Source organism: Biomphalaria glabrata, chromosome 14 (genome assembly GCF_947242115.1).
Source record: "Biomphalaria glabrata chromosome 14, xgBioGlab47.1, whole genome shotgun sequence".
Taxonomy (NCBI): domain Eukaryota; kingdom Metazoa; phylum Mollusca; class Gastropoda; family Planorbidae; genus Biomphalaria; species Biomphalaria glabrata.
In genome coordinates, this window is record NC_074724.1 from 2,306,932 (window position 1) to 2,367,879 (window position 60,948).

Below are 60,948 nucleotides of genomic sequence, written 5' to 3' on the forward strand. Positions count from 1 at the left end.
TGCGTGTGTGTTTGTATGTGTGCGTGTGTCATGTGTGTGTGTGTTTGTCAATGTGTGTGTGTGTGTGTGTTTGTCAATGTGTGTGTGTGCATGTGTGTGTGAGTGCGTGCGTTCGTCTATTTTTAGTAATTTAAAGACAGGTTAGGAAACATTTGATCAGTGATGCCCAATATCCGGACTGCCTGAACGTTGGTACAATGTATCCGAAATCCCGCCTTCAAAAAACAAAAGAGGCTCAAAGATGTATCTATACGTACGTTAGGGCACACACATTTGTTTATGGATTGGTACAAGGACCTTTTAACGTGTGTGTTTATCAGTTTATGAAAAAAATCTACCAGTGAACGGATCTTTCATTTGTGTGGAATATGATAATAAGACAACGTATTTGTGTTGTGAAAAAATAAAAGCTTGGCTGTTTAAAAAAAAACAACATGTAAACGGCAGATCTACAAGAGCTTGGGGTTCGGGCGCGGAGACGAAAAGCCCAGGAGAGATCTTATCTTATATAATACAGACGTTACTTCAAAAAAGAAGATAATAACGTCTGATTGGAAAGATGTGTTAAGCAGACAAGAGACCACTATGGGCTGTATCGCCACTGGGATAAAACATATATGACATTATTCGTTGTTAAACTACGCCTAGAGATAAGATGATTTATGAGAATATGGAGTATAAAGAGACATGAAAATTAGTCGGTGGTAAATTTAGCTACAATGTCGCTTATATTTTAAGTAGAGAAATGAAGACATTTTTCGTCGCGTATATAAAGATTAAACTTCAGATATCCCATTAAGTAAGTACTAGATCCACAGGTTTCAGGTGAATTTCCTTTCTTTTTTTATTTCATTTAAGTGCACCCCCAGTTGACATTGTGTTTTATGTGTATGTGTTTGTTATTAGTATGTAGAGTTATTCCCCATGGTAAGAAAGTTCATATCATAGTGTTGTGTGTAACCTCGTACTGTGAGGGTGTGTAAATAAATGGACTGATGAATCTGGCGTTATAGTGTTGGCGTTGATTATAGTTATTAAGTGTAGCGTTTCTAGCTTAACACGCCCCCCCCCCACGCCGGGACATGAATGCGTAATTTAAAAGGCCTGCAGGTCAAACTTGTTTGGGCATCGCTGAATTAGACAATTTAAAAAAAAAATAGAAGAAAAATAGAAGAAAAAAATCTGTATAAAAATGTAGCATTCAAACTAGATCTATTGATATCTAGTTAGTAGAACATGTGATTAAACTAGGGACTTTTAATGTCTAAAATACTTATAGACTTGATTTAGATCCAATCTAGATTAAGAATAATTAAATATAGAGAAGATGGCATAGTAATCAATATTAGATCTAGATCTACATTATTTTTATTATTTATAAGGTGGGCTACTTAATTATATATATACATCATAATACATGTAATATGTTATAAACGTTTATATTTAGATCTATGGGTTTTGATTTTTGTAGAATTAGCTCCAAATCTAGATATATAGATTATAGAACTAGATTCAAGATAGGTTCTAGGTCCAGAAAATGTCGCGACATTTCAGTTACCTGAAATGCTATCGTCCATCGAATCCAATGTTTTTTCTTCTATTTTTGCTTCTAAGAAAAAAAGCCTTACCTGAGCGTAATAAATTATCCAAACTGTTCAGATAATCCGTGTTATTATAATCCAAGATACTTGAAGAATATAATATCCAAACACATTAAATTATCCGAAATGTACATGTTTAAAAAGAAAATCCATCTGTAAAAATGTTAAAAATGTTTTACGTTTCGGATGTTTCTTCAGAGTTGAAGATAATTATTTATTGTCCAAACCTCCCGCAGGACGACGGGGGATAAGAGCGGCCAGGGTTTGAACCCGGGACCATCGATAAATCTGAACGACAGTCCAGCGTGCAAACCTCACGACCAGGCAGCCATTCACGACCAGGCAGCCATCATGTACACATGTGACATGAGCAGCAATAATCACACGTCTGCTTCTACTGTAAGTAGGTCAAACGTTTTTATGTCTTTAAGAATTCACGTGAAGATCAAAGTTACACAAGAAGAAACTTCCGGACAAAAATAAAATGCTCTGCATCTCTTGCGTGTTTTGTCTTGTGTGTAGAGTTAGTGTATTCAATGTAGCCTACATGTCAATCATGCCCTATCTAGATCTAGTCTATACTGTCTGGGTACATAAGGTGGATTTAGTGTACAGGCTACCTTACAATGTATCCAGGGGCGGACTGGGTGTCAAAATCGGTCCGGGCATTGGTATACAATCCGACCCACAAATTATATTACATGTTCAATTATACTGTCGTCAAGAGATTGTATAAAATTACTAAATTAATAAAGTACAACACTTAGACTAGGTAATTTCTTAATTTAAACTATTCCTGCTACCATATACATTAAAATATGTATGCAAATAAAGATACTCCATTAAAAAACATATTGCTTGCAATTCACTTATATTCCTTGCCATTTTCTCAGACATATGGACTTTAATTTAGAAATACCATTCTTATCAAACATATTGTGAATATACACGTCCTACGCCCTTAAAAGAAGTAATTATAAAAAAAAAACTTAAAACAAAAATCTTGTTTGAAGAAATAAAAATTGAATTTGTCCTCACTATTATATGAATCTGATCGTTACTAATCTATAGTGTACATCCCACAGGAGATCACATCAGCGTAGAAATAATAACTTTTTCAAATAAGCCTTTAGTGTCAATGTTACTACATGTCCTGAGATGAACTCCTAATGGAAAATCAGAGCAGGTAGGGCTCAATCCTCCCGTAGTGCTCTGGCAAGAAACTGGGCTGTCCGGCTTAATGCCTCATGGCTACCATACAAGTCGAGTGACTGCCTAGACACGTCTCACCTTAGCTTTCGGAGCTGAGGACACTCGTACAAGGTATGTGACAACTGTTTCGACACTCTCTCCACAGTGACGGCATCGTGAGTCAAAGTTTGGGCGGAACCGGGCAAAGTAAGCCCCACTACATACCCCAGATCATATATTCCGTGAAAGAAAATATTTTGTTTGTAAAATGTTTTCAATGTTTCGGATGTTCCTTCAGAGTTGACTTGAAGACGTGGGAAGCGTGGTCGAGAGGTCAAGTGCGCTTGGCTTGGCTACCTAGAAGGGGGCTCGAGATTCGACACCCGACTCGGGCAGAGTTGTGTTTACCGAGCGCCTAAAGGCAGCAAGGAAAATCAACTCCTAGATACCCCCCAATTGGTTCACAAATGAGATTGGACCAAAAGCGCCCTGAGCATGCTATAAGCATGAAAGTAGCGCTATATAAAAGCTATAATAAAAAAAAGACAATCTACATCCTAGTCCAAACCTTTTTCTTTTTAGTAGTATGGCTAGTTAACAAAGTTATTATAGCGCCATGCTATAGCGAGTGGGTTCGATCCTCGTACTGTCTACTTCTTTTTCTATTATTTTTTTTATTTTACGAAAAAAAAAAAAAAAAAATGCGTGACAACTTTTATTATTTTGTAAATTAAAACAATAATTATTAACAGCTACTGTACAGTGTGTCATCTAGACATCAATATCAGCTTCATAAAGTAAAAAGTGATGTGAAACAAAGTTATTCTACAATTGAGATATTTTTATTTTCCTTGTTAGATAAGGGGAGTAGACTCTCCTAAACTTTTTGATCTTCAAACGATGGAGATTAGTTAAATACTGTAAACCGACAGGGTAAATAATCCACGAATTAACCTTTACTATGGATTGATAATAGTAGCCTCCCATTTCATCTACCACCCTTTGGAAAAAAATAATAAAGGAATTAAAAAAATCATAAATATATGTATTTCTCTCTCTTTTCTTTATCTCTCAGTCTATTTTCTTTCTCTATTTCTCTCTATCTAATTATCTCTCTTTTATTCCGTCGTACTCTCTCTCTCTCCGTTGACATTGTGTCTAAGTGTATGTGTTTGTTGTTATTCCACTTAGTATGAAAGCTCATATAGTGTTGTGTGTAACCTGTGTTATGTGAGAGCCTGAAGATTAATGAGAAATGCAATATTTCTCATGGATACACAGTCCCAGCTGTGACCTACATATTTTGCCACATCAAGGGCAAGCAGAACCTTGGTCCGGCTGTGGTCGATTCAGATTTTCTACATGCGAGGCTAGGCTAACACTAGACGCTGGATACATCAAACTCTTTAATAACATACTCTTACATAACACACGGGACACACACAATAATAGGAGCTTGCTTACCAAGGGGAATAACTCTACATACAAATACATACACATAAACACAATGTCAACATTTCTATATTTTTCTTTCTCTTATTCTCTCTTTGTCTCTCTCTCATCCAATCTATCTCTCTCTCTCTCTCTCTCTCGTTGTTTGGTATGCTTTGATTGTAGTCTCCTCCCTTTGTTTCTACAAAACTTTAAAAAAAAAAATGAAGATAGCATTACTACAAAAGCAAATAATCAATGGCGGTCTCAGCATTGCATCATCCCTGGGCGAGTACCATTAGGGGCACGAATATTTGTACGATGGGCTGAAGCTGACGAAAGATTCTCTTTGTGGCGGGGCTCCAATCTCTCTCTTTCTTCTTCCATCTAAGTCTTAATCTCTCTCTTTCTTCTTCCATCTAAGTCTTAATCTCTCTCTCTCTTTCTTCTTCCATCTAAGTCTTAATATCTCTCTTTCTTCTTCTATCTAAGTCTTATTCTCTCTCTCTCTACTTTTCCTCTCTGTTACACACTCTCTCTTTCCCACTCTTTCTCTTTCTCTTTCTTCATCTCTCTCTCTCTCTCTCTCTTTCTCTTTCTCTTGTCGCAGTCATAACCTGGTATGCTTTTCGCGCCATTTGCTACGCGAGCTATTTGTTAATAAACTCTTTGTCCAGTGAACTAATTATTGTTTTAAACCAATTGTCATTGAATCTTCTTCAAAGTTAACATAATTTAATTAGTTGACAAACGGGAGTGACTCTGGAGCTCCAAATGTTTGTTAAATGTTTTACATGTTTCGGATTTGCTTTTAGAGTTGAAGATAATTACTTCCTAGTCCAAACCTCCCGCATGATGACGGGGGATGGGAGCGGGCAGGGTTTGAACCCTGGGCCATCGATAAGTCTGAACGACAGTCCAGTGCGCAAACCGCACGACCAGGAAGCCATTCAGATAAGTTGCACACGTTCTCAGTTCACAGACCCAACTAACTACAAGCGGCCGGAGACCGCGTGTCGGACTTTTTGGACTGGGACGGGGAGGGGGGTTCTTTCTCAACCTGGAGAAAAAAAAGAAGCACCCCCCCCCCACATAAAAAAGCAAAGACAACAACAACAAAATAAAAACGTTCAAAAGGCATTCAAAACAACAAAAACAAAACAAAAACAAAAAAAACACACTAAAATGAACTGACAGAAGTGAGGTCCACTATCAGTTATTGGCCCATCTGCTTCCACTAACAATTCTGCCGAGGCGCCACCTTAAGACCAGGGGGGAGGATCTGCAATTAACTCGATGTCATTGAACCAGCTGCTGTGCACCATTTGTCGTGACGCCTTAATTGACCTCCACATCTCCCTTGGTCTGTTAGGCCGTTGGGGCATCACTCATGATCGGTCAACCGTCTTCCTCCATCCCTTTCTGCCCTATGCTTTGAATAGAATCGCTTCCAAAGACAGGCACGTCGACTCTTTAAATTTGTTTTCTAATCGCTATCTCTGTCTGCCTCTTCTCTTTTTACTGGTACTGTTCTCTGAAGCAAGCACTGAGGACTTAGTAATAATTATTTTTTAACAGTGGTCTGCAGGCCTTCATTAACCTATTATAATATCTTGAATTACTTCCCTTATTTCCGACCCTGTTCAGTCTTGCCAATGTTGACATTATTTTGACGAGAAACTCGTGCGCTAATGGACACACGCGATGGCTGTGTTGAAGCACGGAGATACTTTTGGGCTGTATGACACGTTGCGAGGTTGACTGCAGACGATTGGTACTAGATTGACACGTGATATGACGTAATTAGCTTCCTTTTTGAAGTGACACTTGTACTATATAAGGGAAGGGGAGAGAAAAGTGCTACTAGTCTTCAAAGGGCCATTATTATGTTTACGTTTGGAGAGTGCGAGAACATTAAAAAGCAAGACATTCCAATTCAAGTCAAAAGTCTATATGGGCGAGCATTACTGAGAGAGAAAGGGAGAACGTGCCGTTCCAATGGAAGACATAAGTCTAAATGGCAGAACATTACGACGGGCATGGTGCAAAAAATAAGCAACAAAAAATGTGGGGGTTAACAAAGAGACAGAGAGAGAGAGAGAAGAAGAAAAGAGAGAAGGTGAACAAAAAAGGAGAAAAGGGAAGAAGAGGAAAACAGAAAAGGAGAGTGAGAGAAAGGGATAAAGGGAAAAAGAAAGGGTCATTCCAATTTGTGGAAAGCGTGGTCAAGAGGCTAAGTACGCTTGAACTTGGCTTGGTTACCTATGAAGGGGGCTCGAGGTTCGACACCCGATTGAGCGCCCCTCCACATTGACCAAAGCGCTCTGAGCATGCTATATAAGCATGAAAGTAGCGCTATATAAAAACCATAATTAAAAAACACAATTAATTCAACCTTACAGACGCTACAATACATTTGCATGTAGAAGGGGAGAGTATAAATCAGCATGACGTTTTATTTGGTAGTGATTTTTTTTTAAATACATATTTTGGGGAAGAGTTAGGAACATTTAGATTTTAGCCTAGCCGGTGTCTCAAGCTAGTTTGTCTGGCATGAGGACTACATAGTCCCGCCCATCGAAGTTTGGGACCTTTTTACTGTCGCATTGATACTGTATATGTTGGACAGCTTTAAGATTTCTGTGTCTAGTATGTTGTCGGACCAACAGCTCGCTGAAGAAGGCTGCAAAAAAGTGTCATCTTTCTGGTGTCTATGCATTTGATTCAGACGTTATGAAGGAATAATATCCGATTGCTGTAAACAATAAAATAAATACTAAAAAAAAAAACTTTTCCTATCTGAGGCCAAAACCTTTCCCCGGACGTATGTTGTAAACCTAACAGAGGCGTACGTTACTTGTTTTTGTAAGGGAGCTACGATTTAGGATGATTTGACCATTTCACTGACACAAACATGTATGTCCGATTCCTACTAACTGTTTTGGCACAAAAATGGGGTGGGGAGGAGGTATTCGGACAATATATTTATGTTTCGCGATGTCCGTGCATCATGTCCAACAAATATTTCGCCAGGGGTGGGGGCTATTTAAATATCCGACTGTGGTGGAATAAGTCCACCGATAGGTCCGTTTGCACTTTCCGATAGGGATGATGGCCTGCGACTCCAAAGGGTAATGTCTTAGAGCCACAACGTGGTAAATATTTTGTTGGTATTATATAGGCACATAGACAGGCACAAGCAAAACGCAAAGCTTAATGATTTTGTGGGAGAACAAATATTTAATAAATAATAATTAAGAAGAAATGCAATCCATGAGTATGGGGGGGGGGGGTACAAGTTGATTTATAACGAATTATAAGACAATATCATCACTGGGATGTTGCTCATAAAACTCATTTATGGTTTGCTTATTCGGCTGTCTCTCACTTATCTGTATCCAAGATTCTCCTTCGGGGTGGGGTAAGTTGAGGCTCCGTTGTGCTGGCAGCCAGTTGCTGGTGCCCTATGGGTAGGCAGGCACTAGTGTGAGGAATATGGGGATGCCACGCGGTGGGCTTACTCCCGTAGTAGGTGCAGACCGGTCCTGGGACTTCAGCCTTGAAGAATGCAGTCAGTTCTGGTCAAGGGTGATGAGTGACTCACCCTCAACGGGAATGTGTGAAGAGCTGCGGAGGTCTACCTTCAGGCAACAAAACACGCCAGCCCTGATGTAGGTGGCTATGAGATGAGACGTGAGAGGAGCCTGAATTATTAAACCATACATGCTGGTTGGCAAGGGGCGCATCCTTGATAGGAGCGTCTCCCTCAGACTAAGATACATGTTAACGACAGTTTACTAGGTCTAATAATAATTGCTGTACAAATAATAAAATAATAATATTGCGAATACACATATAAATGTACAAGGCAGGGGGCATAAATGAGGAGGGAAACAGAGGGACCATATTACAGGGTTGTAGCCCCTGTGACCTCATTGACCAACAGGTAAACAATGCCACCGTCGCTAGTGACCAGATGACCGTGACAAGAAGAAAGGGAGGGGGTAGAAAAGGGCGCATAACTATGCAGGCCGACCGGCCGAAAATAATGGTGTAGACACGCGAGACTGATTCTCGGGCCTAAAGGATGCATGTTATCAGCACAGTACGTGCATAGCAAAATCAAGCATAATTATATGTATATAAATGTTCACATATACAGGTACATATGCACAGGTAAGGAGATAATCTAGACGTGAGTAGGTCCAGATGATTATGGATATGAATGAATAACAAATGCATAAATAGACAAAAGGATTAACTAAGTTGTAGGGTGGATGTCCCCCGTTGAAGGTACAGTCAACATTGACGAGTAAATGAGGAACACATATTTTTCACAAATGTAATGTTTAGATTCAACTAAGTGCTAAGATGGTAATGATACATGAACATAAATGTTACAGGCGAAGACACACTAAATAATAATGATAAAGTTTTTCCAACTCACCCGCTTTGCCTCACACAAGTTATTAAATGAATCGTTGACTTGAGAGTCTTCTGACGTCTCAGTGATTCTGATCTAGAATGTCATTAATCTGAAACTTTCGTCTCCGGCTTTTATAGGTTTCTAAAATCTATTACCATTTCTTTAGTTTTCTGAAAATTTAAAATTAGAAAGTTATCTATACACCATTGGTAAAAAATGTTAATTGTTGAATGGTACAGATTTTCGTCACCTGCAATAAGGCCAATGATTGCTGTGTTGTCACGAAACTTTTTGATGGGAATGTCATCTGATAGGCTCTGAATGTCATTTGTGTATATGGTATGCAATACTGTTGACAGGACGCAGCCCCGCGGCGCTCCAGTGCTAAGCTCTCTCGTGCCTGACACATACCAGTTCACTTTTACATATTGTGGGCTTTTGATAAGAAAGTTTAGAATCCAAGCTTATATGCTTTTATTTTTGCTAACGTTTAATTCAAATAATTCGTATTAAGGCAGGGAAAGTTGGGCTTCAGCCGCGTGGTTTCAGCATAGTTAAATCCGGCCCTGTAGTTCTAGAATGGAAATGTCATCCTCAAGAATTCGATGTTGACAGCTAAGCGCCCTTTCTCTCAACACATCAACTAAGCAAATCGTATTCTAGACATAGATACTACCAAGATAGATACTACCAAGATAGATACTTCCAAGATAGATACTACCACAAAAGATACTGCCAAGATAGATACTACCAAGATAGATTCTACCAAGATAATAGATACTACCAAGATATATACTATCAAGATAGATACTTCCAAGAGATACTATCAAGATAGATACTTCCAAGAGATACTGCCAAGATAGATACTACCAAGATAGATACTTCCAAGAGATACTATCAAGATAGATACTTCCAAGAGATACTGCCAAGATAGATACTTCCGAGATAGATACTTCCAAGATAGATACTGTCAAGATAGATACTTCCGAGATAGATACTACCAAGATAGATACTACCAAGATAGATACTTCCAAGATAGATACTGTCAAGATAGATACTTCCAAAATAGATACTACCAAGATAGATACTTCCAAGATAGATACTTCCAAGATAGATACTGTCAAGATAGATACTGTCAAGATAGATACTTCCAAGATAGATACTACCAAGATAGATACTTCCAAGATAGATACTGTCAAGATAGATACTTCCGAGATAGAAACTACCAAGATATATACTGCCAAGATAGATACTACCAAGATAGATACTACCAAGATAGATACTGACAAGAAAGATACAGCCAAGATAGATACCGCCAAGATAGATACTATCAAGATAGATTCTACCAAGATCGATACTACCGAGATAGATACTTCCAAGATAGATACTACCAAGATAGATACTACCAAGATAGATACTTTCAAGATAGATACTGTCAAGATAGATACTGCCAAGATAGATACTACCAAGATAGATACTACCAAGAAAGATACTGCCAAGATAGATACTACCAAGATAGATACTTTCAAGATAGATACTACCAAGAAAGATACTACCAAGATAGATACTTTCAAGATAGATACTGCCAAGATAGATACTGCCAAGATAGATACTACCAAGATAGATACTACAAAAAAAGATACTGCCAAGATAGATACTACCAAGATAGATACTGCCAAGATAGATACTACCAAGATAGACACTATCAAGATAGATACTACCAAGATAGATACTACCAAGAAAGATACTACTAAGGCCGGATTAACGACAGCTCATAACTGTGAAGCTGCCCCAGGGCTTCCACAGTTAAAATTATCATTTTCTTACAATACCTCTATTCATGCAGGGAGGGTGGAACCTGGACACTGATCTCAAAAAAACGGCTCTAACTATTTTTCTAGAAATTTAACTGTTGATGTATACCGCTGAGAAAAGAATTAGGCCTACTAGCTCGTTGGCCACCCGAGGAAAAACTCTAACCGTAATCTTTTTTCAAGTAAAACATTAAATACATTTTAATTGATAGAAAACTAAATCTAGCCCTAGATCCAACATCGGTGTTGGAAGGACTATCTCGTTCTTAAAAGGACTATCGCTTTCGGGCATGCCCAATTGTAAGGCATTCAAGGCGCATCGTCTTCTTAGTCTAGATCTAAAGTCCTATCATTGGAATATTCTAAAGTGTAGCAGAGCTATACATTCACTTAGGACTTAGGAGGAGGGTTCCCTGGTGCTGTTATTCATTTATGTCTAATATATGTATGTATCATTTGTTTCAGCACCTAGCTTCAACTCTTTATGTTTTTGTTTTATCTCAAATAGGACTATTAAGTATAAGATGAAAAATAAGAGATCCTTTGTTCAGAATTATGACATGCTTTGAATTTGTTTTAAGACATTGTTGTCACTGAACTAGTGACGCGGGTCGGGCTATCCATGTATGACACAGGTTACACCGGCCTGTGTACTTCAAGCGGACTGACTGTTGGAGACGGCTTGGTGAACCGAACAGAAAGAAAAGAAAGACTGTGTCAGGGTCAAGTCAGTTCGGGTCACTTAGGGGCAGCAGAGTTAATGACGAGACAGATATTCCAGTACAGGTTCAGTACAGACATTTCGTACTGCCAACTGTAAAGATTCATTGTTTATGTATTTTTCATTTATATACAATGTCTCGTTTTATTTAACCTTGGTTACGCTTATAATAGAATATGCATCCTCTGTTTGAGACCCTTCAACTTAAGAAAACATTAAGAAACTGGAACACACACAAAATAGAGCAGTAAGATTCATATTAATAACAATTAAGGCTTGTCTTCGAGTCCAAAGAATAGTGAGGAATGCAGTATTTCCTGTGGTGCGCAGCCCCAGCCGTGACCTACATATTTTGCCCCGAACATGACAAGCATAACCATTGTCCGCAGGTGGTCGATTTAGATTTTCTTTTCGCCGTCTGAGTTTGTCCTCGGCAGCGGATTTTCTTTTGTTTTCAAATGTGTATACCACGGCCTTCTCGAGTGACCTCTAGCTGTCTCGTTCTGTGGCCGCATGCAACCAGGTGCTCTCTTCTATGTCAGCCAAGGAAAGTTGACGCTTAAGCTGGTCTTTGAAGCGTATCCGTGGGGCGCCTCTGTTACGTCGACCACCTTTTAGCTCACCAAAAAATTACTGCCTTTGGCAAACGTTCGTCTCCCATACGGTATACATGCCCTACCCAGCGTAACTGTCGGACCATAAGAAGTCCCTCTATACTGTCCATACCGGCGTTGGCAAGAAAATCGCTGTTTTGTAGTGCGATCTTGCCATAGTATGTCCATGATGGAGCGCAAGCATCTTTGGTGAAAGCGCTCAAGAAGTCTCCGTTTTTGTGTGGGTTTATTTTTGTATAGTGTCCATGTCTCAGTGAGATTCATAACAAACGAATATTCACATATGACTAGAGCAAAACATTTAGTAAAATCACTAAATTATTGCAATACTGCTTTAGATATGGAAAAAGAAGTAACTTAGCAGTCTGAATATCTTCTGAAAAAAGGATTGGTTTGTGTTTTAAACATACCCATTCTTCTACCAAAACATAGATGGGTTTACCTTTCCTTGCAGTTTTAGATTCAGCTCATTTAATTTCTCTGTTATATCCACCATAAAGTAAAATTTTTTGCAACCATTAGTTGTTCTCTAATTCAGTGTGATTGTCTTTTTTTCCATTTAGCAATGTATTTATTTCATTCAAGCACAAAGCAAAAGTTTCAACCTTTAGAAAGCCATCACAGTTTATTGTGAAGAAAGAGATCGGAAAACTGGGTCTCCGTTTCGTTCTATAATTCTTGAAACTGACAATGGTAGAGTGCTTTTGACAAGATACTACTAACAATCTTGATTAAGAAATTCATGGCTTTACTATTTTGACTGGAAATATTTGGGCACAAAGCCCTTCTTGGCGTATTAGTCAGTAAAACGTAAGGATTTGTTTTGCTCCGAAGAATCATTGTTGCCCTATTATTTTTTTAGTCATACTTCAGGCTCCATCATTTGGTATTTAAACAATTTTATTTAAATCAATCTTATTGTCTTCAAGGTGTTTTAGCATGGCATACATCTTCCCTTCTTGTCTGTCACGAGAGCGCTAGCAATCCTATGAGTTCTTTTTTTGGACCTTGCAAAGTCATATATCTGACAAAAGGGCAACTTGTGCGTGTCTTTTATGTCGCAAGACTCTCATCTATAACAAGTGATAAAACATTTTAGCTATTCTCTCTTTCCTGTTTTAGTGGATAGTGGCAATTTTTTTTTAGATTTCTGGTTTGTTTATAAAATCATGAAACAGTTCTTTAGATGCCGTAGGAAACTATATGTCACAGTTAAATCACTATAAAGAAGATGTTATTTTGTCTTGCGTGGAAAGCGAATTAAAACCTACATAGAAACATCTGACGAAGGCCGAGAGCTTCCCACGGACTGACGACACGTGTAATGAGGGAGGGGTGTGGTAAAAAAGCGAGTACAAGTGGCTGAGAGACAGATCGGTGCATAATCCTGGTTAAACAATTCACAACTAGTGACATTTTTTTCGATAAAATAAATAATATTTGCCTACCGAACAAAAGAGCCGCAGCTTCACACCCAAAGAGCCGCATGTGGCTCGCGAGCCGACCCCGGCACTAGTGGAGGGTAAGGCTTTCGGTAGTCGCACTGCCGTAAATCCGGAGCAACATTTACATATTATTATTTATGACTCATGAGCATACAAAAAAGGGGGAACTTTTAATCACGACAATGTTGCCAGCCGACGTAAGATTCAAAGTGTAGGTGGTGAAATAAAATGTTTGAAAAAAAAGTTACTGACCCGCCATAATTCGGTTATATTTTATGTTTCTTTTTTTTTATGGAGGCTGTAGCCCGGCCTGATCTCCCTTAAACCCGGCCCTGAAAACAGCCCTTACGTCAGTGATGCCTAACCTAATTCAACCTGCGGGCCATTTTTATTTCCGACACTCGTTTGGCGGACCATATGAAAAAAACGTAGGCCTAAAAAACGATATCGACCTGAAGCCCGTAGATCCTGTGCTTCATTCATTAATGGGATAGTTGACATTTATCTTTTTTTCCCCGCGTCAGAAGATGGCTTCATTTCTCTACTTTAAATATGAGCGACATTGTAGCTAGCTTTAGAACCGAGTCATTTTCCTGTCTCTTTTTGGTAAATTTTCCCATCAATCCTCCAATCTCTAGGCGTAGTTTAATAACAATCTTTTAATCGCGGCTCAAACCAAGAATGCCGTATTATTTGTTTCATAATGTCGTCTATATGTTGTTGTTGCTTTTTAAATAGGCACACTTTCTGTAAAAAAAATATGTTAGCTTATTATCATGTTCCACAAAAAGTAAAGAACCGTTCGCTGGGCTGGATCTGGCCCTCGACGTGAGTCCATCCGCCCGGAAAAGTGAACTTTTTTTTTTAAATACTACCAATGAGTAGTTCCACAAAGTCAGTTTTTTTTTTAATGCTTCCTAACGAGTTCTTTCAATGTTTTTCTTTTGTTCTTTTTTTCCCCCCATTGTAACATAAACCAAGTTTAAACCTGACCTTGAACTCTCTGAGATCCAGCTAGGCGCCCACTATCTCGGGGCATTTAAACCAGTCGTGCAGACCGACCTCCGTCTCTGTTTCGTAGGTGTTGACCCGCACCCTTTTTTTTTTCCACACGCAACTGAAGAGATGGGGCGAGGATGGATAAGTAGGCCTATTGCAACAGTGGGCTTCTGTTCATTAACAGCACGTCAATCTCTGGTCAGATGTGTTGTGGTAGCGAGCAGTGACCAAAGGTTACATCATACGTGATCACAAGCTGCTTGCTTCATAGTAACTTCATACAAACTCATCTCTTTGCCTTTTGATTCCGAAGATTATGTGACTAAGTATGAATGACGTGGCCAAGCAGACCCAGCTGCGACCTGCATAATTTGCCACAACTTATGCATAGAAATCAGATTCTTTAGGGTCTAAGTTTTTTTTTCGTCGACTGTGCCTGTCTTATCTGATGAATTACAGACGTTACTTCAAAAGGAAATATAATTACGGCCTGTGATAATCCAGTTAAGCTAGTTAACTAGTGATTTAGTATTTGCCAAGTCAATGATTTTCCTGGCTGATTCAGGCAACCCATACCATGCTATAATAGCACTAGGGAAGAAGGAGCACTTGAACACATTTGTCCTAGCATATGGAACGAGTAATATGCTTTACCCTTCTGTCTTTGTGAGTATTTTATTATGTTTTATTTTCAGACAAGATATAGTATAACAATATAGATGCAAATACGAACACCATTCACACACGAAACACATACACACTAACAACCAGCGCTTTGTAAGTTAGACTTCTTTGTACTTCTCGATGACGACAGATGACCTTTCGTGTTTGTAAACTATGGTACAGCTAGTGTTATGTAATATTGCTACTATACTTTTTAGCCTTCTGAGTGATTTTGATCATTGTGCTACTCTATTCAAAGTGTTCTTTTTTGGCAGTTGTTTTTCTCTGTCCGCTCTATCAAAATGGCGCCTCATTTGATCTTTATAGCGCCTGGGGGGAGGGGGGTCTCTGTTACGCCATCCTCCATGCTTGGATTAAAGATCGCATTAGGCATGCTGTCATTCCAATACTCAGAACTCAAATGTAATATCATAATTTTTGGATTATTTCCAACTAAATGACAAATGCGTGTTGTTATAGCTGAGTGCTAAGAAGAAATAAACAAAGTCCATTAAAAAAAATGTTTAGATTTCAACAGCAGGACAGGTGAAAGAAATAAGTGTTTATATATTGGCCCATATTAGTCTGTGTTTTGTCTCTAGTTTGAACGAAAACATGTATCTCGAGATTATTTATTAAGAATCACTAAGTGCGCAAACTATCCTGAAAGTACTTGAATTTTATCTAGTAATCTTTATCTTCGCACATTTTAAGAATTTTTAATTGAAGTAGAGATATAGCGAGAGAGAGAGAATGTCTATGATGCAGATATTCTGCCCTATGACAAAGTTCGTTGGTTATAGAGAGAAACATTTCAAGCTTCAATGTTTACTGAATTAAAAAAAAAATCTTCATTATTCACTATTCACTGTGCAGAGATAACGAACGATCTGTAGATGACAGCTCATTTTTTTAAGGCTAAGGCTAATTAAAAAAAGATTAACAACGTCATAAACATAGTCAATATTTGATGGAATGATTATTTACGATGCGGGATTATTTACGAGGAAGGCTGCCTGGTCGTACGGTAATCGCGTTGGATTGTCATTCCACTTCTCGATGGTCCCTGGTTCAAACCCTGTCCACTCCCGTCGTCCATTGGGAGGTTCGGACTAGGAAGTAAATTATCTTTAACTCTGAAGGAACATCCGAAACATGTAAAACATTTGACAAACAATTACTGAGTGACAAAGACATTTTATTGCGCAATACTTTGTGTTCGACATGTTTATAAGTGTTATCGAATATGTCGGCACATCTGGGAAGCGTGGCCGAGAGGCCAAGTACGCTTGAACTTATCTTGGCTTGGCTACCTATGAAGAAGGCTCGAGGTTCGACACCCGGCTCGAGCAGAGTTATGTTTACTGAGCGCCTCGTAGTGCGCAGAAAATAAAACAATACAAATTAAACCCTAGCCGGTCAAGTCCTGATTATGTCATTGCTAAATATGTTTTGGGGTTCTATAGTGCCTATAATAATGATAATAATAATAATAATAGCAATAATTTTATTTATAAAGCGCTGTTAACAAAAAAAAAAATCAAGACGCTGGGATAACATTACAAACATAAACACGAAAGCTAAAATGACAAACTAATTTTAAAAAGTTTTAAACAGATAGATCTTAATGTTCTTCTTGAATGTAGTGTAGCAGGTTGTCTATCTGAGATCAATGGGGAGTGAGTTTTGGACCGTGCACAGAAAAAAAAAGCCGCAGACCGTAGCTTTTGAGGGAGTTATAACATGTGTTGCCTATATGTAAATCCGGCCCTGGTATAATTACTAAGTTTAATTTGATGCAGGACCCCAACCCTAAACACAGGTACCGGTAGTCGCGATATTGTACTTCAAAATTCTATATCTTATTATTTCAATAAAAATGTCTTCAAGGCTATTAACTCTGATCAAACTTCAATTTCATATGTTTATATTTGTCTCTTTTGGATGAAGAGTTCGCTGACCACTGGTTAAAACGTCAAAGTGTGTACAACTAGGCGTAGGTCTATCCAGTCCCGGATGTAACACAAGCATTTTACATGTCTCAGAGAAACTGACCAATCAAAAGACTTTTAGATCCAAACTAGTCTAGATCGAGTTTTAGCACAGAAGTCACTGGCGGTGAAAGTGAACAGAGCTCAGTGTGTTGCAAGCACGCTTCAAATATCTGTCTCGTTGTGTTCTTGCGCGTCATCTAGATCTAGTCATAGTGTCATCTTTGTCTGCAGCCAGTGCAGGTCTGTTAGTAAAATGTTTGTAAAATGTTTTACATGTTTCGGATGTTCCTTCAGAGTTGAAGATAATTACTTCCTAGTCCAAACCTCCCGCAGGACGACGGGGGATGGGAGCGGGCAGGGTTTGAACCCTCGACCATCGATAAATCTGAACGACAGTCCAGCGCGCAAACCGCACGACCAGGCAGCCATCTTTGCTATTGCACCATCTAGATCTAGATCTCATACCATCTTACTATCTAGTCAATATTTAATAATTTATTTGCTTTGGCAACTATAGATCTAACTCTTTACTTAATTTAATATTAGATCTAGATCTAGATGCTGGATCTAACTCTAGTAACTCTAGACTATAGAAATAATAGATTTATCTGACTACATAGGACGTCTCTGCAAAAGAATCTGGTTTAGATCTATCTAGATCTATAATTCTATTATATTAATCATCAAGATTCAAGATCTAGACTAGATGAGAAAGGCTTAGATCTAGAAATAGCAGTTTGCTCAAACTAACAACTCATCAAAAATGTTATCCTTTGAAGGCTTTGTTACTAAATCAGCTTTTGTGCTTAAGCCAGCTCAAAGATTATGCAAAACTTGAAATTATTTATTATTCCTTGTTACATTTGGCTTGTTGACTTGTAGATTTTGATAGATCTAGTCTATCGAGATCTTGAGATCTTATATGGCTTGCAACATCTAGATCTTAATGATAAATGTGTAAACAAAAAAAAAAAGATGCTGTAAATTATTATAAAGCTTATTTGTGACTATTTGTGAAAAGAAAAATGCTGCATTAATAGCATAACTAGATAGTTACTTAGTTTTGATTTTAGGTCCTAAGTTGTTCATTTGTGTCAAAATATTCATTGACAACTTGCTCTACATAGTCATGTGAAATACTGCAGGCCTACACATCCATAACATTTTTATTAAAGATGGTGTCACTCATCGATACCTAGTATTAAAGATGGTGTCACTCACCCATAACCTAGTATTAAAGCTGGTGTAACTCATCCATAACCTAGTATTAAAGATGGTGTCACTCATCCATAACCTGCACATTAAAGATGGTGTCACTCACCCATAACCTAGTATTAAAGATGGTGTCACTCACCCATAACCTAGTATTAAAAATGGTGTCACTCACCCATAACCTAGTATTAAAGATGGTGTCACTCATCCATAACCTAGTATTAAAGATGGTGTCACTCACCCATAACTTATGCATTAAAGATGGTGTCACTCATCCATAACCTAGTATTAAAGATGGTGTCACTCACCCATAACTTATGCATTAAAGATGGTGTCACTCATCCATAACCTAGTATTAAAGATGGTGTCACTCATCCATAACCTAGTATTAAAGCTGGTGTCACTCATCCATAACCTAGTATTAAAGATGGTGTCACTCATCCATAACCTAGTATTAAAGATGGTGTCACTCACCCATAACTTATGCATTAAAGATGGTGTCACTCATCCATACCCTAGTATTAAAGATGGTGTCACTCACCCATAACTTATGCATTAAAGATGGTGTCACTCATCTATACCCTAGTATTAAAGATGGTGTCACTCATCCATAACCTAGTATTAAAGATGGTGTCACTCATCCATACCCTAGTATTAAAGATGGTGTCACTCATCCATAACCTTTGTATTAAAGATGGTGTCACTCATCCATAACCTAGTATTAAAGATAGTGTCACTCATCCATAACCTACACATTAAAGATAGTGTCACTCACCCATAACCTAGTATTAAAGATAGTGTCACTCACCCATAACCTAGTATTAAAGATGGTGTCACTCATACATAACCTAGTATTAAAGATGGTGTCACTCACCAATAACCTAGTATTAAAGATGGTGTCACTCACCCATAACCTAGTATTAAAGGTGGTGTCACTAACCCATAACCTAGTATTAAAGATGGTGTCACTCACCCATAACCTAGTATTAAAGATGGTGTCACTCACCCATAACCTACACATTAAAGATGGTGTCACTCACCCATAACCTAGTATTAAAGATGGTGTCACTCACCCATAACCTAGTATTAAAGATGGTGTCACTCACCCATAACCTTGTATTAAAGATGGTGTCACTCACCCATAACTTATACATTAAAGATGGTGTCACTCACCCATAACCTATTATTAAAGATGGTGTCACTCATCCATAACCTAGTATTAAAGATGATGTCACTCATCCATACCCTAGTATTAAGGATGGTGTCACTCACCCATAACCTTTGTATTAAAGATGGTGTCACTCACCCATAACCTATTATTAAAGATGGTGTCACTCATCCATAACCTAGTATTAAAGATGGTGTCACTCACCTATAACCTTGTATTAAAGATGGTGTCCTTCACCCATAACTTATACATTAAAGATGGTGTCACTCATCCATAACCTATTATTAAAGATGGTGTCACTCACCCATAACCTATTATTAAAGATGGTATCACTCACCCATAACCTAGTATTAAAGATGGTGTCACTCATCCATAACCTAGTATTAAAGATGGTGTCACTCATCCATAACCTAGTATTAAAGATGGTGTCACTCACCCATAACCTACACATTAAAGATAGTGTCACTTACCCATAACCTGGTATTAAAGATGGTGTCACTCATCCATAACCTAGTATTAAAGATAGTGTCACTCACCCATAACCTAGTATTAAAGATGGTGTTACTCATCCATAACCTACACATTAAAGATAGTGTCACTCATCTATAACCTAGTATTAAAGATGGTGTCACTTACCCATAACCTACACATTAAAGATAGTGTCACTCATCCATAACCTAGTATTAAAGATGGTGTCACTCACCCATAACTTTTGCATTAAAGATGGTGTCACTCACCCATAACTTATGCATTAAAGATGGTGTCACTCATCCATAACCTAGTATTAAAAATGGTGTTACTCATCCATAACCTAATATTAAAGATGGTGTCACTCATCCATAACCTAGTATTAAAGATAGTGTCACTCACCCATAACCTAGTATTAAAGATGGTGTCACTCATCCATAGCCTAGTATTAAAGATGGTGTCACTCATCCATAACCTAGTATTAAAGATGGTGTCACTCATCCATAACCTAGTATTAAAGATGGTGTCACTCACCCATAACCTACACGTTAAAGATAGTGTCACTCACCCATAACCTATTATTAAAGATGGTGTCACTCACCCATAACCTACGCATTAAAGATGATGTCACTCACCCATAACCTAGTATTAAAGATGGTGTCACTCACCCATAACCTAGTATTAAAGATGGTGTCACTCACCCATAACCTAGTATTAAAGATGGTGTCACTCACCCATAATCTAGTATTAAAGATGGTGTCACTAACCCATAACCTAGTATTAAAGATGGTGTCACTCACCCATAACCTAGTATTAAAGATGGTGTCACTCACCCATAACCTACACATTAAAGATGGTGTCACTCACCCATAACCTAGTATTAAAGATGGTGTCACTCACCCATAACTTAGTATTAAAGATGGTGTCACTCACCCATAACCTAGTATTAAAGATGGTGTCACTCATCCATAACCTAGTATTAAAGATGGTGTCACTCATCCATAACCTAGTATTAAAAATGGTGTCACTCATCCATAACCTAGTATTAAAGATGGTGTCACTCACCCATAACTTATGCATTAAAGATGGTGTCACTCATCTATACCCTAGTATTAAAGATGGTGTCACTCATCCATAACCTAGTATTAAAGATGGTGTCACTCATCCATACCCTAGTATTAAAGATGGTGTCACTCATCCATAACCTTTGTATTAAAGATGGTGTCACTAATCCATAACCTAGTATTAAAGATAGTGTCACTCATCCATAACCTACACATTAAAGATAGTGTCACTCACCCATAACCTAGTATTAAAGATAGTGTCACTCACCCATAACCTAGTATTAAAGATGGTGTCACTCATACATAACCTAGTATTAAAGATGGTGTCACTCACCAATAACCTAGTATTAAAGATGGTGTCACTCACCCATAACCTAGTATTAAAGGTGGTGTCACTAACCCATAACCTAGTATTAAAGATGGTGTCACTCACCCATAACCTAGTATTAAAGATGGTGTCACTCACCCATAACCTACACATTAAAGATGGTGTCACTCACCCATAACCTAGTATTAAAGATGGTGTCACTCACCCATAACCTAGTATTAAAGATGGTGTCACTCACCCATAACCTTGTATTAAAGATGGTGTCACTCACCCATAACTTATACATTAAAGATGGTGTCACTCACCCATAACCTATTATTAAAGATGGTGTCACTCATCCATAACCTAGTATTAAAGATGATGTCACTCATCCATACCCTAGTATTAAGGATGGTGTCACTCACCCATAACCTTTGTATTAAAGATGGTGTCACTCACCCATAACCTATTATTAAAGATGGTGTCACTCATCCATAACCTAGTATTAAAGATGGTGTCACTCACCTATAACCTTGTATTAAAGATGGTGTCCTTCACCCATAACTTATACATTAAAGATGGTGTCACTCATCCATAACCTATTATTAAAGATGGTGTCACTCACCCATAACCTATTATTAAAGATGGTATCACTCACCCATAACCTAGTATTAAAGATGGTGTCACTCATCCATAACCTAGTATTAAAGATGGTGTCACTCATCCATAACCTAGTATTAAAGATGGTGTCACTCACCCATAACCTACACATTAAAGATAGTGTCACTTACCCATAACCTGGTATTAAAGATGGTGTCACTCATCCATAACCTAGTATTAAAGATAGTGTCACTCACCCATAACCTAGTATTAAAGATGGTGTTACTCATCCATAACCTACACATTAAAGATAGTGTCACTCATCTATAACCTAGTATTAAAGATGGTGTCACTTACCCATAACCTACACATTAAAGATAGTGTCACTCATCCATAACCTAGTATTAAAGATGGTGTCACTCACCCATAACTTTTGCATTAAAGATGGTGTCACTCACCCATAACTTATGCATTAAAGATGGTGTCACTCATCCATAACCTAGTATTAAAAATGGTGTTACTCATCCATAACCTAATATTAAAGATGGTGTCACTCATCCATAACCTAGTATTAAAGATAGTGTCACTCACCCATAACCTAGTATTAAAGATGGTGTCACTCATCCATAGCCTAGTATTAAAGATGGTGTCACTCATCCATAACCTAGTATTAAAGATGGTGTCACTCATCCATAACCTAGTATTAAAGATGGTGTCACTCACCCATAACCTACACGTTAAAGATAGTGTCACTCACCCATAACCTATTATTAAAGATGGTGTCACTCACCCATAACCTACGCATTAAAGATGATGTCACTCACCCATAACCTAGTATTAAAGATGGTGTCACTCACCCATAACCTAGTATTAAAGATGGTGTCACTCACCCATAACCTAGTATTAAAGATGGTGTCACTCACCCATAATCTAGTATTAAAGATGGTGTCACTAACCCATAACCTAGTATTAAAGATGGTGTCACTCACCCATAACCTAGTATTAAAGATGGTGTCACTCACCCATAACCTACACATTAAAGATGGTGTCACTCACCCATAACCTAGTATTAAAGATGGTGTCACTCACCCATAACTTAGTATTAAAGATGGTGTCACTCACCCATAACCTAGTATTAAAGATGGTGTCACTCATCCATAACCTAGTATTAAAGATGGTGTCACTCATCCATAACCTAGTATTAAAAATGGTGTCACTCATCCATAACCTAATATTAAAGATGGTGTCACTCACCCATAACCTAATATTAAAGATGGTGTCACTCATCCATAACCTAGTCCTAAAGATGGTGTCACTCACCCAAAACCTATGTATTAAAGATGATTTCACTCACCCATAACCTAGTATTAAGGATGGTGTCACTCATCCATAACGTAGTATTAAAGATGATGTCACTCATCCATACCCTAGTATTAAGGATGGTGTCACTCACCCATAACCTTTGTATTAAAGATGGTGTCACTCACTCATAACCTAGTATTAAAGATGGTGTCACTCACCCATAATCTTCGTATTAAAGATGGTGTCTCTTATACATACCCTAATATTAAAGATGGTGTCACTCACCCATAACCTATGCATTAAAATTGGTGTCTCTCATCCCTACCCTAGTATTAAAGATGGTGTCACTCATCCATAACCTTCATATTAAAAATTGTGTCACTCATCCATAATCTTTGTATTAAAGATTTAGCCTACACATCCATAACCTTTGTATTAAAGACTGTGTCTACTTATCCATAACCTTCACAGTCCTTTGTATAAAGATGGTGCCTTGTTAAGCTAGAAATATAACCTATATCTAGTTCTTAAAATTTAACAACCAATAATATTTTAAACATGAGTGTTTTAATAATTAGTTTTTAACTTGCAGATTTTTTTTTTTTCAGATCAAAACACAGATCTCTTCTTTGTAATATAAAAAGGGAACATCATACAGATTGCTAGAAATTACCTTTGAGAAATAGACAAGAAATAAAAACACTTTAAAAAAAGGTGTATCAAGGATGCCAGCATTCTTTAAGGCAAGTAGTCATTCACAAAGCTAGAATTTCACTATTTTGAATTTAATGTCATTGTGTCATAACAATTTTCTTAATAAGCAAGGGCAAGCAATGAAACCACTGATCTAGCTAAGCAAGTATCTTTACAAGTTTCATTCTTTTTTTGTGTTATTGCATGCAAATTAAGCATGTTTTGTAATTAAAATTATTTAAGAATAATTACTAATTTTGCTTCATAAAGTGTTTATAGGTCTATTTTTATGCCCAAAAGACTTAAACTTAACAACTCTGATGATTTCATAGACAAATGTTGTATGTACTCATTATCATAATTACATTTTGGAACATTTTCAGATCATCTAGTTATCAGATAATTAGAGCCATCACTTGTGATGAGGAACTGGTCAGAAGTTGAAACATGTGTAAAGTGCTATGCTACAAAGTGTTATTTAAGGCAAGTAATCTATGCAATAGGATTTAGGCATTTTACATTTAATTTCATTGTTTCTTTTAATGTATGCTAATTAAGAACAGGAAATAAGCTGTGGAACTACTGATCTAGCAAGGCATGTATTTTTTTTTTAGATATGCAATTTGAGAATATATTTTCAATGTTTATATTTATGTGATGGAAAGTAGTCAAGATTAGATGATTTTTTTTTTTTCAAAGACAAGTATTACTTCAAATGCTATGATTTTTATAACTTAGACTTAAGTTTCCTTTGATGCTTGTTTAATAAAGAATAGGCAGGCAATTGGTATATATCGATATAGAGCAGCACAGCAAAGTAAGCTTTCAATAGTATAGTTTTCTTTTTACTTTGTATTGTAACTGCATGCTAATTAAACCTGTTTTTAATATTAACATAACACTTCGTATATACTTTTCTGTTATCTTCGTTTTTGGAAACTAGTTTTAAAAATATGCATATTAGAAAGCCTCATTATGATTGATTGAGATAGGTAAACTCAGGTTTAGCCTTATTAATTTTATAATAAAGTCAATATTTTCAAAATAAACTCTTTTTTGCAGGGATAACATTCTATCCATATTCTTATATTTTATAACCTTTTCAGTTCCAAATGCAGTTTACAGCCGAGTGATCAAGTAATGTAGCATGAATACAGATTATGAGAACTATGACTGAGACATCTGAGAAATAAAAAGCGCATATAATCAGAACTGTAGCAAGCTTGTACCAAATTTTTCTTAAGGCAAGTGGTCCTTTCCAATGTTACATTTAACTTCTTCAAATTTAATTCGTTTCTTTTCATTTATGTTAAATAAGAACCAGTTTCTTACTACAGATCTATCGAAGCAAGTATATTTTTTTCTATGTATTTGTATATTTTAATTTTTTTTTTTTTATTGCATGCTAATTGAAAATGTTTTAAATATTTTCCTAACAATTTAAGAATACATGTTTTCTGTTATCTCTTAGCCTTATGGTAATTAGTTTCAAATGTATACATAACAATCAAACTTATTTTCTTCACTTTAAAATTTAGAGAGCTAGATCCAATTGGGGATTATCCCATTATGAAGTTAGTCAAAATCTAACTTAACTAAGACTTGTATTTGATTTATCAGCCTGTACACATTTTGTTACAACTTTCAGGTTAAGATGCTGAGTAGAGCTTAGTTCTCCTCAGATGTAGGGAATGAAAAGAATGACAAGTTATGAGGAACAGGAAAAAGCAGTGTAGCAAGCTTATCCAAAAGTTTTTTTAGTCAAGCCTAATCCATTCCTGTGGTTGTCTAGCCATTAAGAATTCTGGACCTGTTTCATCCTACTTTTCCATTCATCTATCTATTGAGCTTATAAGGCAAGTAGTTCATCGAAATGTTAAAATTTACCTTTTTTTTTTTTTTTCTCCGAGGTCAAGGCAAAGTTTATTCTCAATAAAATATCCTAATTAAAGCACAAATATTTCAAAACTATGAAACAACATATTTTGCCTTACAAGTATAGTGGTTACTTTTAAGCAATTTTTTTTAGATGCAATTTATTTTTTTAAATGCTCAGCTACTTGATATCTGGTTGAATTCAAATGATAATAATTGCCTCTTAATGTGTAATTATAAAATTATTTATTTAGCTTGTAGTTTTTTTTTGTTTTTTTTTGTATCAGTTCAAGATGAAGAGTATTAATTACTAATCAACTACAAGCCTGGGAGATTAAAGCCAAACCTGTAAACAGACAGGCCAGGTAAATATGAATAAAGAACTGAAACTAGAGGTAAACATCATTGGAAGTCTAATTGTAGGGCAATTATTTTTAATTCATATCTTGTTTATTTCTTAAAGTCAAACTATGCAGTACTTATAGTATTGGCTTAACTATTGTTTTCTTAGAAACAATGTTATTTTAAATATCATGAGATTGTGTATTTAAGAGATATTCTAGTTCAAGTTTCCATATTGCATCAGCTTAACAAGTGCACATTCTCTGCTGCCAACAGCATCAATTTGTCATCCAAGCAACAAATATTCTTTGGTAATCTGCTATCAGATGATGACAGTTTTCTCTTTGGCATTTTTATGAGTTAAAGCTTTCAAGGCCAAAGTGAGACTAAACTTTTTTTTCTTTATCTGCTAATTCTAAAACAATTTATCATTGCATTTTAAAAATAATAAACTTTTTATGCTTTATTCTCTACCATATTTCTGTGTTTTGGTCTGGCTTCAGATTTGCTTAGCATAATTCTGTACTACATATCAAGTTTATTTGATGCATTACTAAGCCTTGGACATCCTCATAACTAATATAATGTTAAAAGGCATTTATTAGTTTAAAGTTTAGGTCAATCAAATAAGATAATGTGATCCCAAACGGTTTTCAGGGCATCAGCTATCAGCAGTGATATACAAGTCTTCATTGCCAAACAGTGACCCGCTTTACTGTTCTTCAATGTCAAGAGTCTAGAAATGTCAGCCCAAAGAGATCAAGTTTGTGTCCAAGGTTACTTTGGTAATTCTTTAAGAACAATAGGTGAGTTAAATTCTAGTGTACCAGTCAAATAACTTGTAGCAAAGTGAAAAAAAAATCTGTTTATTTGAAAAGCTGAACAAATCTGTTTTAAAAACATAAAATGTTAGTTTTAGAGTACTAGTTTCCAGGTCCAGATAGTGTCAAGCTCAACTGTTTCTATGGCCAATGGTTAACCATGGGTTGTTTGGCCAGCAATGTTTTTAGATACTGCTCTAGTTTTAGGTTTATAAGATATATGTTTTCTTCTAAAAATAATCAATGAGTACTAAGATGTTAACTTTTTATAAGGTGGTGTACTTAATCACAACAGCTGCTTCGCATTTACTGTAAGGTTTGAATAGTGCATACATTTTCATAACTTTCCCTCTGGCTTGTAAGGTTCACATTTTATTGTTATTACTTTGTTTCCTTTTTTTTTTTTAGATTGACATTTTTCTTTCAATTTGTAAATTTGTTTCAACATTTCTTTTTTTTTTTTTAAAGACAGACGCTGTGTTGTTTATCTGCGGGTTAGCGGCTCAATCATTGTGCACTGATTTTCCACTGTTGCCTTGATACTCCACTGACGACTTGGTTCTCCACTGACGACTTGGTTCTTCACTGACGACTTGGTTCTCCACTGACGACTTGGTTCTCCACTGATGCCTTGATTGCCATAAGTTTATCTACTGATCTACAGATCAAGGTAATAAATATTCTTTTACTCTATAACCCAAGAGCATTTGCTTTAGGAAACATTGTTTTTACAATAGGTGCCTAATTCTGTTGTATGCTTCAGGACCCCTAGTAATAGTTTCTTAAACTTTCAGACAATAAGAGCTAGTTTAGAATAAAAACACAAAACTTAAGCCAGATCTGTAGTCTCTTTAAGTCCAGATAGGTAGCTTATAAAGTCTATTTGGGAAATTAGGTATCTTTAAAACTTGTACTTATACTAAAGCTATTTGAAGTATTTTTAAACTAAATATGTTTTTCTATTTAACCTTTTTTTATCCATTTGTTCGTGTTAGATTTACATTTTTTAAAATTGGTTATTATTTTTTAAAAAAATTAGTTAATCTCCTTTTGTTTAATAGGATAGCATTTCAAAACCTAAAACCTAAAAGTTGGAGTTGTTGGGTTGAAAACAAATAAATGAACTCACATCAGGCTGCATTACTTCCTAGAGAATTAAAGTAAGTAAGCAATTTGCTCCATTCTTCATGGTACATTTTTATATATAGCCAAATGAAAACTTGAAAGTGATTCTTATTTTAAAAAATGCCCTTCATGTAAAGGTCATCTGTTTTTGTGGCCTACAGTTAACGAGGGTGTCCTGTGGCCAGCACAATGACCAACTACTTTCCCCAACTAATGTTAGGTACACATTAGAGCTGGTTAGACTAAGAGGAGCCCAAAGCTCCCAAAATTTAAAATACCATGATTCGAACCTGGGACTTCCACTTCGGAAACTAAATGCTTTACCACTCAGCCACTATATCTCCTAGCAAAGAGAGATAATTGAAAAAAACTCAAAAAGTCCAGGAAATCTCCTGGAATTTTAAAATCTCTCCTTATATGTCCTGGAATTTCGACGATCAAAAAAAAAAAAAATTTGGCACCAGCGGATGGGCCGTGGGGCAGAAATAAATTCAAAATTAGAACAGAATATGTTAACTGCTTCTTGACAATAGATAGAGCTAATCTATTTATAGATTAGTATTGTTATTGTATCGATTTTTCCCTGAACACGTTGATTTCCATCCAAATCGCATCTGAAATCCGATAAGCACAAGCGAGTCTGGTAACTCAGTTGGCTGCCTTATTTGTCATAAGGACTGTCAGTCTCAGTGACTGTCCCTTGTCCTACACAGACAGCTAATCCAGTAACCCAACAAATTCATAGTTTTATATTACTGCTAAGAAGGCAATCAACACAAAGTCTTTTGAGCACTTCAAAGGCTGTTTGCCAAAATGGAAAGCTTCATCTCAATTACAAATGTTTCGCAACCTTTTCTGTAAAAATATCAATCAGATGCACTATTGTTGGTTGCCCTTAATTGCTTTATGGCCCAAGATCTCTTGAGCATGCTTCAGTCAGTTTCGCAAAGACTTAAAACACTAGCTGTTTTCAAAGAATGTACTTCTTTTGCAACACTGCTTATTGTAGATTTGACATGCACCAACAATCTTCTAAATTAAAAAAAAACAAAACTAAAGCCAGCGCTCGTGATGTTTTAAATTTCTAGATGGAAAGCAGAAAGTTTCTGCTGACAACAGCTCTCAAACTTGTTGAAAAATCTGCATTGAAGAATGCTATTTGCCCAAATACCCTTTGGAAGATTTTGATAGCTCCTTAAATGATTTATATGCCACTTTGAGCATCTTGGTTCTGCTTGGCCGTATCAGTGCAAATGACCATGATAGTATTAAATCTGAATTTATGCTATTGCACATTTCCATTTTAAACACAAGTTCTGCTGCCTCCAATTCTTCAGTGTCACCTCTGATAGACTGAATACTTTCTTTAGCCAGATTGTGAACACTGAATTTTCTAAACTCTGGTCAGTGATGGCAGGGATGTATACCACGAGTATGGTAATTTAATTTAATTATGAAACCTACATTAATCAACTTAATATTTTGGCGCAAACTTTATGTCCTGGAATTTAAAAATTTCTCCTGGAAAAGTCCTAGAAAACTCCTGGATTTCATATTGACTTTGGTGCAGAAACCCTTTATTTATTGAAGACAAAATGACCATCACAAAAAACACATTCTCATTAAACATTAAGTCTTGAGACAGAAAAAGTTCTTCTTGAATGAAAAATGTAGAAACTGCCACATATTAAAATGCACTAATTTTATCAATACTGCATTATATGTAATGCATTTAAATGTGATATATTTAACAGTGCATTTTTCTCAACTCACTTGTAGACTAAATGGTCAATTAAACATTGAGGTCAAGGAAAAAGGATGAACATTTCAAGGCTACAGGAGGAACATTTCAAGGCTACAGGAGGAACATTAAACATCTCTCTCACTGTGAAAAGATTCTATCGATCTACAACTGGTCAACATGTTTTATCTAAAGTTCATCTGCCATTTCTTCAAATGGAGCCATAGTCAGAATAAGGTAAGAAATATTCTTACTCTTCACAGCATTTATTTTTTGTAAAGCAATGATCCTGCATTAGTTGTATGTGGTATATGCATGGTTCCTGTATTTGTTTTGTATATTATGATGTCAGTAATTACTTCACAAACCCCCTCAGAATCCTCCTTGGCTAATGAATAAACCCAAATTAAATTTATCCCTCCTTAATTTCAAATAAGAAAATACAGACCCAAGCATACTACAAGTCCACTTTAGGGAACTGCAGGAGAGCTACGGAGATTGTGGCACCATCTACACAGACGGATCCAAAATGGAGGGAAAGGTCGCGTGTGCCTGCTCCTTTCGGAACAAAACAATCTCCCGTAGACTCCCCGATGGCTGCTCCATCTTTACGGCCGAATTGCACGCAATATTGCTTGCACTTATGGCCGTAAAAGCATCAGAAAGGAGTAAATTTATAATCTGCTCCGACTCCAAATCTGCATTGCAAGCTTTGGGGCGGATGAAGACTGACATCCCATTGGTACATAAGAGCCTGAAGCTGTTGGACCAAATAACAGCCGACCGTAGGAATGTCACCTTCATCTGGGTCCCCTCCCATGTTGGCATTGAGGGAAACCAAGCCGCAGACAGAGAAGCAAAGAGAGCCCTAAATCATGCGGTGTCAGGAACCCAAATTCCCTACTCGGACCTGAGATAAATATTTATATTTTCATGTTGGGAGTTAATGTGAGCCAAAAAAAATCTACTATTCCAAGTGTTTGGATATACAATTGCATGCAAAAAGGTCCTAACCCTAACACATTCAATGAACAATCATTATAAACAATTCCACCAAAGGTGCATCTATTTATTCATCATCACTCCTATGAGTTCCTCATGGAACATAGGGCCTCTACAAAAACATGCCACAGTCTCTCTGCTACTTCAAGTACACTGCGTCGCCATGTTCTTTTTGGTCTTCCTCTGCGTCTTGTTCCCTGGGGGTTCCAGTCTAAGACCTGCCTAGCTCTGTTGCTGGTATCTTTTCTAAGGGTGTGACCAATCCATCTCCACTTCCTCTCTGAGATCTGCACTTCTATATTTTTTTGCCCACTCATCTCCCACAGTTTGGTGTTTTCTACTTTGTCATACCAGTGTATTTTTAGAATATTTCTCAGGCATCTGTTGATGAAGGTCAGTATGTTTTTTTTTGCTGCTTCAGTTGTTCTCCATGTTTTAGAACCATACAGTAGGGCAGCCTTGACATTTGAGTTAAAGATTCTTAGCTTAGTCTTGTTTGAGATGTGAGGAGATTTCCAGGTTGGTTTTAGCTGTGTAAATGTCTGATGCGCTAGATTTATATGTAGATTGGTAGATTTATACGGCGTTTAATGTCTTCATCTGTTCCACCTGATATACTGGTATATAAAATTTTCTACTTGGTCTATTGTCTGAGAATCCAGTACTATGTCTCCAATTTGTTTATTGTTTACTTTAAGTACTTTAGTTTTTTGGTGGTTTATTTTGACGCCTACTCTTTTTCCTACTTTTCTTAAAGCTGTGACCTTTTCTTGCATATCCTGTAGCCTGTGTGATAATGGGGCTATGTCATCAGCGAATTCCAGATCTTCCAGCTTTTGTGTGAGAGTCTATTGGATTCATTTTTCTGCGTTAGAGAAGGCTTCTTTTGTGACCCAATCCAATGCTAGAAAGAACAGGAGTGGTGAAAGAAGACATCCCTGTTTGACTCCTGTTGTGACTGGAAATTCCTTTGACAGCTTGCCACAGTGGGTTACTTGGCAGGTGAAACCATCATAAAGGTTCTTGATTATGGATATTATTTTATTGGGGATCCCATAATGTCTCTTTACAGTCCATATATATTCTCTGTCGACACTGTCAAAAGCTTTTTCAAAGTAAACAAAAGTTGCATAGAGAGGAGATTGCCATTCGACACATTGTTCTACAATTTTTCTGAGTGTAGCTATTTGGTCAGCACAAGATCTCACTTTTCTGAATCCAGCCTGTTCTTCCCTTAGCTGTTCATTGCATGCTCCCTTTATTCTGTTTAGTAGGATTCTGCTGAAAATCTTGCTTGGTACTGACAGGAAAGTGATGCCTCACCATTTCTCACATTGTGATAGATCTCCACTCTTTAGTTTTTTTATTAGCAAGCCCTTTTTCCACTCACCTGGAGGTGTTTCTGTTAACCAAATTTTGTTGAATAGTTTGTGCATTTAGTCAACTATTTCACTTCCTCCTTCTTTAAGAACTTTGGGTGATAAGTTGTCACAGCCACTTTACCTGTCTTCATTTGTTTGAGTGCATTCCTTATTTCTTCTATTTATTGGGCTCCAGATATTCAACTGATGCACATTTGTTTGCATTCCTTATTTCTTCTATTTATTGGGCTCAAGATATTCAACTGATGCACATTTGTTTGAGTGCATTCCTTATTTCTTCTATTTATTGGGCTCCAGATATTCAACTGATGCACATTTGTTTGAGTGCATTCCTTATTTCTTCTATTTATTGGGCTCCAGATATTCAACTGATGCACATTTGTTTGAGTGCATTCCTTATTTCTTCTAGTTATTGGGCTCCAGATATTCAACTGATGCACATTTGTTTGAGTGCATTCCTTATTTCTTCTAGTTATTGGGCTCCAGATATTCAACTGATGCACATTTGCCCAAAAAAAAAAAAAGATTTAATCCATGTGCAGGTACAGTTGGGATTGTCATTTGTATCACACTCATCTCATTCATTGAGACTCTGCACTTAATGTGGTGATCAAAATGTATTTGCAATTCCCAGTGAAATCATTCTTTGAGTGCTTAAAAAAGAAATTCGTACAGATGTATATCTGTTTTAGACGTCTTTATTTATATTCCGATTGAACGTTTGTAACATATTCCGATTGAACGTTTGTAACATATTCCGATTGAACGTTTGTAACATATTCCGATTGAACGTTTGTAACAATACTTAAGTCACACTCAATGAACATATGAACGTGTCCATGAAAGGAAATATCGCCGCTCGCGATGCAACTCACACTACTCAACATTTGCACTTGCAGACCAACCAAATAGTTGCGGAGAAAACACATTTAATTGATGACTTTACTAAGTATAGCTTAGGACTTTCCAAAAGCGAAGACCGGACTCTTTAGCCATCTTCGTGTTTATAGGAATGATTAAAGGAGGACTTTTAAAAGCGAAGACTGGACTCCTTAGCCATCTTCGTGTTTATAGGAATGATTAACGGAGGACTTTTAAAAGCGAAGACTGGGCTCCTTAGCCATCTTCGTGTTCATAATAATGATTAACGGAGGAATTTTAAAAGTGAAGACTGGGCTCTGCAGCCATCTTCATGTTTAAAGGATGTAGTTGAGGACTTTTGTTTCAAAGAAGATCGGTCTCCATGACCATGTTCGTTATTATAGGAAAGGATATTGTATTAATTTGTGAAAAATTGAGGATTTGTAGCTGAGGACTAGATGTAGTAATATAGTCATCAATTGAATTGTTGATCCAAGACGAAATAGTTGGTTATGGCTGTGCATTTGTAGACAACCCAGCAGTGCACATACTTTTTCTTGTTTTGCTTTCTTTCACGTGCTACAATGCCTTGGACAAAGCATCATCATAACTTGGAATGTTAAAAGGCATAAAAAAAAAACTCATAGAAGAATGAGTTTGTAAAATAACCGGTTCTTTTGGTTCAGTTGAATAATAGTTGGGACATAATTAGTTGAGTGCAAGCTTTGATGCTGTCAACCTCTCAACATTAGTTGAGGCCGAAGGTTTGTGAGGCTGTTAGCCCTCAAACTGTCTACTTGTAGACCACCTTCAAATACAGTAAAGCGCGACGTATTCGTTGAAAGCACGCTCCGCTCAGTTCACAGCTTGATGAACGAGTGGTCAACAAGTGGCCAAACAGGAGTCAGTCAGCAGCTGATTCAGCCTCCAACATTAGTTGGAGCCGAAGTTTGTGAGGCTAATTTAGCCCTCAAACGGGCTACTTGTTAGACCACCTTCAAATACTAGTTTGAACCTGATGCCTTCGTGTGGTCCCGTTATGCTCCGTGTAGCTTGATGATTGGTCGGTCAACAAGTGCGATGGTTGTCAGTGAAAAAGGCGAGCATGAAACTTTTTTTGGGCTACAGCTATTCAACTGATGCACGTTTGCAAAACAAAAGTTTAAAAAAAGGATGTAAATATAAGCTATCAGATATATGATGATTGTGCAGGAACAGTTGGGATTGTCGTTTGTATCACGCTTATCTCTTATCCATTGAGACACTGTGAAGTGATGTAACTAGTAAGGTTTTGTAACAACTTTATTGAATTGTAATCTACAAACATTTGTGTACAAATGTGTGATAATCAGCAGGTCTGTGATCTCTGCACTTTAATGTGGTGATCAAAATGTATTTGCCATTCCCAGTGAAATCATTCTTTGAGTGCTTAAAAAAGAAATTCGTACAGATGAATAGCTGTGTTAGACGTCTTTATTTATATTCCGATTGAACGTTTGTAACAATAATTAAGTCACACTCAATGAACATATGAACGTGTCCATCAAAGGAAATATCGCCGCTCGTGATGCAACTCACACTACTCAACATTTGCACTTGCAGACCAACCAAATAGTTGCGGAGAAAACACATTTAATTGATGACTTTACTAAGTAAAGCTTAGGACTTTCCAAAAGCGAAGACCGGACTCTTTAGCCATCTTCGTGTTTATAGGAATGATTAAAGGAGGACTTTTAAAAGCGAAGACTGGACTCCTTAGCCATCTTCGTGTTTATAGGAATGATTAACGGAGGACTTTTAAAAGCGAAGACTGGGCTCCTTAGCCATCTTTGTGTTCATAATAATGATTAACGGAGGAATTTTAAAAGTGAAGACTGGGCTCTGCAGCCATCTTCATGTTTAAAGGATGTAGTTGAGGACTTTTTTTTCAAAGAAGATCGGTCTCCATGACCATCTTCGTTATTATAGGAAAGGATATTGTATTACTTTGTGAAAAATTGAGGATTTTTAGCTGAGGACTAGATGTAGTAATATAGTCATCAATTGAATTGTTGATCCAAGACGAAATAGTTGGTTATGGCTGTGCATTTGTAGAAAACCTAGCAGTGCACATCCTTTTTCTTGTTTTGCTTTTTTTCACGTGCTACAATGCCTTGGACAAAGCATCATCATAACTTGGAATGTTAAAAGGCATAAAAAAAAAACTCATAGAAGAATGAGTTTGTAAAATAACCGGTTCTTTTGGTTCAGTTGAATAATAGTTGGGACATAATTAGTTGAGTGCAAGCTTTGATGCTGTCAACCTCTCAACATTAGTTGAGGCCAAAGGTTTGTGAGGCTGTTAGCCCTCAAACTGTCTACTTGTAGACCACCTTCAAATACAGTAAAGCGCGACGTATTCGTTGAAAGCACGCTACGCTCAGTTCACAGCTTGATGAACGAGTGGTCAACAAGTGGCCAAACAGGAGTCAGTCAGCAGCTGATTCAGCCTCCAACATTAGTTGGAGCCGAAGTTTGTGAGGCTAATTTAGCCCTCAAACGGGCTACTTGTTAGACCACCTTCAAATACTAGTTTGAACCTGATGCCTTCGTGTGGTCCCGTTATGCTCCGTGTAGCTTGATGATTGGTCGGTCAACAAGTGCGATGGTTGTCAGTGAAAAAGGCGAGCATGAAACTTTTTTTGGGCTCCAGCTATTCAACTGATGCACGTTTGCAAAACAAAAGTTAAAAAAAAGGATGTAAATATAAGCTATCAGATATATGATGATTGTGCAGGAACAGTTGGGATTATCGTTTGTATCACGCTTATCTCTTATCCATTGAGACACTGTGAAGTGATGTAACTAGTAAGGTTTTGTAACAACTTTATTGAATTGTAATCTACAAACATTTGTGTACAAATGTGTGATAATCAGCAGGTCTGTGATCTCTGCACTTTAATGTGGTGATCAAAATGTATTTGCCATTCCCAGTGAAATCATTCTTTGAGTGCTTAAAAAAGAAATTCGTACAGATGTATAACTGTGTTAGACGTCTTTATTTATATTCCGATTGAACGTTTGTAACAATAATTAAGTCACACTCAATGAACATATGAACGTGTCCATCAAAGGAAATATCGCCGCTCGTGATGCAACTCACACTACTCAACATTTGCACTTGCAGACCAACCAAATAGTTGCGGAGAAAACACATTTAATTGATGACTTTACTAAGTATAGCTTAGGACTTTCCAAAAGCGAAGACCGGACTCTTTAGCCATCTTCGTGTTTATAGGAATGATTAAAGGAGGACTTTTAAAAGCGAAGACTGGACTCCTTAGCCATCTTCGTGTTTATAGGAATGATTAATGGAGGAATTTTAAAAGCGAAGACTGGGCTCCTTAGCCATCTTCGTGTTTATAGGAATGATTAAAGGAGGACTTTTAAAAGCGAAGACTGGACTCCTTAGCCATCTTCGTGTTTATAGGAATGATTAACGGAGGACTTTTAAAAGCGAAGACTGGGCTCCTTAGCCATCTTCGTGTTCATAATAATGATTAACGGAGGAATTTTAAAAGTGAAGACTGGGCTCTGCAGCCATCTTCATGTTTAAAGGATGTAGTTGAGGACTTTTTTTTCAAAGAAGATCGGTCTCCATGACCATCTTCGTTATTATAGGAAAGGATATTGTATTAATTTGTGAAAAATTGAGGATTTTTAGCTGAGGACTAGATGTAGTAATATAGTCATCAATTGAATTGTTGATCCAAGACGAAATAGTTGGTTATGGCTGTGCATTTGTAGACAACCCAGCAGTGCACATACTTTTTCTTGTTTTGCTTTCTTTCACGTGCTACAATGCCTTTGACAAAGCATCATCATAACTTGGAATGTTAAAAGGCATAAAAAAAAAAACTCATAGAAGAATGAGTTTGTAAAATAACCGGTTCTTTTGGTTCAGTTGAATAATAGTTGGGACATAATTAGTTGAGTGCAAGCTTTGATGCTGTCAACCTCTCAACATTAGTTGAGGCCGAAGGTTTGTGAGGCTGTTAGCCCTCAAACTGTCTACTTGTAGACCACCTTCAAATACAGTAAAGCGCGACGTATTCGTTGAAAGCACGCTCCGCTCAGTTCACAGCTTGATGAACGAGTGGTCAACAAGTGGCCAAACAGGAGTCAGTCAGCAGCTGATTCAGCCTCCAACATTAGTTGGAGCCGAAGTTTGTGAGGCTAATTTAGCCCTCAAACGGGCTACTTGTTAGACCACCTTCAAATACTAGTTTGAACCTGATGCCTTCGTGTGGTCCCGTTATGCTCCGTGTAGCTTGATGATTGGTCGGTCAACAAGTGCGATGGTTGTCAGTGAAAAAGGCGAGCATGAAACTTTTTTTGGGCTCCAGCTATTCAACTGATGCACGTTTGCAAAACAAAAGTTAAAAAAAAGGATGTAAATATAAGCTATCAGATATATGATGATTGTGCAGGAACAGTTGGGATTGTCGTTTGTATCACGCTTATCTCTTATCCATTGAGACACTGTGAAGTGATGTAACTAGTAAGGTTTTGTAACAACTTTATTGAATTGTAATCTACAAACATTTGTGTACAAATGTGTGATAATCAGCAGGTCTGTGATCTCTGCACTTTAATGTGGTGATCAAAATGTATTTGCCATTCCCAGTGAAATCATTCTTTGAGTGCTTAAAAAAGAAATTCGTACAGATGTATAACTGTGTTAGACGTCTTTATTTATATTCCGATTGAACGTTTGTAACAATAATTAAGTCACACTCAATGAACATATGAACGTGTCCATCAAAGGAAATATCGCCGCTCGTGATGCAACTCACACTACTCAACATTTGCACTTGCAGACCAACCAAATAGTTGCGGAGAAAACACATTTAATTGATGACTTTACTAAGTATAGCTTAGGACTTTCCAAAAGCGAAGACCGGACTCTTTAGCCATCTTCGTGTTTATAGGAATGATTAAAGGAGGACTTTTAAAAGCGAAGACTGGACTCCTTAGCCATCTTCGTGTTTATAGGAATGATTAACGGAGGACTTTTAAAAGCGAAGACTGGGCTCCTTAGCCATCTTCGTGTTCATAATAATGATTAATGGAGGAATTTTAAAAGTGAAGACTGGGCTCTGCAGCCATCTTCATGTTTAAAGGATGTAGTTGAGGACTTTTTTTCAATGATGATCAGTCTCCATGACCATCTTTGTACTTATAGTAAAGGATATTGTATTAATTTTTGAAAAATTGAAGATTTTTAGCTGAGGACTAGAGGTAGTAATATAGTCATCAATTGAATTGTTGATCCAAGACAAAATAGTTGGTTATATCTGTGCATTTGTAGACAACCCCAGCAGTGCTTATCCTTTTTCTTGTTTTGCTTTTTTTCACGTGCTACAATGCCCTGGACAAAGCATCATCATAACTTGGAATGTTAAAAGGCATAAAAAAAAAATCAAAGAAGAATGAGTTTGTAAAATAACCGGTTCTTTCGGTTCAGTTGAATAATAGTTGGGACATAATTAGTTTTATCTGTCATATTTCTTAGTTTTACCTGTCATAATTTCTTAATTTTACCTGTCATATTTTCATAGTTTTACCTGTTATAATTTCTTAGTTTTACCTGTCATAATTTCTTAATTTTACCTGTCATATTTTCATAGTTTTACCTGTTATAATTTCTTAGTTTTACCTGTCATATTTTCATAGTTTTACCTGTCATAATTTCTTAGTTTTACCTGTCATATTTTCATAGTATTACATTACATAATTTCTTAGTTTTACCTGTCATATTTTCATAGTTTTACCTGTCATAATTTCTTAGTTTTACCTGTCATATTTTCATAGTATTACATTACATAATTTCTTAGTTTTACCTGTCATATTTTCATAGTTTTACCTGTCATATTTTCTTAGTTATACCTGTCATAGTATCTTGTGTAACATGTTTATCACTTGTAATGACTGTGGTCTATTTCACTAGTACACCATTAACATATGCTGGACAAAATTCCAGTTTTACTTCAATATTATACACTGTTGCTTGAGCTTCATTGGTATTAACATTATTAATTTGTTACCTATTCTGATTTCCAATTACTTATCTATTTCTTGGTACATTATATTTTTGGAGAATTAGATTCTTGTCTTTAATGTTGATGATAAGTTTCTCTTTGGTGATCTAGATTCCAATAATATTGCTTTTAACAGGATGCATTTCTTTCTTTGTTCTTCTATTAATGAGTTAATAACACTCAAAGTCTTTCCACTTAGTTTACAGATGAATATATTTGAACAAGTATCTTCATTGTAATTGCAAGTTTTACAGATAGTCTGAAAATAACTATGTATGTCATCAGTTTCTTTTAAGTCCCTCATTTTTCGCCTATAGATAGTCTCTTTATGTTCACGCTTGATAGTTTCTGTTATGTCGACTTGCAGCTTTAATTTTTAGTTTCTTTTTTTGAACTTCTAATTCTTTGTCTGGTTTTGCTTTCTTTTAATTTCTTTCAGCATCTAGTTGCATTTCTCTCTTCTCTTTGTGCTCTCGCCAACTCCTTTCAATATCAGCTTTCTTTTCTTTCCATTTATTTCAAAACATCTTTTTCTTCATCTTTAAGACCAAACAAGTCAGCAACTTTCTTTAATTCAATATATCCATCCATGTATCTATTAATACTTATCAAATGTCCCAATGCATTCTGTACTCTTTTATAGATAATTATGATATCTATCATCTTTTATAGTTTACAATCACTGACAATATTATCAAGCCAATACTATTGTGATTAACATAACACACTCAATTGTCAACAACCTAATAATCAATGTCACAATCAATTATGTTTTTACAATATATTATTTGTTCATATAATTGTCCTAACAAGGAGAAAACAAAATTAATAAAATATTATAATTTAAAAAAATGTAACAAAAAGTATACCAAAATGTAACAATTATATAAATGATGATATGATGATGACTGAGTGTCCTTGCACTGAAAACTTTGATTAAATTGAGGAGGATTCAAGCAACACATTGACCTCACTCTCTTACCCTAAAGTACATCCTGTTCCAAAAGCAAGATTTGGTCTATATATAAAAACAAACCAGTACAGCTGGAAAAAGACGGAGAAAATTTTCAAGAAATACTACATATACTAACAAATATCAATAACAATGACTTAAAGACCCCAAGAAATTGTGCACAATATTAATACAATGTAAACATTAAACAAAACAATAGTCTAAACACAAAAACCTACTAGTGTTAAATCTGTGACCTCTAAAACCTTAATTTCTGATCATATATATATATTACACATTGAAAAAAAAACAAAATTTAACAAGGGCACAATATCAGTGATACCAAATTTTGACAAGAACACTACTGTAACCAGCTGTCTAAATATAGAACATATACAAATTAAAAATGAAAATCCAAATTATCAGTAATATATTTCAATACTGATTATCTTCCTGTAATGTCATTGAATACTAGCACTGATATAGCTCATCACTTTGAAGAGCGCTTCTTAATCTTTTCACTGTCCAACTTCAATAGAATGTATATATAAATATATATACTTTTACTGCACAAAATTACTGACTGTTACTTGAGAAATATAATATACATCAGCACAAAATTACTGCCTGTGTCAAAATTTACAATAACTGTCCAACTTTAATACAATATATATATACTTGTACTGCACAAAATTACTATTATTTGAATGAGATATATAATATACACAATTTTACTGTCTGCCTGTGTCAAAATTTACAATTACAGTTCAACTGCACAAAATTACTGACTTTACATTATGAGAGATATAATATATATTGACACAAATTTACTATTATCCTGTCTGAAAATGTACAATTACAGTTCTTATTGTTACAGAATAATATGGCTAAATTGAAAACTTGGGCTCCAAAACATTTTAATGAGTGTAATCAATGATGAGAAATAAACAATTAAAAACATAACAATTATCAGCAGTCAATATCTGAATATCACAGCTTTACACAACTTGTACTTGAATCTGGTTCTCACCTTAACTCTGCTGGCCCTCTACTGTGTCGGCCTGGCTTGACCCAACTGTGTTAAAAAACAGTCCAAAGTCAGCTAACCATATCACCATTGACCTAGTTGGGGATTGTTTACATCAGTCTTTTTTAAGAATACACGCCTGTGTCACATGTGTTGGTTAATTACACTGAGCCACAGTGACCAGCCTCACAGTTAAAACATTAATTTCATAGCTTGAATATACCTATATTATTCAGCACATACAAGTTCATATATTGCTTGTACTGTTCACACCAACAGTATTCTCAAAACCCAAGACCCAACATTATTCTTACCATGTGATTGAACTCGTGTTACCTACTTAGAATCTTTTTCAAATATAAATTATTACAATTAGATCAAATTCATATAATAAGTCAATAATTTATAATAATTTGATAATAATATCTCGATGTTATAGTCATATTAATTGTTGGTGCACCTTCAACTGTTTACGAGTGTTTGATTTATGATAGGGCAAAGCAATTGTGAATATATAATATTTAAAATGGATTTTTATTAATTTATGTACATTTTTACTATTTGCACCATCTGAGCTGTGAATGAATCTTGTCTTTAATGAACAAACTTTATAAAATTTAGCTTTGAAGGGGGAATAACCCTTGAGGGATTTAGGGCACGACATGGCCTTAATTGTGCTGATGTGCCCAAAATCCAAAATATCAATACCTTCCAACTGTTCGGCATCTATACGGTGATCAATTTTTGGAATACTTTATCCCTCATACCAACTGTTGGGCAACTCAAGTGTGTCCTGTCAGCTATTGGGGCACCACAAGTGTCCTAACTACTGTTTGGGCACCTCAAATATCCTTTTATCTGTTGAGGCACCTTAGGTATTATATCTATTGTTGAAGCACTTCAAATGTCGTATCATTTGTAGGGGCATATCATTTATCCTAACAACTGTTGGGTACCTCAATAATCTTATTTTTTGGGGCACTCCAAGTGTTCTGACAATTGTTAGGCACCTCATCCATCATACCGCCTGTTGTTCACCTCAAGTCTGTCCAATCAGTTGTTGGGGCACCATAAGTGTCCCAGCACCTTTTTAGGTCTATATATATAGACAGAGAGATAGATATATTTATATGTATTATATATACTATATATACACACACACATATATATATAATATTATATACACACACACACACATGTATATAATATTATATATATATACACACACACATGTATATAATATTATGTATACACACACATGTATACATTATATACACACACATGTATATAATATTATATACACACACATGTATATAATACTATATGTACACATATAATATTATGTATACACACACATGTATACATTATATACACACACATGTATATAATTCTATATGTACACACACACACATGTATATAATATTATATATATACACACACGCATGTAATATTATATATATATATATATATATATATATATATATATATATATATATATATATATATATATATATATATATATATATATATACACATGTATATAATATTATATATACACATACACATGTATATATTATATATATACACACACATATGTAATATTATATATACACACACATATATCTATCTATCTATATGTATATATATATATGTACACATATATATATATATATATATATATATATATATATATATATATATAATATATATACATATATATATATATATATAATATTATATATATACACACACACACATATATATATATAATATTATGTATATATATATACACATATATATTATATATATGGTGATTGCAAAGTCTAACATAGGGACAAGTAAGATGCTTGGGGTTTGATTCAGTGAAAGAATGTTGGACAAGCAGAAGTGTTATGGAGTGTGTGTGTTTCTTTGGTGACTGTGGAAAGAGGTTAGCGATTGGATGTGAATGATGCAAAAGTGGCATAGTCGTCACTTGGCCTTAGTTAGGGGAGACAACTCCAGAATGTCAGACTGAAAGGTTGTGTTTATTGTAGTGAGTTAGATTGTAAGAAATGTTATGACTTCAGTCTACTACATTTATTTCCTGTTATCACAAGTATTATAAATGTTCTATTTAGTTTTGTTCACAAGGAAGTTGTTCAAGTTATTGTTAAGTTTTATTAGCTCAGATCTATTATGCCTTCAACAGTTTGTCTACCAGCAGTTTGGTGTTACAAGTCAACAACAGTCAGACTAAATTAAATAAAGCCATGTCTATTTCTACATCATTTTGTTGCTACTAACCTGTTGTTACTAACAACTAACTTGAAATGGGAGAGGTGAGTTATTATTTAAATCATGCTAAACTCCTCAAATTCTATAGAATTGCAGAGAACTGACATAAAACATAAAATGTGTATTCTAATTGTAACTTTTCCTGAACTTTGCATTTTTTCTCCTAGATTTTCATTTTTTCCTGAAGTCATTTCAGTTCTCAATTATTTTGTGCACAAGTTACAAGAACAAATTCAAGTGAGAGAGGTCACTAAGACTTTGTCTTCTCATAAGAATGGATGGCTGCCTGGTCATGTGGTATGTGCGCTGGACTGTTGTGTGGTCATCTTGATGCTCATAGCTTGCCTGATGCCATTTATTCTGCTGGACGTTTGGTCAAGGAAGTAGATTCTCTTCAACTCTCAAGGAACAATCAAAACATGTCAAACATTTGACAAGAATATCAAGCAAGTGCAGTGTACATGTAAGTAATGTTGAAACATTATCTGATCTCATTTATGCATTCTTGAAGACAATCTGCAGCCACTAAATCACTTACCTCAGATCTGGATAAAGTGGTTGACTCTTCTTCATTAAGACTAGAACAGAAAGAGTTTATAACTCTTTTACTCCACTTTCTGTCAGGTGTTTTATGATCATTTGTCACATCACAAAGAAGCTTAGTTTATTAAGCACTGGTTGTATATGACTGTGTGCTTTGTGTGTGAATGTTGTTCCTGTTTACTTCTATAATATCATTGCTATAAAAGTAATCCTGAGAAGAGTGGTAATCAAACTGAATTTCCATTTGTTTTAATCTTATCTAGTGGGCATTTTAAACTTCATCATTGCTTACATTTTCATTTTTTTAAAGTACATTTTTAAAGAAATACAATACATAAGAATAGACAAAGAAGAGCAAACAATATGGAGATTGGCTGGAGCCATATAAAGAAACTGAAATCAAATTAAAAAAAAAATATCAAGAAGAACATTAAAAAGCCATTTTGAAAAGACAATAACTCCATTATTGACCGATTTATTTTTTCGCTTAATATGAATGAATGCTGGATTAATAAATTAATGGAACATTTTCTGAACCTGCCTCTCCCTCCTTCTCCTGGTCAAGCAAATGTATAGATCCAATACACTTTATAGTATGTTCCAATGAGCTTCAATTTGAGAGTAATCTTCCATTAAAAACATTAATTTATTCAACTCTTGAATCAGTAACGCCTTACATTAGAAATTCCTGTACACGATTATTTCAAAATCAATGTTATATCTAGAATCCTAGATATAGATCTCTAACTAAATTTAAATTTACAGTTTCCCCCGTGTGGCCAACGAGCTAGTAATTCTTTTCTCAAGTGTTAAATTTATAGGAAAATCATTAGTCATTTAAGATCAGCTGTCAGGGTTCCCACGATCCAGGTTCCATGAATGATAGAACTGAAAAGAGATGTTGTAAAAAGAATATGTGTAGAGAGATTTTGAAACAATATAAACAGTCTCTGCAGCTCTCTGGAAATATTGTTGTTGCCAACAAAACCAATGAGTTTGGTAAACATGCAAAATAGCTTAGAAAGTTGGGATTCAATTTTTCTAGAAATACACAAACGTTAGAGCAGACTTTTCACTCTAAATATTCAAGCTTTCTGTATTCTGTACACCAGATCCACTAACTAGCTAATTTTATTTCTAGTTTTCTGGCATAATTGAAAATCTCCAATAAGTTCCTTAGACTATAATGGCTTAATAAACCTTGCAATGTTTTTTTCACTTAATTTGGGTTCTTTGCTGCTTAATTAGATGTCTTGGGTGTATTTTTTTACTTTAAAGTTTATTCATAAAATACTAAGTTAAAACATAAAGTCAAAGCTGCATCATCATAATAGTTTTGTTTAACATGAAAAGAAAAGCAATCCAAGAATATTTTTTTTCCTTTTCAAGGCAAACATTTTTCTTATTTATTTTCTTATTCTTATTTAGACCAGCATGATGAAGATGTAGACCAACATGATGAAGATGTAGACCAACATGATGAAGGTGTAGACCAACATGATGAAGATGTAGACCAACATGATGAAGATGAAGACCAGCATGATGAAGATGTAGACCAACATGATGAAGATGTAGACCAACATGATGAAGATGTATACCAACATGAAGATGAAATGTAAACCAAAATATTGATCAAGAGATGTATGGAATAAAATGGTAAGCAATGCTATGTATATCAATTTATATTTTCTTTATACTAAACCCCTAAGAAAAGCTTTGCCAAGTTTTGTGTTTAACTATGAAAATATTTTGATCAATTTTTGGTCTCTTTACAGTGAACATCTTGAGAAGTAAAACAATTCCTAGAGGCAAAGACACAGACACAGTAGATACATTAGAGATTGTTTCCTTGTGCTCTAAGGGAACCTGCGTCTGAAAGAAATGAACATATCCCCAATGCTACTTCAAATCCAGACCTTCTCAAGACAATCTTAGTGACCAAGCTGCAATACAGGACCCAGTAGGAAACAATGAAGAATCTTCCCAACCTCAGGTTGAGTACCCATGCTCACCTACTAGAGTGGCAGGGCGTACTTCTACACCACAGTTAGACATCCTGAACCCTGTAACCCATTCTCACAACATGGTTACATTACCAGAAGTGGTTGCAAAGTCAGAAAGCCTAACAGATACAATGTGAACAATCATTTCTAATACAGGTACAAGTATTCTTATGATGTTTTTTGTAAGAACTAATTAGTTGGAATCACCATAATTGACTTGTAACTTGTTCTATATTTATCTTGACAATCAGTCCAGTCATTTGTTCATTTATTTTTTTAATATTCCTTTTTTTTCCCTCCATCTTCTTGTTCCTTTCAGTTAATTGTTTTTATCTTTTTTGTTTTTGGAGGAGGGAGGGGCTGTGGTATATTATTATTATTATTGAAGTCACAACACCAAAGCCTTGTTACATTATGCTTTTAATTCCATTTATTATCTCCCCTGCTTTTGTGTGCTATCATATTCATGTTCATTAGTGTCACACTTTTCTCTATGCTTTTTATAGTGTAAATAGTGACCTGACATTATTTAGATCTATCATAATATGTTATATTGTATTATTATATTTAAAATAAAACTGTGAACATTTTCTATGCTGCTATAAATATGAATGTTTTGCTGTGTTGCTATGAATGCAGTTTTGAGTTTTAGTCCAAAATCATAGATGAGACATTGTTCCATAAAGAGAGAGTCTATTAATATGTACTGTTTGGTATTGTCAGACATCACTAAAGCATTGAGTTCATCCCCATAGTCTATTTAAAACTTTCAAATACTAATTCACTTTGTCTTATCTAATGGTGATCATGGGGTATCCACTTTGTCATCTCCATAGTCTCTGGTGTGAACACTGGTGGCTGCCTGGTTGTGCGGTTAGTGCGCTGGACTGTCGTTCGGATTTATCGACCGTCGAGGGTTCAAACCCTGCCCGCTCCCATCCCCCGTCGTCCTGCGGGAGGTTTGGACTAGGAAGTAAACTATCTTCAACTCTGAAGGAACATCCGAAACATGTAAAACATTTTACAAACAACACTCACTGTCCTGTTGGAGTTTAGGGCTAGGATGTAATCTCTATTTCTGATAAAACACATGTAAAACCAACAAACCAAACAGTAGACCTAGACTTTATTAACAGGTCATGCAAACATTTTTTTATAATTGTGAACTGACGCTCCCAGAGCTATTTTTATGTATTATTATTTTTGCTACTTTTGTAGACTAGCGCTAAGCTGTATGCTTATAATTCCACCTATTATTATATGTGTTAAGGCGATGCTGTTTACTGTACTGTTGATCAGGGGTTTGAGTGTCAGTTTTAATTATTCTGTATTTGGGACTGCCAGTAAGTTTCAGAATTTTATATTTTAAAATTTACTATATGTAAATCTACTTTATATTCTGGTTATATATGGTACATTATTTTTCAAAATAATTGGCAGTTTGTTTTTCAAAGTTTGTTTTTAAAATGATGGCCACTTCTTATGTTTATGTACTAGATCTTGTCCTTATGTTTTTGTATTTTTATCTGCAGTGTTTTGTAACTGCTGCTTTAGTCATTGAAATTAAAGTCTCATTTTTTGCATTTCTTCTCTATGTTTCTTGACTTTGTTTTTATTAAGCCCCTTAGTCACAGAGGGGCACAGATACAACCCACCCAGTAGCTTTATTATTTGGCAACTGTAGCTTCTTTTTAGCCCAGACTAGACATGATCTTGGGCCCCACCATGCTAACAAAATACTAATACATAATTACCTTGCTTTAGTTGAATGAAACTTGGGCAATTAGTTAAAAGCTTCTATAGAATTCACTTGGAGGTCAGGTGGCTGAGCAGTAAAGTACATGGCTTCCAAACATGGGTCCAGGGTTTGAATCTTTTCTTTTAGTACCGGTACATGGTGATTGGACAATATAAGTTATATATCTCTAAGACATCAATACAACTTTTTATAAATAAAATCACATCAGAATTCCTTTGAGTGGCAGCCTGAAAGACTGAAATCCTCTCTAGTCAATACAGTGGACTGAAACCCAGCAGTAGTGCTTCCTAGATCTGTTGAGATAGACATCAGCAAGTCTGGAGCAGCAAAAGTTAATGAGGCATGGTTTCCTCTTTCTACCTGCACTGGGGTCACTGTGAGTTTCAAATTAGGCCTGCAAATTGCATGAAATGATATCTGACATAAACCACTGTCCAGGGGTCTTGAGTTCAAATCCAGGCTGATTTGTTTTTGCTGAGCAAAGAAATGCCAAAAATACCATTTCCCCATAAAGGCAATACAAAAGTAATTTGAACATAAAATATTTAACACAGACCAGTTGCACTAAAATAAAAAAAAATTAAATGAAGGCCACTTTAATACAAGCAGCTGTAACAAGCTAAACATTTATATCAAAATGAGTTAATAAAATCAATGTATAAGAGGCACAGCTTATTTAAAGTTAACAATCAGCTTTTTGGAATGTAACAATAACACTGAAACTCTGCTGCATAAATGAAATTTTAGTTCAAATCCAAGGTACAATGGTAGTCCTGATAGTACTTTTAGATAGAATTACAAAAACTTGTTTCATTTAGAATTTTTTTTATTTTAAAAGGGAGACAATTCAATTAGAAGTTACACTTCATAAAAATTTAAAAAATTATAATGACATTGCCTGTACTGTAGATACAGAGGGATAAAACTAAATATCAGTTGTTATTTTTAAAATTTTAAAAAAATGTACATTTAACACATTAGCATATTCTGTTCCCAAAATATAAACTTGATCAGAATATTTTGTCAAATATATTATTGCTAGAGTTGTATACCCTAAACCTCTAGCAACAGAAGTTCATTCTGTCAAAACCATATTTTAAAAGCTAATCGACGTGCTGACCTATTGGCATGGTCTTATTTGTAAAATGTTTCAGATATTCCTTCAAAGTTGAAGATAATTTAATTCCTAGTCCAAACGTGCCAAAAGACGATGGGAGATGGCTGCAGGCAAGGCATTAATCCAGGACCATCGACAAGTCCGAACAACTGTCCAGATGTGCTGACCGCACATCCAGGCAGCCACCAATAGTCATAGAAGTATTTTCTAAAAGAGTTTCTATGACAACCATGTCAGATGCAGGTTCCATTTTCCCATTTTTATTCACATAATTTTGTGGGATGTGTGGCTGAGAGGCGGGCCTACACTGCTTGGCTACAGCTTAGCCACTTAACACGTGGGCTGGATCCTGACTCGTGCAGAGTTGTGTTTTCTGAAAGCCCAAAGGCAGCATGGAAACCTGCCATATATCCCCTTCCCCCAATAGTCAACAAAAGGAGATTGGACCAATGCGAACTAAGTATGCTCGAAGCATGAACTATATCTAAGCATTAAAAAAAAGATCTACAAGTTTTTTTTCAAATCTTTTATCCCTTAACAAATGAAGTTGAATTAGTAACTATTCAATTTGAAAGTGACACAAAACTAAACACTATTAAGTCCAAAAACTTTTTACTATGACTAAGTAATAGTAGGTATGGAACTAATTAATATCAGGCCCAAATGCTTCTTACTTTGACTATTGATAAAATAAACATGACAGCAAACATAAAGGCAGCACCCAGGGAGAAGAAGGGGAAGACAATGTAATAATACATAGATGTCTCAAGGAGGACTCAAACCTTGGACCACAGAAACATCCCCATCTCATAGCTGTGACCAGATGCAAGTTAAACTTTCTGATTAGTACCCGAAAGACGAGCAACAAATCTTGTAAGATGCCCCAACAAACTAAGATATAGGCAATCAACAAATCCTGTAAGATGAAAAAAAAAAAACAACTAAGAGATTGGCGATCAACAAATCTTGTAAGATGCCCCAACAAATAAAGGAATTGGTGATCAACAAATCTTGTAAGATGCCCCAACAAATAAAGGGATAAGTGATCAACAAATCTTGTAAGATGCCCCAACAAATAAAGGAATTGGTGATCAACAAATCTTGTAAGATGCCCCAACAAACTAAGATATAGGTGATCAACAAATCTTGTAAGATGCCCCAACAAACTAAGATTTAGGTGATCAACAAATCCTGTAAGATGCCCCAACAAACTAAGATATAGGTGATCAACAAATCTTGTAAGATGCCCCAACAAATAAAGGGATAGGTGATCAACAAATTCTGTAAGATGCCCCAACAAACTAAGGGATAAGTGATCAACAAATCTTGTAAGATGCCCCAACAAACTAAGGGATAAGTGATCAACAAATCCTGTAAGATGCCCCAACAAACTAAGAAATAGGTGATCAACAAATCTTGTAAGATGCCCCAACAAACTAAGGAATAGGTGATCAACAAATCCTGTAAGATGCCACAACAAACTAAGGAATATGTGATCAATAAATCCTGTAAGATGCCCCAACAAACTAAGAGATAGGCGAAGGTGAATATTACAGACCATATCAAAGTGAGAAATCATCAAGTTAGAACAGAAAATTGAACATAATGAAAATAATGACAAGTAGTTTGATACAAATATGAACCAATCTAACTATAATAGTTTCTTTACTTTGAAGTCTTCTATCCTGAAGTCTTTCTAAATTTAATAATTTTACTAAAGGTATAACTTGTGAAAAGTGAATATTTGTTAGTTATGAATCTAACTGCTCTATTTTGTGTCTGTTCTAATTTCTTAATGTTTTCTTGACTTGAGGGTTCCCAAACCGAGGACGAGTCATCTATTATTCAGTTGCATCCCTGCATCATCATCTCTACTGTTGGTTCTCTTTCTTCCCCTTCGGTCTTGTTCACATTTCTTTCTCGGCTTATCAAAATACAGATTACATCTTCCATGAACATTTCCAGCATGATACAACTTTTTTGGTCTAATAGAATAGTCACTAAGCTTTGTGAATCCTCGAAAGCTGTCTATGACAATTCTCCAAGTCCAGTGCCCTCTCTGCCAAGTTGCAATTCTCTAGTTCTTAATAGAAAATCATCTTTCCCCAATTAGCTCGTCCATGTGAAAATGGAATCAATAACTTACCAATTCTCCAAATATGTATCGATTTTTTGTCAGAGAATTGTTTATAAAAATAAAGTACCCAGTCTATCTTTTTTACTTTTGATAAAGATGAAAGAGCCATGTTTTGCTAAGATGACAAGCCTGGATGTTGACATCGCAATCATGTATTTGGTGTAATCAATACAGAGTAGTGGTCTTAGAACATACACAGATATTCCATCTTTAGTTCTTCTCTTTTCGGGTCCCCATTTGTGTTGAATAAAAAAAAAGGAAATGAATGGCTCTTTAGTCCAACCTAACAAGGCCTCATATCTTATAGATTACAGACGTAGCTTCAAAAAAGAAGATAATTATGCTCTATGCATTTCATATGTCAATCTAGTCATGCATGTTAATTAGTGAATTAATTCTGCTAAGTCATTGGTTTTACTGGCTGATTCAGGCAACCCATTCCAATCTATATTCAAACCAAGGAAGAAGGAGCACTAGTATGAATTTGGCCTACCATACGGAAAAAGAATGTTGCCTGGATTAAGGTGTGAACAGATGAAATGAATGGGTCTTTGCTCCATCCAAATAAGGCATACACTATTGCCATGATAGATTAATTCAGATTGACTTGTCTGCATTTTCTTCAACTTTGTCAGTTCTTTGAAGTAGTTTACTGTTTGTCAATGCAGTACCAACAGCAAATATCCCATAGTCATTGGATAAAGTGTCAAACAGTGGGAGACTGACATAGATATATAGATATTGATATCAATTATAAATATGAATCATTATCATCGTCTGTCCCATGACTTTCGTCGTAGGTGGCGCTGTGACAGTAGGCGTCACCAACTCCCTCCATTTCTGCCCGGTCATCAGCTGTTCAGGACATCAAGAGAGGCCGGTCTATTCCTTAACGTTGTCCAGCCAGCTTCTCTTCGTGCTCTCTCCAATGTACCTTGAAGAATGACTTTTGATAATGAGTTATATCTTACAGTAGAACTAAACCAGAACATCTTTCATCTCTTTACAGTATTCAAGTGTTTTTCCTTTTTGCCGCCCAGAGTGTTACCTTATCTTATATAATACAGACGTTACTTCAAAGAAGAAGATGATTACGTCCTACTCGTCATGTATTTAGTCATGCATATTAACCAATGACTTAAATTCTGCCAAGTCACTGGTTTTAATGGCTAGCTCAGGCAACCCATACCATGCTCTAATAGCACTAGGGAAGAAGGAGTATTTGTACAAATTTGTCCTAGCATATGGGACGAGGAATGTGCCTTTATTGAATGTGTTGACATGTAGAAATACAGACTCATTGGCCCTTATTTTCCTGGTAAATTTGAAAACGCTTAAGAATAAGGCGTGTAGGACAGTACATTTTTCTAATCTACTCAGTTTTACATTTTAAAAAATATCAGGGAACTGTTGATCTACTGCTTTGGATCAATTTCATTCTTTTTCTTCACACTGTTTGGTCTTGTCTCCATCTGGCGTGGGATGTAACTTTACATCACGTCTTGTCAGAACTTAAGAAAGTTGTACGTCGCTAACGTCAAAATGTTCCCCACTTCACACAGGTTTATTCTCTACATTCAAAGACTTCAAGTTCATTTTGTTTTGATCGTATCTTTAGATTCAAACCCGCGCAGTATGAACACAAAATCATGACATGCGCAATTTTTTTTAAAATACTCATAAAGACAGCTTTAAAACATACAAACAATTTTTTTTTACGCTATCTAACTGCATGTATCGAATATCGAGAGTACTACAGTAATGTTATACTTAGAAGATATATAAGCCTGTGAAGTGAAACAAGTTAAAAATAAATGTACTGTGGGTTCTGATCTATATTGTTAGCAATGGAAAGTATTTAAGCAACCTCAAATGTAGGTATAAGTTATTGTTTTTTTTTTCAAATGGTAGGTAGCATTAGGTAAAGCCGTTTCTTTGCAAGTAGCAAGAGCCGTCCGATGAAAGTACTAGCTAAAACTATCAAAAGCACGTTATTTTTTAGGTCTTCAAATGTTAGCATATGTTAAAGTCCTCAAAGGGAATTAAAGAAGTCAAATAAAAATTTAAATTACATGCATCAACTTTAACTTTTTATAATAAGCTAAATACATAATTACCAATAATTCCTTAACGTTACAAGTGATTCATGCTTTGTTATCTACATTTAAAAAGTTTTTGGGTTTTAACTTGATCCAAGAAGAGATGTGGGAAAAATAGATGTGTACGAACATTGTACAAGACAGACGGACAGACAGAAGGACAGACAGAAGGACCGACAGACTAGGTTGATATAAGCTCTGTGATCTTTTTGATCTAGTCTTTTTTTTTCGAATGATCTAAGCTCTAAGCTTATTTTAAAAGTTCTTTTTCTAGTCATGTCTTTGTAAACACATACAATCACATATCCACAGAAAAAAATGTATTGTTGTAGACTCCTGCAGATTTGTCTGATTTCTACTTGCTTGGTAAGCAACTAATCACTTAATACGCTTTTAACTTGACCTCGATAACACAGGAAGCAGTAAACCAAGTGTTTATTTTGTATTTTTTTATGTTTGTATTATATTAAAATGTAACTATATCATTAGTCTCCATTTTATGAAAATATTTGATACCTTGACCCCTGTGTCACCTTCACCTTCCCATATCCTTGACCCCTGTGTCACCTTCACCTTCCCATATCCTTGACCCCTGTGCCATCTTCACCTTCCCATATCCCTTAGTCCAGTGTTTCACAGACGTTTGACCTATGTGTACCCTTTTTATTATTTTTGTAACGCTGATTGCTCATTGCCCCCCCCCCCCCTTTTCTCTATGTGATTGCATCTATGTGCTGAAATGACAGAATCATAGAATTTGGTTCCCCGGTCGTTAATTTGAATCTGAGCTGCTGTTCCACGTCTAATAGTCTGTTCCTTTTTTTTTTTTGACAAATGTCGAAAATCAATTTCTTATAAATAAGAAGTTGAAAAAAAAAACAACAAAGAAAAAAACTAGATGTATTTCAGATACTAGAAAGTTAAAATGTGTGACAATCCTAACCTTTTTAATACCACACAAATGAAACGTATATTTTGAGTAATGTAAATGATTATGAACTAGCCAAAGGCAATAATATCCTTGACTGCTAAAACAAAAGTGGTGGACCTTTTGACCACTCACTAATGCTCCTATAATATCTGCGACTATGACTTTATAATAGATGAACTCCAGCGGGTATATTATAATGAACTACATACAACTTCTCAATAACCTTGACTGCTCAACAGTATTATATGCTCATATATCTGTGACCAGGACTTTTTTTTTTAACTGTACGCACCGGTACGGCGTACCGGCACCTTTTTGAATGTGGGCAAAAATTATTACTTTTCTTGTATTTTAACGTATATAATTAATTTAGTTTGCGTTTCTTTTCTAATAGTTACCAGGTCATCGTGGGGTCCAATCGTTATAGTAATGCTTCATCTAATCTCTTCGTTTGTAAGGCGATGTATGATGTACTAACTCTTTCTCTCCGTAGTTATTGTTCCACGTTTGGAAGGAGTTCTTCATTTTGAGCATTACTATTTCACTCCCCTGTTATGATTAAGCTTCACTAGCTTTGTTGTTTGTTATCAGAAAAATGTTTTATTTTGGTATAGAATTAAAGGGAAATGCATGCTCTTTTTATATAATTCAAAGTCAAGTTTAAAAAATTAAACATTAATTTCATTTAATGAGATCAAAATCAACGATTGTATCGTCGATTAGGAGAGAAAGAGTTAAGTGGAGTTGTCTGTCTCGACGGATGGTTGTCTGGTCGTGCGGTTTGCGCGCTGGACTGTCGTTCGGATTTATCGATGGTCCCGGGTTCAAACCCTGCCCGCTCCCATCCCCCGTCGTCCTGCGGGAGGTTTGGACTAGGAAGTAAACTATCTTCAACTTTGAAGGAACATCCGAAACATGTAAAACATTTTACATTTTACAGACGTATACCTATTTGAAATTACACTAATATCGACTAGGTGTGAGTACGATTACACATGAGAACTTCATATAAATTCATTTACTGTATTTACTATTTGATGGATTGGAATTCGAATAATGTTTGCTTAATGTACAAAGGCAGCACAACATTTCTTTTTAAAAACTCACTCTTAAAAACATCAAAGTAGCGCTGAGAGTCACTCCAAGGGTAAACTTTGTAACCTGACATAATATTCCTGTTTATAGGTTTTATTACTTACGTGCATTAAGCTTTTTAAATTTACATAAAAATCTTTCACGGTAAAACTTTTTCAGATCATGTCATGGAGTGTCATCGGTACCCAGGCAGTTGGTTCAATCTCTTCACTCTTTAATATTACCTCTACAGTAACGACAGCACCCTCTATCTACGACAAGGATTCCATTACCCTGTTCTACAAGACCTTCGCACCACTGTTTGTCACCTTTTTCACCAGCGGCTCCATCTCTCAGCAATGTTTCGGAATTCTCGGCGCAGCTGCTGATCCGTGGCTGTAGGCGATCTTTCCCGTTTTCTTTAGTCTGGTCGACTCCAACCATGATGGCGTACTGACCCCAGCAGACATATCCCCACTCGTGGTTCTAATAGTGTTTCTTAATTTTCTCATTATGGGTGCAGATACAGGGAATGACTATTCTATATCTCTGGCCGAGTTCACGGCGTTTTTAAACGTGGCGCCGTTCCAGCCAAACGATGTCTACAAGAATGCTCTGCTGGTGATGTTCTCAGCTCTGGATCTTGACCATGACCAGAAACTAAGCTTCTTGGACATCGTTCCTGTCAACATTTTAGGTTGAGAGGTCAGAGGTGAAAGTCCAAATAAGTTTCAATTCATGTATAAATATTTTTTTTCTGTTTATTAAACATGACTGTAAATTAATGTACTGTAAACTGTAAATATTGGGAGAATAAAGAAGTCCTGGGTTCGAATTTCGGTGAACGCTGGGATTTTTAATCTCGGGATATTTTTAGGGCGCCCCTGCGTCCAGCCATCTCTAAATGAGTACCTGACTTTAGTGAGGGAAAGTAAAGGCGGTTGGGCGTTTGGTCATTGTACTGGCCTCATGACGCTTGCAGCGAATTCAGAACAAATTGTCCTACGAAAAACAAGACGAGATTCTGCTACGTCTCTCTTGGGCGACTCCATTGACTTCCGGTGAATGTAAGAATCGACTACACGGTGACCGCACTTTGCCATCAGTACATCTACAGTAAATGAATGCCCATGTACCTTAATGCACTGATCACCTAATATGCCCTATCTGAGAGCCCTAGCTATATTTATCTTACTATATTTTAAGCCTTTTATTTTGCCTGAAAATAATTTTTGTTTGTTTAAATCAACAGATTTCAAAGTTCTCCGCCTTCAATAAAAATGTATTTACACAAGAAACCGTTTTTTTTCTTTTCTTGTGTGTGTGTGTGTGTGTGTGTGTGTGTGTGTGTGTGTGTGTGTGTGTGTTCGTGTGTGATAAAACAAACTGAAAAAAATAATGTTTGATAGTTATATTTTTTGTTTAAAATGTATTGCCTACTATACAATATACCATTATTACCATATTAAATAAAGCACATATTTGTAAACAAGACTTATATAAAATTATTTTAGACAAAAGATTGAGAGGCTAGACTTTTTAAAAAAAGGCCTAGATCCATCTTGAAATTATTCTCAAAAAACACAAAAGCTAGAAATACAAAAAACACACACTAATAAAACACCCTGAAAGACACAAATATAAATGCACATGTCTGATGCCAAAAGCTAGGACAATGTCATACAAGTGCTACTTTTTCCTTAAAGCAATAAGAGCAGGGCATGGTTGCGTGAATCAGACAGGAAAACCGATGATTAATGAACAGGCACAACTAGATAAACACAGAGATTCACGATGTACGTAGCTGTCTTCTGGTTTGAAATAAAGACTGCAATCAATAAGAAATTGTCATTAACTCTATTTAGGAGACATATATCTTTATTTTTAAATGAAAGGATAATGGAATATGCTCTCAAGGGCTTTGAAGGTTCTGTAAGCATCGAAGGAAGAAGAATGGCAAATTGCGTTTCGATATGACATTGATGGCCTAGCAGGGCCAGAGGAAGAACCAGCTGACATGCTAAACTCAAAACAATATGCGCTCCCTGGTTATAGCCAAATACTTATATGCTTGAGAGTCCTTGACGCTGACTGCAGAGCTAGAGAAGAGAATCCTTGCAATGGAATTGAGATGCAACTGAAATATCCTAGGTATCAATTTAAAGACCGCATCACAAACCAAGAGATAAGAGACATGATTAATACAGTGATCGACCTGCAACTATGGTGAAAAACACAAGGCAAACACAAAATTCTATGGCAATATCACAAGGTCTTCTGGACTTGCACAGACCTTCCTTCAGGGAACAGTACCAGGACAAAAAAAAGGACAAAGAGAAAGCGATGAGAAGACAACATAAAAGAACGGACGGACCTGTCATTGAAAGAGGTTCTATTGAAAGCAATAGACGGAGGAATGGAGAAAGACAGTCGACGAGTCTTATATGGTGCCCCAACTGTCCAACCGACTAAGGATAAGTGAATGTGATATCTTATTGATAAAATAGAATTGCTAACGAAAAAAAAAAAGACTTTTTAAAGAACAAACTTTCACATTACATTTACTGATTATAATTAAATTCTAATATAACACTTTTGTCATCAGCGTTGTCACAAACCGCTGTGTGCCTACACCCGTTTGTGTGTGTGTAGCAGAACAACACCAGTCCACTACAGGCCTGGCTATGGAATGTTGACCTAACTGACCCCTTACCCGCCATCATGGCCTTAGTTATTGTGGAATGTTTTATTTTTTTTTTTTTACTGTTATTTTCTATTTTAAATCTAATACAATTATTTATGTTTTTAGTATATTTTAATTAATTGAATTATATTTATTTTGGTATTGGGAAGGGAAATAAGTACCTTTTTTTATACTTTTAATATTTATTTTATTGTCACGTGACCAGGTGACCTGGTCTACAACGAGGCAGGGTGACCTGGGACTTTGGAGACAAAGGGGCAATTAGCGTGAGTTTCTACAGCGGATGTTAGCATTCCCCGCTTCTTGTTTTTCCTAGTATTTTCAGCTTTAACTCTATTTTAGGAATACAATAATGGGCACGCTATATCAATAAAGTTATACGCTACGTGTTTTAACTATTATTCTGGTGTTCAGTGTTATGCATGAGTTATATACACAAACACCTAAATCGCGACAGGGCTAAAGCCACTAAAGACCAATACACAGTTCCAGCGTGAATGTTATTGGCCTCCGGAATCGCCCTAGACAACGATCAGTTGAAGCAGGCGACAGCACACTGCTCGCGTCTTGTGACAGTTGTAATTGGCAAGTGTATAAAATATTGTAGACAACTTCGAGTCCTAAGATGAATGAGTAAAGTGACTTACATATATTACCATATCCAGCGCAGACATAGCCTTGCAGAGTAACGTAAAATGATCAGTAGTAATTTTAAATAGAGATTTGCCTCTCTCTAATTCATAAGCGTCATTCTTTTGTTTAATGTGGACAGCTGAGTTGTGGCACTTAGTCAACCGTTTAATTACGTCAGACTACACAGTAAACATTACGTCTTACAAAACTTCCGGTCATGACGTTGATAATCTTGTAGAAAAAAATCGAAATGCATAGAAAAAATTCCAAAGAATATTCGAAAGAAAGATGAAAAACAATTGTAAATTCTACAAAAATCTTGACTGGGGTCCCTACTGGGGGTACCGAGGTTTTAAAGTTCATTGAAAGGTCATTAAGAGTTTATCGTATATCCTTTGCTGTCGAAGATGAGCACATTTCTCATTTCCTATGGACTCGAAGATGGCTGTAAAGTCCAATCCTCGCTTTAAAAACCCGGCCGCATATGTGGCATGGGTGGGTTATGTCAGTTGCAGATAGACCTGCTTCTTCTCTCAGCTTTCTGTTGGTTCGGCGCTCTTTCGCCCTGGCCACTCTTCTTGCTTCAAATCTTGAGACTCCGAGACTCACAGCTTCACGCCACAAGGAGCGATCGAGAGCTAGTGCTTCCCAGCCGTGAATGTCGATATCGCATTCCTTGAAGGAGCTCTTGAGAGCTCTTACATGCACACAACTCCATGTACAGAGGTCGCTTGGGAAGGCAATTGTCTGACATGAGGACTACATGTCCCGCCCATCGAAGTTAGGATCTTTTTACTGTCGCATTAATACTGTGCATGTTGGACAGCTTTAATATTTCTGTGTCTGGTATGTGGTCGGACCAACGCACCTTATGGATACTCCTTACACAGCGTAGATGTTAAAATGTAAATGGTTATGATAGCCCTGGGTTTGGCAAAGTATGTAGGTCACAGCTGGGAATGCGCTGCCACGGGGAATATTGCATTCCTCACTAATCTTCGCAATCGGAGACAAGCCTTATATCTATATGTATTTCAATGTTATTATTGAACCCATTATGCAGCTATTCCCATTTAATCATTTCTTGGATCTAATATCAGTATACAAAATAAATTTCAAGGGTTTACAGTTTACTTGGTCGCATATAAAACTCACCATTAAAACATCTACATTGCTTTAAAATATTAAACGTAAAAAAAAAAAAAAAAAAATATCACTGCATTCAAGGGAAGTTACCCCACAATTGCACAAGTATTTCGATGCAAAGTTATATATCTTGATTTGTTACCACTGTTAAAAATGTTAATGTCCATAACAGCTAAACCATAGATTATATAGGTCAGGGCCGGTCTTAGGCCACTGCAACCTATGCGGCTGCATTGGATCCTCACTTTCTTGGGCCCCTCACAAATTCTAGGTGTAAATTATTAAAAATTAAACCAATAAAGCTTAAAACGGGCTCGAGAGACCTCCTGATTTTCCAGGATCTCCTGAAAATCTGAAATTATTACAATCTGAAAACCCAAAAAAGTCTCCTGAAAAATAGACAAAATTGTCATCTTCAAGGCAAATTGTACCATCATTGGCCTCCTTCCGTCGTGAAACGACTATGGTTAATGTCAATTAAGTGAGATGAAAGCCTGGGCATTGTTTATGGTCAGAACGATGTCGTCCACACAGCAGTTCCCGCCTCTCCACGCAGCTGATGTGACCAAAGGAACGGAATATCCGATACAGTTTGGGATCAGTAGCGCCGCAGGCTCTGCCAGGCTGTAGCACAGTTTTCCTTCTCCTAGATGGGGCCAATCAAGGCTAACGAGCCCCTCCTGATCGAAGCTTACTGGTTTAGGCGCCAGTTGCTCGCCTTTGAGCCCTTCTCCTGTTGGTGAGAACAGTTCCGCCGGGCTCAGTATCTGAACCGCACGTGAGGGCCAGGGGTTGGACTGGTTGTCAGAGGCTGTTTGAGGTAATGGTGGGCTTAGAACCATAACCACATCGGGCTTTAACAACCTTGCGGAACAACCGCCAAAACCTTCTTAGAAATTTTAGCTTATCTGTCCACTAATGACATACATTGCTTTTCCAATCAACTTTGTAGCAGAGTATTTTTAACAATACCCGTAACTGTGGCATCTGGTGAAAGAAGCTTTTCGCGCCTCAAAATTATCAAAAGATACTAGAGCTTAGCAATTCACGAAGATAGATTGAACAATTTGGCAATTCTTGGTACTAAGCGTGATCTATACAGGAAACAGTATTTTTATGATTTACTGTATGACTTCGCTACATGAAAATGAGATGAATGCCTGGGCATTACCTGTGATCGGAACGATGTCGCCCACACATCAGTTCCCCCCTCTCCACGCAACTGATGTATCCAAAGGAACGGCAGTGCCGATACAGTTTGGGGTCAGCGGCGTCGAGGGTTCTGCCAGGGTGTAGCACTGGGTGCTGCAAACTGCCTTATGGTCACCAGCTCCTGATTTTTCCTCAGGGTTGACTCTCGAAGCCTTTCCTATGATTAGATAGATAGATAGTTAGATAGATAGATAGGTAGATAGATAGATAGATAGATAGATAGATAGATAGATAAATAGATAGATAGATAGATAGATAGATAGATAGATAGATAGATAGATAGATAGATAGATAGATAGATAGATAGATAGATAGATAGATAGATAGATAGATAAATAGATTGATTGATAGATGAAAGAACGGATCGATAAGATAGATATTGATGATTCAAC

At 36.2% G+C, this 60,948-nt stretch overlaps 2 long non-coding RNA genes across 5 annotated transcripts; both read left to right on the forward strand.

Moving 5' to 3' along the window:
• The first annotated feature begins 26,056 nt into the window (after positions 1-26,056).
• On the forward strand, positions 26,057-47,318 carry LOC106072873 (uncharacterized). 4 transcript variants are annotated; one of them, XR_008774618.1, is made up of 8 exons: positions 26,057-26,310; positions 26,588-26,736; positions 27,220-27,421; positions 29,656-29,854; positions 43,113-43,242; positions 43,366-43,661; positions 45,170-45,397; positions 45,517-47,318. It is a non-coding gene; the product is annotated as an uncharacterized LOC106072873 (long non-coding RNA). The 4 variants fall into 4 exon arrangements; XR_008774617.1 differs by having other exon boundaries at positions 43,386-43,661; XR_008774615.1 differs by having other exon boundaries at positions 43,113-43,661.
• Positions 47,319-52,534: 5,216 nt separating this feature from the next.
• LOC106073547 (uncharacterized) lies at positions 52,535-56,100 on the forward strand. The gene is made up of 3 exons (XR_008774614.1): positions 52,535-52,631; positions 53,169-53,222; positions 55,042-56,100. It is a non-coding gene; the product is annotated as an uncharacterized LOC106073547 (long non-coding RNA).
• The last annotated feature ends 4,848 nt before the right edge of the window (positions 56,101-60,948 follow it).